We start from the raw sequence: 72089 nt of genomic DNA on the forward strand, positions 1-72089 counted from the left end.
ACGGTAAAGAGGTGCATCGGTCCATGTCTTGATATGGTCTCCATATAAACCGACTTCCCGATTTGGGGTCTTGGGCTTATAGAAACCGTAGTTTTTATCCAATTTGCCTGAAATAGAAAATCTTGAGGACCATCAAAAGGTGTACCGAAAATGGTCCGTATCGTTCCATGTTTTGGTATAGCCCCCATATATACCGATCTCCCGATTTTACATCTTGGGTTTATAGAATCCGTAGTTTATATACAATTTGCCTGAAATTGGAAATTTATAGGTATTTTAGGGCCATAAAGAGGTTTGTCACAAATGGTGAGTATAGGTCCATGTTTTGATATAGCCCCCATATAGACCGATATCCCGATTTTACTTCTTGGGCTTCTAGAATCCGGAGTTTTTATCCAATTTGCCTGAAATTTGAAATCTAGAGGTATTTTCGGGTGAACGGTGAATATCGGTCCATATTTTAGTATAGCCCCCATAAGAACGATCTCCCGATTTAAGTCCTTTGGTTTCTAGAAGCCGTAGTTTTTATCCGATTTGCTTGAAATTGTAAATATTACTTCTCGGGTGAAAATCTACAGATTTAAGATTTCAAATCAAGACGTTATTTTATAATTTTCTGCACACAAGAGATGTTAATGATTCCTCTAAAACTCAAACAAAAATGGTTCTTATAAATCCAGAATCTGATATAGTCCTCATAGGTGAAATTTTTAAATTTATCTTCGGGAAGTGTCCTCAAGTTCTCAAGCCCTCCTGAAATTTCAAAGGAAACCCTAATATTTGGTTCATGGTGGTGGGTATTTAAGATTCGGCCCGGCCGAACTGACTGCTGTATATACTTGTTTCTTCTATGAACGGCGTATTTTCGTTCGATGTAGTTAAAGTTCACAACGGAATTCATTTTTTTTCTGGTTTTAACAAAGCTTTGTGGAAATCTCAAAATGTGGAGTATAATTTTGTTCAATTTTCGTACGACGTTGTTCATTCTTGCTACAAAAAAACCTTTTTTTCTGCGAAGATGTAAACTACTCAAAACAAGTCATAACCTGTATTTAAAGCTTTATATCCATAGATTCCACATCTCTGTTAAGTTTATGTTTTTATACCCTGCGCCACACTGTGGAACAGGGTATTATAAGTTAGTGCATATGTTTGCAACACCCAGAAGGAGACGAGATAGACACATGGTGTCTTTGACAAAAATTTAGGGTGGGCTCCTGAGACGATATAGCCATGTCCGTCTGTCCGTCTGTCCGTGAACACATTTTTGTAACCAAGGGATTTGGTAGTAATTTAAGCCCAATCGACTTCGAATTTGGCACAAGTATGTGTTTTGGGTCAAAATAGAACCCTATTGATTTTGGAAGAAATCGGCTCCCATATATATCTTTCGCCCGATATGCACTTATGCGGCCCTAGAAGCCTGAGTATTGCCCCAATTTGGTTGAAATTTTGCACTAGGAGTTCAATTATTAGTGTAGTCTACCGTGCCAAATTTTATTGAAATCGGTTCAGATTTAGATATAGCTCCCATATATATCGTTCGCCCGATTTACACTCATATGACCACAGAGGCCAAGTTTTTGCTCCGATTTGGTTGAAATTTTGCACAGGGAGTAGAATTAACATTGTAGCTATGCGTGTTACATTTGGTTGAAATCGGTTCAGATTTAGATATAGCTCCATTATATAGCTTTCGCCCGATTTACACTCACATGACCACAGAGGCCAAGTTTTTGCTCCGATTTAGTTGAAATTTTGCACAGGGAGTATAATTAGCATTGCAGCTATGCGTGCAAATTTGGTTGAAATCGGTTCAGATTTAGATATAGCTCCCATATATAGCTTTCGGCCGATTTACACTCATACGACCACAGAGGCCAATTTTTTGCTCCGATTTAGTTGAAATTTTGCACAGGGAGTAGAATTAGTATTGCAGCTATGCGTGCCAAATTTGGTTGAAATCGGTTTAGATTTTGAAATATCTCCCATATATAGCTTTCGCCCGATTTACACTCATATGACCACAGATACCATTTTTTAACTCCGAATTAGTTGAAATTTTGCACAGGGAATAGAATTAGCATTGTAGCTATGCGTGCCAAATTTGGTTGAAATCGCTTCAAATTTTGATATATCTCCCATATATAGCTTTCGCCCGATTTACACTCATATGACCACAGAGGCCAATTTCCCATAGTTTTTATACCCTTCACCACTACTGTGGTACAGGGTATAATAAGTTTGTGCATTTGTATGTAACGCCAAGAAGGAGTAATCATAGACCAACCTTTTAGTATACGGATCGGCTTAGAATTAAATTCTGAGTCAATTTAGCGATGTCCGTCTGTCTGTCTGTCTGTCTGTCCGTCTGTCTGTCTGTTGATGTATTTTTGTGTGCAAAGTACAGCTCGCAGTTGTAGTCCGATTGTCCTAAAATTTGGTATAGGGTCCTGTTTCGGCTCAAAGACGATCCCTATTGATTTTGGAAAAAATCGGTTCAGATTTAGATATAGCTGCCATATATATTTTTCACCGATCTGGTCATAATTGGCGTGTTTATCAACCGATCTTCCTCAAATTCAGTACATCCGAATATTTTATGGGTCTCGAAAAACTTGCAAAATATCAGCCAAATCGGTTCAGATTTAGATATAGCTCCCATATATAGCTTTCGTCCGATTTAGACTCATTTGCCCACAGAGGCCAATCTCCCATATATAGCTTTCGCCCGATTTACACTCATATGACCACAGAGGCCAATTTTTAACTCCGATTTAGTTGAAATTTTTCACAGGGAGTAGAATTAGCATTGTAACTATGCGTGCCAAATTTGGTTGAAATCGGTTCAGATTTGGATATATCTCCCATATATAGCTTTCGCCCGATTTACACTCATATGACCACAGAGGCCAATTTTTAACTCCGATTTAGTTGAAATTTTGCACAGAGAGTAGAATTAGCATTGTTGCTATGCGTGCCAAATTTGGTTGAAATCGGTTCAGATTTAGATATAGCTCCCATATATAGCTTTCGCCCGATTTACACTCATATGACCACAGAGGCCAAGTTTTTGCTCCGATTTAGTTGAAATTTTGCACAGGGAGTAGAATTAGCATTGTAGCTATGCGTGTTACATTTGGTTGAAATCGGTTCAGATTTAGATATATCTCCCATATATAGCTTTCGCCCGATTTACACTCATATGACCACAGAGGCCAATTTTTTGCTCCGATTTAGTTGAAATTTTGCACAGGGAGTAAAATTAGCATTGCAGCTATGCGTGCCAAATTTGGTTGAAATCGGTTCAGATTTAGATATAGGTCCCATATATAGCTTTCGGCCGATTTACACTCATACGACCACAGTGGCCAATTTTTTGCTCCGATTTAGTTGAAATTTTGCACAGGGAGTAGAATTAGCATTGTAGCTATGCGTGCCAAATTTGGTTGAAATCGGTTCAGATTTTGATATATCTCCCATATATAGCTTTCGCCCGATTTACACTCATATGACCACAGAGGCCAATTTTTAACTCCGATTTAGTCGAAATTTTGCACAGGGAGTAGAATTAGCATTGTAGCTATGTGTGCCAAATTTGGTTGAAATCGGTTCAGATTTAGATATAGCTCCCATATATATGTTTTTCTGATTTCGACAAAAATGGTCAAAATACCAACATTTCCCTTGTAAAATCGCCACCGCTTAGTCGAAAAGTTGTAAAAATGACTCTAATTTTTCTAAACTTCTATTACATATATATTGAGCGATAAATCATAAATAAATTTTTGCGAAGTTTCCTTAAAATTGCTTCACATTTAAATGTTTCCCATATTTTTATACCCTGCGCCACACTGTGGAACAGGGTATTATAAGTTAGTGCATATGTTTGCAACACCCAGAAGGAGACGAGATAGACACATGGTGTCTTTGACAAAAATGCTTAGGGTGGTTTCCTGAATCGATATAGCCATGTCCGTCTGTCCGTGAACACATTTTTGTAACCAAGGGATTAGGTAGTAATTTAAGCCCAATCGACTTCGAATTTGGCACAAGTATGTGTTTTGGGTCAAAATAGAACCCTATTGATTTTGGAAGAAATCGGTTCAGATTTAGATATAGCTCCCATATATATCTTTCGCCCGATATGCACTTATACGGTCCTAGAAGCCTGAGTATTACCCCAATTTGGTTGAAATTTTGCACTAGGAGTACAATTGGTAGTGTAGTCAAATGTGCAAAATTTTATTGAAATCGGTTCAGATTTAGATATAGCTCCCATATATATCTTCCGCCCGATATGGACTAATACGGTCCCAGAAGCCAGAGTTTTACTCCAATTTGGATGAAACACAGCAATGCTAATTCTACACAGGGAGTAGAATTAGCATTGTTGCTATGCGTGCCAAATTTGGTTGAAATCGGTTCAGATTTAGATATAGCTCCCATATATAGCTTTCGCCCGATTTACACTCATATGACCACAGAGGCCAATTTTTAACTCCGATTTTGTTGAAATTTTGCACAGGAGTAGAATTAGCATTGTAGTTATGCGTGCCAAATTTGGTTGAAATCGGTTCAGATTTAGATGTAGCTCCCATATATATGTTTTTTCTGATTTCGACAAAAATGGTCAAAATACCAACATTTCCCTTGTAAAATCCCCACCGCTTATTCGAAAAGTTGTAAAAATGACTCTAATTTTCCTAAACTTCTAATACATATATATCGAGCGATAAATCATAAATAAACTTTTGCGAAGTTTCCTTAAAATTGCTTCAGATTTAAATGTTTCCCATATTTTTTTTTTTACTAACATTGTGTTCCATCCTAGTGCATTAGTAGACTTAAATTTTGAGTCTATAAATTTTGTAGAAGTCTATCAAATTCTGTCCAGATCGAGTGATACTTAAATGTATGTATTTGGGACAAACCTTTATATATAGCCCCCAACACAGTTGACGGATGTGATATGGTATCGAAAATTTAGATCTACAAAGTGGTGCAGGGTATAATATAGTCGGCCCCGCCCGACTTTAGACTTTCCTTACTTGTTTTAACTATTTTAATGAAGATTTACCTAGCTTTAAAGACATACAACTTTATGGTTTGAACATAAATTTCTAAAATTCGTGTCTTAAATCTAATGGAAAAAATCTTTTTAAACACAAAATAATTAAATTAAAGTCTTTGTATTTTAAAGAAATGTATTTACTGCGTCAATTGAGTGTCCTATCTTATTAGGTCACACAATTTGTTTTTAAATTTTACCGTACTTACTAATTGCCTTAGTATTATTCAGCTTTCGCATAATAGTCAGCTTATTACCCGTAATTCATAACAATAACATGATGATTCTTATACCTATCATCTCTTAAGTCCCAAATGATAACTTTCATTACCTTACAACCTTCAATCCAATGCTAATGCAAAAAAATATCATAGCATTGAAATAAAAACGAATGTAACTAACATCTGCATCAGTATTTTTATTAAAGGGAAAAATTCTTGACTATACAAAAATACACACACACACATATTACACTCGCCCCCTTACCTCTAGAAAAAGTCAAGACAACCGTAGTAAAGTCGTATTTGATGTGCGTGCCTACCTATCTGGCAAGGAATTGATACATAAATCCCTTTTGGTTTTGACCCTTTATAATCCTTTGGGTGTCCTTACTCGTAAAATTTCATCTTCCTCACGCAATTCATTCTGTTTTCTTTGTAGTCTCCATTATTTTGCTGTTGTAGTCATCATCATCATCATATTCGTTTACCTTAACAAACATATCCGAAAGTTGGAATGGCAAAGTCTGCAGTCGTCTTTTTGTACAAATTCATGAAAAAAAAAATTGAAAGCAACCAACCCACATAACTTTTATATTGTCCTTGTATTATCTTAACAATTTTACACAAACAAAAAAGGCACTTTGTTTTTCTCACCTGTAAAAATACTCAAATGCCGGCTAACGAATAAGTGAATGTACTCGTATGTGTGTGTGTCTGCTTGTACATAGAACGAACCATCATTCGTCCTTTGGTTGTTTTATCCTCGCTTTGTGTTGGTTGCGTCTTTTGATTAAGCTGCTGGTAGAATTGCAAGTAAGAGGATATGTGTGTGTGTCTGCCTATGGGAATGTTTCCATGTATTCTTATATGTGTGAAATCCTTCGTTAATTTTTTCTTTCTTCAATTTCTGTTTTTCTCTTTACATTCTCACAACTAAATTAAGTTAATTTATCCTCTGGGTAACTTCCTTTACATATGCATGGGAGTAAGGGTGTGGGTTAAAAAGGAGTGCTGTCTCGAAACCAGCATACCTACAATATACACAAGAAAAATGAAATTTATTTCTTAGAAAATGTAATACTTTATAAAAAATTTAATTAAATTAAGAAGAAATGTTCTCAAATCTGTCGTTGATGTTGTCGTTAGAATAAATAAATTTCTAGAATTCAATTAGTATTATAATTACGTTAATAGAAAAATGATTCGTAATTTTAAGGAAATTTCCATTGAATTTAAACCCACGAAACAATTTCATAAATGTAATGAAATTTTTCGTGTTTTAATGAATTTTCCAATTAATATGGAATCATTTAGGGCTGTTAATGAATATTTTCCGTATTAGCGAAAATTTTTCGTTTCGCCACGAAATAATTTTGTTGGCTTAATTTAAATGAAAGTTTTTATTTATTTCCAAGGATATGGGTATATATCTTAGTATATAAATATAATCTTGATCGTGATGAAACTCTTAGTAGATCTACAAAAAAAAAATATTTACGTGATATTAAAGATTACGCAACCTTATTTCAAAATAATAAAGTCAAATTTTGTTCAAATAAAGAAATTTTATTTAAAAGAAAGCTTATAATCTTTGCTTCAATGTTTTTTTATTAAATTTAGGACACAAATTTTGGAGATTTGCGTCCCTCCGTTAGAGCCGTATGTTTTTAAACTAATGCAAATTTTCCTTAAAGTTAAGAAACATATTTTTGATTTAAAGAAATCGTCCTTAAATTAACTTAAATATTCAATCTCTAGATTTAAAATGAAAACGCTTCAAATATAGGCTAAGACTTATTTTGAGGATTCAGCATCTTTGGTTTAAAGTTAAGCATTTTTTTATACCCTCCACCATAGGATGGTCGAAATATTGCTCTAAGACCCCATAAAGTATATATATTCTGGGTCGTGGTGAAATTCTGAGTCGATCTGAGCATGTCCGTGCGTCCGTCCGTCTGTTGAAATCACGCTAACTTCCAAACGAAACAAGCTATCGACTTGAAACTTGCACAAGTAGTTGTTATTGATGTAGGTCGGATGGGTCCTATCGATCCACTTTTATGTATAGCCCCCATATAAACGGACCCCCAAATTTGGCTTGCGATTGCTCTAAGAGAAGCAAATTTCATCCGATCCGGCTGAAATTTGGTACATGGTGTTATTATATGGTCTCTAACAACCATGCAAAAATCAACTTGACTTTAATAATACAGAAAAATTCTTTAAAATTAATGAAATTGTCTTTAAATTTGTTGTCTTTTTGCATTTTTACTACAAAGCAAATAATCGTTCAAATATAGGACATATTTTTCAACACTTAATTTTAAAGACGTTTTTTTTTTACTTGAAACATAGCAAAAATTCTACTGGATTTGTAAAATAAAGTTGTCGTTAACTCGTTTTTAAGGGACATTGATTTTTCAGTGTAGCTATGTATATATAAAGCCCATATAAACCGAACCCCAGATTTGACTGGCGGAGCCTATTGAAAGAGCTAATTTCATTCGACTAAAATCCTTAATAAATAAATGTAACTCCCATATAAATTGATCCCCGGATTTGACCTCCGGGACCTCGTGAAGGAGAAAATTTCATCCGATGTGGTTGAAATTCGGTATATGATGTCAGTATATGGTTTTAAAAGTGAAATCAGGTACTAAACCATGGTTTAACGACACGATTAAGACTGCTATTAGGGAAAGGGATATTGCACACTCACGATGGAAGCGCTTTAGATTACCACATCTTCTAGAGGAGTTCGATCGGCGCGGAGAATAGCGAACAGAAATATCAATGCGGCGAAGACTGAATATCACTCTATGCGTTTCAATTCTGCTTTAGATTCCAGGGAAAAATGGAGAATTATACATGATATTGGCGTTGGGAAGTCTAGGTCATCGGGCGGTTATCAAGGTGATCCAAATGACTTCAAGGAGATGTTTACTAATATCCCTGCCCCTCCGACGGACACATCCTTCTATGACACGGATGACGGCATAGGAGGAATCTTATCTGAGAGGAACGATTTCGAGTTCAGGTGCGTTACCCAAGATGAGGTCATAGAGAGTTTTTTCATGGTTAAGTCGAATGCTATTGGCCTGGATGGAATGGACCCCAGGTTTATACGAATACTGCTCCCTCAACTTATACCTCTTTTCACCTACTTATTTAACACAATTGTGGCCTCCAGTACTTATCCCACGATATGGAAGCATGCAAAGATTATTCCTATACCGAACTCTAATTCAGAGTCACGACCCATTGCTATTTTGTGTTATGTTTCTAAAGTGTTCGAAAAGATTTTACATAAGCAGATATATGATTATCTTCTTCGCGGTAACTTGTTATCTGAAAGGCAGTCTGGTTTCCGAAGAGATCATAGTTGTGTGAGTGCACTGATCGAAGTATCGGAGTCAATTAGGAGAAATATTGATGAGAACCATGTTAGTTTTCTTGTACTCTTAGATCACTCAAAGGCTTTCGATACTGTTGATCACAAAATGTTTTGTCTAAAACTTCAAAGATTTTTCAATTTCTCACCTACTGCTACCTCTCTCATTACTTCCTATCTTAACAATCGGTTACAGACGGTTTACACCAGAGGTACTTATTCATTGCCATTACCAGTTATGAAAGGGGTTCCACAGGGTTCTATAATTGGACCTCTATTATTTTGCATGTACGTAAATGACCTCCCTCTAGAAATAGTCCATAGTCAGATACTTATGTATGCAGACGACATACAAATCTTTTTAAGTAGTCCGGTAGGTGATACTAGTGAGTGTTTGGGGAAACTTAACCACGACCTTGATCGTGTGTTTCGATGGGCAACAGCAAATGGTCTGCTACTAAATCCACAAAAGTCTAAATGTTTGATTATACACAAGAATAGAAGGTTCTCTTTGTCCAATGCTGATATTATGTTGAATGGTCAAAAAATCGATGTAGTCACTAGTGCTAAGAATCTTGGAGTAGTATTCAATAGCACATTGAGTTGGTCAAGTCATGTAAACACAGCCGTTGGACAAACATATGCAAAACTACGTGCTATATGGGTTACTCATTCCTACACACCAGTCAATATTCGACTTCTCCTGGCGAAAAGTCTTTTGTTACCGGGTTTAATTTACGGATCTGAACTCTTCGCGAATTGTGACTCCGTGAGCAAAAATAGACTTAACGTGGCATTCAATAGTATAGTTCGTTATGTGTATGGGTTACGATGTGCGTGAAGATAAATTGTAAATTTAACTAGTCGAGACACAAACCAGGTAGTTTTTACCTGCGCACCTAATGGGTTAATTACAATTTGGGGAGATAAAATATTTAATGAAATTCAGCACTTTCCAACATATTTGCGCAAAATATTTTGGTATTAAACGAAAGATCTTGACAAGTACTATAAATGCAAGTTGTTGTCATGTTCGAAAGCGTCCCATAAATATTAGTTTTGCAGCTATATTTTAAAAGTCAGTTTGTCCAACTTGAAATAAAGTTAAACTACGCTCACTGTGCAATACCTGCTCTAGATTTTTTGGTATCAAATGAAAGCTCTTGACGAGTACTATAAACGCAAGTGGTTCTCATGTTCGAAAGCATCATAGAAATATCGATGTTTATCAAAAATATAATTAATATGTCAGAATTTAAAATATAGTGCACGCGGGCCCACTGTGCAATACCTGCTCTAGATTTTTTGGTATCAAATGAAAGCTCTTGATGAGTACTATAAATCCAAGTGGTTGTTATATTCGAAAGCATCACAGAAATATCGATTTTTATCAAAAAGAAACTTAGTTTGCACGAAGTTACAAGATAGGACACCCGTGCCCACTGTGCAAAACCTGCTCTAGATTTTTTGGTATCAAATGAAAGCTCTTGACGAGTACTACAAATGCAAGTAGTTTTTATTTTCTAAAACATCCCAGAAATGTAGGTTTTTGTTAATTTTTTTTTAAATTTAATCGCCACAATTTGAAATAAAACTGAAATGCGTGCACTATATTTTAAATTCTGACATATTAATTATATTTTTGATAAAAATCGATATTTCTATGATGCTTTCGAACATGAGAACCACTTGCGTTTATAGTACTCGTGAAGAGCTTTCATTTGATACCAAAAAATCTAGAGCAGGTTTTGCACAGTGGGCGCTGGTGCGATATTTTCTAAAATTTCGCAAATTAATTTTACTTTTGCTTAAAACAATTTTTTTTGGGAAACTTTCGAAAATAAAAACCACTTGCATTTATAGTACTCATCAAGAGTTTTCATTTGATACCAAACACTGTAGAGCAGGTGTTGCACAGTGGGCCAATGTGCACTTTTTTTGAAATTCTAAAAAAGTAATTTTCTTTTTTATAAAAATCGATATTTTTATGATGCTTTCGAATATAACAACCACTTGCATTTATAGTACTCATCAAGAGCTTTCATTTGATACCAAAAAATCTAGAGCAGGTATTGCACAGTGGGCGCATTTCAGTTTTATTTCAAATTGTGGCGATTAAATTAAAAAAAAATTAACAAAAACCTACATTTCTGGGATGTTTTAGAAAATAAAAACTACTTGCATTTGTAGTACTCATCAAGAGCTTTCATTTGATACCAAAAAATCTAGATCAGGTATTGCACAGTGGGCCCGCGTGCACTATATTTTAAATTCTGACATATTAATTATATTTTTGATAAAAATCGATATTTCTATGATGCTTTCGAACATGAGAACCACTTGCGTTTATAGTACTCGTCAAGAGCTTTCATTTGATACCAAAAAATCTAGAGCAGGTATTGCACAGTGGGCGTAGTTTAACTTTATTTCAAGTTGGACAAACTGACTTTTAAAATATAGCTGCAAAACTAATATTTATGGGACGCTTTCGAACATGACAACAACTTGCATTTATAGTACTTGTCAAGATCTTTCGTTTAATACCAAAATATTTTGCGCAAATATGTTGAAAAGTGCTGAATTTCATTAAATATTTTATCTCCCCAAATTGTAATTAACCCATTAGGTGCGCAGGCAAAAACTACCTGGTTTGTGTCTCGACTAGTTAAATTTACAATTTATCTTCACGCACATTGGGTTACGCAGGACCGATCATGTTTCGCATGTTACAAACTCCCTCTTTGGTTTTAGTTTTAATACCCTGCTAAATGTCAAGTCGTTAGTATTTCTACATAAATTGATTTACAAATGGAAACCCAGCTATCTCTTTCATAAAATTCGGTTTACCAGATCTGATAGAAATAGGAATATAGTACCCTTTATAAGGACAAGTCTTGTATCCGAATGGCAGTTCTTTATTGGCACAATACGTCTCTGGAATACTCTACCACCCGATATACAATGCATCAGCAACGCATCATCTTTTAAGAAGAGTATTCAAAATTTATTACAAAATTAGAATATTTATCATTAAAAATTTGCTTGTATATATAATATAGTATCACAATTTCAATTTCAGTCATCAATAATACAATGCAATTGAATATTAAAAGTAATTTCTATATATATATATATATATATATATATATATATATATATATATATATATATATATATATATATATATATATATATATATATATATATATATATATATATATATATATATATATATATATATATATATATATATATATATATATATATATATATATATATATATATATATATATATATATATATATATATATTCTATTATTATTATTAATACAGTTTTTATTTATTCTAATTTTAATTTATTTTCTTTTTATCTTTAAATTTAATTGTTGTACTTATTATTAATCGGAGATGTTTTAACATTTATAATCCTGCACTGTAATTATAAGATTTTAATCTTGTTGTGTAGGTACTCAATAAAATGAAATGAAAATGAAATAATAACCATGCAGAAACATTGGTCTATATCGGTTCATAATTGTTTATATGGAGCCCCATGAAAGAACAAATATCATCCGATATGGTTGAAATTTTATGTTAGCATATGTCATCTAATAACCATGTAAAAATTGGGCGATATAGATCCATAATTATATCTAGCTCGCATATAAACCAATCCCCGGATTAGACCTCCGGAGCCTCGTGAAGGAACAAATTTCAATCCATGATGAAGGGTACATAATATTCGGCCTGACCGAACTATTTTTTGTATTTACTTATTATATATAGTCCCCATAAAATGGTCCATAATTATATAAACCCCTTTCAAGCCGATCTCCAGATTTGACTCCGGAACAAAGTTCTTCTTCAGTTTATGTCCCCTAATCATTGCACAAATATTGGTTCATACACTATGGGAACTTGGTGTAAATTGCCACTAACTAACAGAACTTGTATCGGTACACCTGTTTGTGGTAAATATCCCCTCTCAGTAATGCTGTGACATTTCTGAGTGTTTCAAAGCTTCTCTAAGTGGTTTCACCGCAATGTCAGATGCCGTTCGAACTCGGCTAAAAAAGGAGTCGAAAAATAGAAATGGACAGTACCCTGAAAAAAACAAGTAAGGAAAGTCTAAAGTCGGGCGGGGCCGACTGTATTATACCCTGCACCACTTTATAGATCTAAATTTTCGATACCATATCACATCCGTCAAATGTGTTGGGTGCTATATATAAAGGTTTGTCCCAAATACATACAATCACTCGATTTGGACAGAATTTGATAGACTTTTACAAAACCTATAGACTCAAAATTTAAGTTGGATAATGCACTAGGGTGGAACACAATTTTAGTAAAAAAAATATGGGAAACATTTAAATCTGAAGCAATTTTAAGGAAACTTCGCAAAAGTTTATTTATGATTTATCGCTCGATATATATGTATAAGAAGTTTAGGAAAATTAGAGTCTTTTTTACAACTTTTCGACTAAGCAGTGGCGATTTAACAAGGAAAATTTTGGTATTTTGACCATTTTTGTCGAAATCAGAAAAACATATATATGGGAGCTATATCTAAATCTGAACCGATTTCAATCAAATTTGGCACACATGACTATATTACTAATTGTACTTCTAGTGCAAAATTTCAACCAAATTGGGCCAAAACTCTGGCTTCTGGGGCCATATAAGTCCGTATCGGGCGAAAAATATATATGGAAGCTATATATAAATCTGAACCGATTTCAATCAAATTTGGCACGCATAGCTACAATGCTAAATCTACTTCATGTGCAAAATTTCAACCAAATTGGGCCAAAACTCTGGTTTTTAGGACCATATTAGTCCATATCGGGCGAAAGATATATATGGGAGCTATATCTAAATCTGAACCGATTTGGCTTATATTTTGCAAGTTTTTCGAGACTTATAAAATATTCGGATATACTGAATTCGAAGAACATCGGTTGATAAACACGCTAACTATGACCACATCGGTGATAAATATATATGGCAGCTATATCTAAATCTGAACCGATTTTTTCCAAAACCAATAGCGATTGTCTCTGTCCCAAGAAACGGCCCTATTCCAAATTTGAGGACGATCGAACTTAAATTGCGAGCTGTACTTTGTGCACAAAATTACATATACAGACAGACGGACAGACAGACAGACAGACGGACATCGCTAAATCGACTCAGAATTTAATTCTAAGCCGATCGGTATACTAAAAGATGGGTCTATGACCACTATTTCTTGGCGTTACATACAAATGCACAAACTTATTATACCCTGTACCACAGTAGTGGTGAAGGGTATAAAAAGCATGCCCGGTTCCAAAGATTTTGTCATTACTTTAAAAATGTTGGTATTGATTCCGAGCCAAAGCAGCGGAGAATACAAGTAAGGATACTTTTAAGACACAATTCTCTTTTAAATTTTGGTTTTTTGTACTTGCTTCTAGGAAGCAAATTTTAATTTTTCGATTTTTCAGCTTTTTTTCTTCATATGCTATCAAAGTCCTTTAAAAACGAGTAAACGACAACTTTATTTTCCAAATTCAGACTCGACTTCCAGTAGAAATTATGCTATGTTTCAAGTAAAAAACGTCTTTAAAATAAAGTGTTGAAAACCATGTCCTATTTTTGAATGATTTTTTGCTTTGTAGTCAAGATGCAAAAAGACAACAAATTAAAGACAATTTCATTAAATTTAAAGAATTTTTCTGAATTATTAAAGTCAAGTTGACCTTAGCCTATAAATTTGTTCTTTCATGTTAAGATACCCATTTTTAAATCAAATAACTTAATTATAAGGACAATACGACTTCATTGAAAAGTTTATCGATTTTGGACAAGGAAAAAAAACTTTATATTAGAGAAATGCGTCTTCTATGCTAAGCAAAATTTGCATTCGAATTTTAAAGACATGAAATCTTTGACCTCACGACAATATTTTTTGCAGTGTACTCAGTAATAAGAAGTTCACCTCTGTGTTATCACAATGGACTGAATAGTCTAAGTGAACCTGAATAGTCTAACCGGGCTGCCATTATACCTAACCTAACTTGTGGTAATTTTTAAATTTTCATATAATTTATTGATTGCTATACTGTTTTGATTTTAAAATCTCATTTGGATCTGCACATTACAATAAAGGGTGATACGGTCAAAATTTGGTCAAGGGAAAACGCGTGTAAATCGGTGAAATCGTTTATTTAAAAAATCAAATTAAATTTCCTTTTCAAGTTCAATTAGTATAAAATTCAGGAAAAATATTCAGTTAGGCTTTCGCTTTTCCAAATCCGAATTGCCGGGCCTCACGCTTGACACCTGCCATCAGATTTTGTACAGCCACCTTGTCCACCTTCTTCGCCGCAGAAAGCCAGTTTGCCTTGAACTGCTGCTCGTCCTTAGCAGTTTTTTTTTTGTCTCTGGCGTGTTGGGAGGGTTCTTGTCCTTGGGAACCACCTGCACGTTGTTGGCGGCGTACCACTCCATGGCCTTTTTACCGTAATGGCAAGATGCCAAATCCGGCCAAAACAGTACGGAACAACCGTGTTTCTTCAGGAAAGGCAGCAGACGTTTATTCAAACACACTTTCACGTAAAATTCTTGGTTGACAGTCCCGGAAGCTATGAAAATGCTGCTTTTCAAGCCACAGGTACAGATGGCATGCCAAACCAGATATTTATTTGCGAACTTTGACAGTTTTATGTGCTTGAAAATATCTGCTACCTTTCCCCTTCCTTTTGCCGTATAAAACTCCTGTCCCGGTAGCTGCTTGTAGTCGGCTTTGACGTAGTTTTCGTCGTCCATTACCACGCAGTCAAACTTCGTCAGCATCGTCGTGTACAGCCTCCGGGATCGCGCTTTGGCCGTCGTATTTTGTTTATCATCGCGATTTGGAGTCACTACCTTCTTGTAAGTCGATATTCAGGCTCGTTTTTTGGCTCGATGCACGGTTGTAGACGATACACCCAGCTTACTTGCGGCATCTCGGAGAGAGAGGTTAGGGTTTCGCTTGCAACTACCGGCAACTCTCTTTCTCGTCTCAGAGGCTTCCGGTTTTCGAGTTCCCCCGATCCAGACTTCTTGGCTGTCGACAAACGTTCCCAAATACTTTAGTTACATTTGTAACGGTTGATTTGGCAGCTTTTAGCGATTTTGCCAGTTTTGCGTGCGAGTAGCTCGGATTTTCGCGATGCGCGAGCAAAATTTTGATACGCTGCTGAAGAGTGAATTCCAAAATCAAAATAGGAGCAACATTCTACACACACACCTTCAAAATGAGGGGTGTTCAGGTTTTTTAAATGCAAAATTGAAAGAAATACGTCAAGTTTATATTGACCAAATTTTGACCGTATCACCCTTTAAATACATCTTAAGACGGCGCTTTGCCGGGAATGGGCCAAAATACCGCAGAACCATTTAATGGTAGCAAATGTGAACAAATTTCAAGATTTGATTTTAATTCCGGCATTTAAAAAAAAAATTGAAAAAATGGGTTTTTGAAGTACATATTAGCCACCCTTTATGCCAAAAAAACTAATAAGTTTGTAAATATATTTACTAGACTTTTGAAACCAACCCCGTACTTCATGCTGGCTATATTGTTTGAATGTTTGCTTACGATACAATTTTTCATTAAAATGAGGTAGAAAAACTTATTTCTACATTAACTCTATGTTGGGCCTTAACCGTTATTCGCATTTCTTTCTTCGTACTAAGAGAATTCCTTTGGCCACTAGACCAAGCGAATAAGTACAGCTTAATCTATATAGGTGAGTGTGTGTATGAGTGTATATAGGTGTATGTGTATGAGTGTGGGTGAGAATGGTCTTTGCGCTTTTTTATTTGTTTGTTAATAATTTAATAGAGTGTTAATTTGTGAACTTTTATCATTATATACTTTAAGTGATTGTAGGAAAGGATAATTACCCAAGAGGGAAAGGTGGTGGTTTCAACCGTTTCAAGCACACACGTATGTGTATAATAATAAATATTAAACATGCAAATTGAGAATTCTACTGGAAAAGATTTCAAGAATGATGTTGGAAAAATCCTTTTATTTGGGAAATTGGAGAAAGGAAAATGAGCGAATGTTGTTATTAACTCAGTCTGCGGAATACACTAACCTATCTTGAACAGCCAGTAATGCTATTGAGAATTTTAGTAAAATATTTACTGAGAAAAAAGGTAGACAGTGGAGTCCCTACGGTAAATGGATCAACCACAGAACACGTATAGAACTCGTACTAGTCTCTGATATGTATGGACCAGTCCCATACTTGTTAAAATGTATGGAAGTGACCGCTCACCCTTTAGGACACGATTAAGACTCATTGCAAGGGACACGTCCTGGCATAGTTCAGTAGGACCATCCCATAGACAGCTCTTAACAGTCTCGGACAACCTTTTAAGAACTTGTTTCGTTTTGAAAATCCGAATTGCACCAGAAAAATGTTTAAATATGTTTAAGAAATTATTGTTCCAATAATTGAATTGCAGCAAAAAATTTCGATCGAATTAAATTTTAATATCAGAAAAGTATATATGTGAGAAACTGGAGCATCGTTTCACCGAAATTTTTTCAATTAAACACTTAATTGAATTTTGAAACGTATTTAATTAATATGTTAATTGATTCAATTAATTATTTAATCAAATCCGAATAAAAACCATTTAAACAAGTAAGTAAAGTAGAAAGACGGGCGGGGCCGACTAGATCATACCCTAAACCACCCTTACTGAATTAGTAATCATAAGCATATGTGAGGTAACATTGATATAGGTCTGGGGGATAAACCGCAGTTGCATATTTAAGAAAATTAAGGGGTACATGTTTATTGGTGCTTTGTCTCAATCTGATTATAGCTCATAGTTAGTGTTGCCAGGGAAAATGTTCGGTTTACTCTACAAGGACAAAAAAAGTTCCCAACTTTCCCATACATTCCCAAACAATTTTCCTAACAATATTTTCGTTAAATTTAAGCAAATTTTCCAAAACAAAAATGGTTCTAAGTACTTTATTATCTTCAAACATGAAAATCCAACGTATATAACCTAGAAAATAAATTTGTATCAGAGAGAATAAAAACACAATAGTGTGAAAATTTCTCTTCTACAAAACAACAAATGTCAACCGTATAGATGTCGCACAATGCCTGCAGCTTTAGTATTACCGACGTTGTGGTCAGTCGAAGCGCTGTTTTGATAAATTGTTTATAAAGGCATCGGCAGTTATAATTTCAAATTGTCTACCAAAAAATGTAATGGAATGAAAACATTTATAAAAAGAACATTTGTTACTACAAAGTAGGTTTTAAATCCTATTTTCTTTACGTTTCATAAAGTCGGCAGAGAACTGAACAGGGTGACGCCGACGCAAACTGTATGATATTTGAGAGAAGCGCCGACAAGAACTGCATGCTATTAGAGAAATTTTCCTCATGACTGCCACCTACTGACGCAGTTTCGCTTCACATTTTCGTCCTCTTGTCTTTTTATTCTCTCTGTTTGTATTACCACCACGGTTGCCACAGTTGGTAGAATTCTACCAAAAATAGCATTTTTTTTTTGTCAAAAAAAAAGTTTCTATAAACAAATTTTGTTTTTTAATTTTCTATAGAAATAAAATTTTGATAATAAATTCTATAGAAATAAAATTTTGAGAAAAAATTCGATAGAAATAACATTTTGAGAAAATTTTTTATAGAAATAATATTTTGAAAACAATTTCTATAGAAATACAATTTTGGCAAAATTTTCTATGAAAAAAAATTTGTCGTAATTTGAGGTAATCTTCAAATTTTGTTAGATTTTTTTGTCACGAGTGGTAACTGTTGTTACCACATATTTTTAAAGATCAAGCCTTGCCGGCTTCTAATTTCCTCCTCTAGAGCCACCAAAATGTAAAAATTATTACATATTGTGTTGAGTGAAAATGTCCCTAGGACCCCTTTATGGTCCTAGAGTACCTCTAGATTTCCAATTTCAGACAAATTTGGTAAAAACTACGGATTCTAGAAGCCCAAGAAGTAAAATCGGGAGATCGGTCTATGTGGGGGCTACATCAAAACATGGACCGATAATCACCATTTTCGGCACATCTCTTTATTTTCCTAGAATTCCTCTGAATTTCCAATTTCAGGCAAATTGGGTAAAAACTACGGATTCTAGATGCCCAAGAAGTAAAATCGGGAGATCGGTCTATATGGGGCTATATCAAAACATGGACCGGTACTCGCCACGTCTTTATGGTCCTAGAAAACCTCTAGATTTCCGATTTGAGGCAAATTGGGTAAAAGTTACGGATTCTAGAAGACCAATAAGTAAAATCGGGAGATTGGTCTATATGGTAGCTATATCAAAACATGACCATTTTCGGTACACTTCTTTAGGGTTCTAGAGTACCTCTAGATTTCAAATTTCAGGTCAATTGGATTAAAACTACGGATTATAGAAGCCCAAGAAATAAAATCGGGATATCGGTCTATATGGGGGCTATATCAAAGCATGGACCGATGCACTCCATATTCGGCACACCTTTTTATGGTCCTTGCATACTTCTAGATTTCCAATTTCAGGCAAATCGGATAGAAAATACACTTTCTAGACGCCCAAAAAGCAACATAGGGAAATCGGTCCATATGGGCGCTATACCAAAACATGGACCGATAGGCACCATTTTCGGTACACTTTTTGATGGTCCTAAAATAACTCTAGATTTCAAATGTCAGGCAATTAGGGATAAAAACTACAGTTTTTATAAGCCCAAGACTCCAAATCGGGAGGTCGTTTTATATGGGGACTATATCAAAACTAGGACCGATATAGCCCATGTTTGAACTTGATCTGCCTGCAAACAAAAGACGAATCTGTACCAACGTTCAGGATGATAGCGCCATTATTGAAGGATGTAGCGTGATTACAACAGACAGACAGACGGACATGCTTATATCGTGCTAGAATTTCTCCCTGATCAAGAATATATATACTTTATATAGTCGGAAATCGATATTTCGATGTGTTACAAACGGAATGACAAACTTATTATACCACCATCACCATTGGTGGATCGGATGAAATTTGGTTCTCCTAGAGGCTCCGCAAGCCAAATCGGGGGATCGGTTTATATGGGGGCTATATGTAATTATGGACCGATATGGACCAATTTATGCATGGTTGTTAGAGATCATATACCAACACTATGTACCAAATTTCAGCCGGATCGGATGAAATTTGCTTCTCTTAGAGCAATCCCAAGCCAAATTTGGGGGTCCGTTTACATGGGGGCTATACGTAAAAGTGGACCGATATGGCCCATTTGCAATACCGTCCGACCTACATCAATAGCAACTAATTTTGCCAAGTTTCAAGTCGATAGCTTGTTTCGTTCGGAAGTTAGCGTGATTTCAACAGACGGACGGACGGACGGACATGCTCAGATCGACTCAGAATTTCACCACGACCCAGAACATATATACTTTATGGAGTCTTAGAGCAATATTTCGATGTGTTACAAACGGAATGACAAAGTTATTATACCCCCATCCTATGGTGGAGGGTATAAAAACATTAAACCAAAGATGCCAAAGCCTCAAAATAAGTCTTAGCCTATATTTGAAGCGTTTTTGTCTTAAGTTTCAATATTTCAGTTAATTTAAGGACAATTTCTTTAAATCAAAAAGGTGTTTCTTTACTTTAAGGAAAATTAGCCTTAGTTCAAAGACATGCGACTTTAACGGAACAAAATTTGTGTCCTAACTTCAATGAAAATGAAAAAAAAATTTGAAGCAAAGATTATAAACTTTATTTTAATTAAAATTTCATTATTTTAAAGAAATTTGTCCTTAATATTCTGTAAAATTTAGGTTGCATAATCTTTAATATCACGTAAATATTTTTTCGGTGTAGAATTGAAATCGATATGTCTAACTTGCAATACCATCTGACCTACATGAATAGCAACCATTTGTAGCAAGTTTCATGTCGGTAGCTTGTTTCGTGAAAAATTTACTTAATACTGTGTAAATTGTCCAAAAATTTAACTTGCATAATCGTTCATATTAGATCAATATTCGTCTAGGGCTTAGGAATTAAAATCGGGAGATTGATGCTATATCAAAATACGTGGCGATATGCTTTTTATTTGGTATACGAGTTCCAAACACACTTTTGGAACACGATTTTAGCTTAGCATAGTTTATACTTGACCAAAAGTCGACAAACATTGAGTCAAAAGACTAGCTGTTTTTTTTTTTGTCGTGGATCCAGAAAGATGGGGAAAAGTATAGACTAGCAATGGACAATATTTCGATTGATCTGTCTGATAAAAATTTCTCGGAATAAATACACAATCATATTTAATTTGTGCTTCCAATTCCTCTAATAAATTAAGTTAAAGCCTAAACATATGACATTACAATGAAAATCTATTGTAATTGCACATTTTGTTACTTGTACGTTAAAATGATCAATGCATGTGAAAATCTACTTTAACCTACCTACCTCCGAGGGAAATAATCACTACTAATATATTCCCCAAAAGTTCTTCATAATCCCTAATGCTATGAACACCAACTGTTTAAGGATTTCTACATAGATTTCATATCAGAGAAAATCAAACTTCTCTTCCAAAGAATAATATTCGAATATCTCCATTGCCACCATAATAATAGGACCAGTAGCAGCAAACACTCTTACTACTACAACTACAGACAGACCTGGTGAAGTTAAAGTATTATAAAGAATTAAGGCCAACTTTCATTTTGTTGTGGCACTTGGCCAGATTGTCACTTGGCTTCCGCTCGTTTTTGCTAAAGCATACCTACACACAGTAGAGTTTGAGCTGGCTGAGAGATGGAGGCCGGATAAGAATAAGAGAATAATAATAATGGTGATATACGAACAAGAAATAATACTGGACCGCCCAGAGTGTAGAGTAGATTGTATGTGTGTGGACTTACAAAAGCTTCATACTGTTACAGCAACAACCTTATTATAATTCCGTAATCTATGGCATTTATGCTGTAAGCCATTGTGAAAATGAAAATTATTATCATTTATAATCCTGCGAATCTACTTTGTTCCAATTAAGGACACACGTTCTACAAAAATGTTTATGTATGGATGTGGAGATACTCTTTTCGTCGTACAGCCATACACACATATGTGTATACTACGACTGTTTGAAGGACACTGACCATTGGTAGGTCCATAACGCGTTCACAGTTAGTCTCGGCAAATGCTCATTTCACATTACAGAAGTAGTTAAACACACATGTATGTAGATTTACAAGTACGTATGTGAGCTTTGTTGGCTGTTACAACAACGATTGTCTATATATGTGTATGGCTTTGCGAATTTGGGCGAAATTTTGCATGTATGTGTTATAATGTAGATATAACACGGTAACGATTACGAGGTCCTACCAAGCAGTCAGTTGCTTAAGTTTTACTAAAACAAAGGATATCATAAATGACGCCCATATAAATGTTTTCTTGGATTGGAAGACGCATTTTTCTGATATAAAGATTTTCTCTTTCATCAAATGTCGATGAAAATAAAACCGTTTTGTCTTTGAAGTTAGGAGATCCGATTAAAAATTGAGTATCTTTGTATCAAAGAATATTTTATAGAACTGAGGTCATGCCTTAAAAAATTATGCTTTTTATACCCTCCACCATAGGATGGCGGGTATACTAACTTTGTCATTCCGTTTGTAACACATCGAAATATTGCTCTAAGACCCCATAAAGTATATATATTCTGGGTCGTGGTGAAATTCTGAGTCGATCTGAGCATGTCCGTCCGTCCGTCCGTCTGTTGAAATCACGCTAACTTCCGAAAGAAACAAGCTATCGGCTTGAAACTTGGCACAAGTAGTTGTTATTAATGTAGGTCGGATGGTATTGCAAATGGGCCATATCGGTCCATTTTTACGTATAGCCCCATATAAACGGACCCCAAAATTTGGCTTGCGATTGCTCTAAGAGAAGCCCATTTCATTTGATCCGGCTGAAATTTGGTACATGGTGTTAGTATATGGTCTCTAACAAACATGCAAAAATTGGTCCATTTCGGTCCACTTTTACGTATAGCCCCCTTATAAACGGACCCCTAAATTTGGCTTTTAGAGCCTATAAGAGAAGCATATTTCATTCGATCTGGCTAAAATTTGGTATGGTGTTGGTATATGGTCCTTAACAACCTTGCAAAAATTGGTCCACATCGGTCCATTATTATATATAGCCCCCATACAAACAGATCCCCAGATTTGGCTTGCGGAGCCTCAAAGAGAAGCAAATTTCATCCGATACGGCTGAAATTTGGTGCATGGTATTAGTATATAGTCTCTAACAACCATTCAAAAATTTGTCCATATCAGTCCATAATTATATATAGCCCCCATATAAACCGATCCCCAGATTTGAACTCCGGAGCCTCTTGAAGGAGCAAAATTCATCCGATCCGGTTCAAACTTGGAACGTGGTCTTAGTATATGGCCGCTAATAACCATGCCAAAATTGGTCCATATCGGTCTTTATTTATATATAGCCGATCCCCAATCACACAAAAATTGGTCCATATCGGTTCATAATCATGGTAGCCACTCGAGCCAAAAATAATATAGCAAAATTTTATTTCCATAGAAAATGTTGTCAAAATTTTATTCCTATAGAATATTTTGTCAAATTTTATTTCTATAGAAAATTTTGGCAAACTTTTATTTCTATAGAAAATGTTGTCAAAATTTTAGTTCTGTAGAGAATGTTGTCAAAATTTTAAATCTTTTCAAAATTTTGTCAAAATTTTATTTCTATGGAAAATTTTGTCACAATATTATTTCTATAGAAAATTTTATTAAAATCGTATTTCTTTAGAAAATTTTGTCCAAATTTTACTTCTATAGAAAATGTTGTCAAAATTTTATTTCTATAGAAAATTTTGTCAAACTTTATTATATACGTATTTCATCCGTCTTTTTAAGTTTAATATATACCACGTATGGACTACGTGGTATTAGGAAGTTTTAAGATACCTTGCCTTCGGCAAGTGTTACCGCAACCCAAGTAATTCGATTGTGGATGGCAGTGTTTAGAAGAAGTTTCTACGCAATCCATGGTGGAGGGTACATAAGCTTCGGCCTTATATACTTGTTATGACTGCATTAATTTATGCACAATATTTTTGAATATTTTTTTTTTTTTTTTTTTTGATAGTGGCATTGGCGGAGCTACGCTGTCTCCCCAGAGAAATTTTAAAATTTTCGAATCAAAAATTTAAAACAAAAAATTTGGAGTGGTAAGTAAAATTATACTTACTTAACTTTTACACATAATGTGTGAATAATTTAAGGAGAAATTATCCAAAAAGTGTACGTAGATGAGCCAAGGCAAGATTATGCGCCTTTTGCGATACAATAAAGTAGTCAGTGCATCTACGCATTGGCGGAGCTACGCTGTCACCCCAGAGAAATTTTTAAATTTTCGAATGAAATAAAGAAAAACATTTTTAATTTAAAGAAATCGTCTTTAACTCAAATGACATATTGAATTTTTAAATTTAAACTACAAATGCTTCAAATATAGCCTAGGACTTATTTTAAGGATTTGCATCTTTGGTTTAAAGTTTTTTTAGCATTAAGAAAACAGTTTTTACTTTGAAGTACTTGGCATAATTTGGATTTTGAAACTGGAATTTATTTGTACATGAATACCTTTATTAATATATCTCAAACAGAGAATAAAAATTGGATGAATGAGATCTGTATCCAATTTTAATTTTATCGATCGTAGATTTAAAGCCAAAGAGGTCCCTAAAAAATGTCTTTATTTTAAAGAAGCCGAATCCCTATCGCGCCAATATGACAAACTAGGTTGGTTAGGTTATGTGGCAGCCCGATGTATCAGGCTCACTTAGACTATTCAGTCCATTGTGATACCACAGTGGTGAACTTCTCTCGTTATCACTGAGTGCTGCCCGATTCCATGTTAAGCTCAATGACAAGGGACCTCCTTTGTATAGCCGAGTCCGAACGGCGTTCCACATTCCAGTGAAACCACTTAGAGAAGCTTTGAACTCCTCAGAAATGTCACCAACATTACTGAGGTGGGATAATCCACCGCTGAAAAACTTTTTGGTGTTCGGTCGTAGCAGGAATCGAACCCACGACCGTGTGTATGCAAGGCGGGCATGCTAACCATTGCACCACGGTGGCACCAAACTAAGTAAATATATTTCGACAAATTTAATAAATTTTATTAGATATATTTTTTATAGAAAAAATTAAAGAAAATTTCGTAGTTTGAAAGAAAAAGATTGGAGTTCACAATAGCAAAAAATACCGAACTTTTCAAAATGGGGCGCCCATAAGATGTCATAAGATTTACAAAATTTAAAAAAAAATTGTAAATATTTGAAAATCCATAATTATTTGATGGAAATACAAATTTAATAAATCGTTGTGCTTCATTTGTGTATAATTTTTCCAGCTTTTTAGTAAATTTTGCTAACGCATACAAAAAATTCTTAAAGTCAAGGAAAATTACTCATATTGGAGAAATTTTTACTAAAACATAATAATTGCCATGACCTCAAATAGAGTTAAATTGGCTGGAGGGTTCACTTGATTGTTGTAGTTTTCCCTAAAGAATGATATTAAGATCGAGTTTCGCAGCTAAAATAAAAAATGAATCAGCAAGTCAGTTATTTGTATTTGGCACATTTTTGAAAGGGAAATGATGCCAAGTATAAATTCAAAATTTTATTTTATTGAAATAATATTTCTATGAAATGTTAAGGAAACGTTATCATTAACAAATTACTATTTTCCCCCGATACAGCTAACTTAATACCGGCCTTAATGTTAAAACATCAAATACACATATCAATTCCGACGTTTTTTTATACTTCTTAATCGATTTTCTATAGGTCGGTATTATAAACCGATTTTTTCTAGGTTAGGTTTAGTCCCCCCTAACTACGCCAATGGAGAGAGGCCAAGCCACGTTTTAAATTTTGAGTACCTTCTTTTGTGGTCCATATATTGAGTAATTCTCGGTTTTATTATTTGAGAATCGAAAAGAAGCAATTATTACCCAGCAAAAAAAGCGTCGCCAAAAAAGTAATGAAAATGTTTTTTTTGGATCCGGAAGTGTTGCAAAATTGACGCAGAAACGATGAATTTAACATGGGGTTGTCATAGGATGGATGTCCTCCATTTCAACAGCCGGTGCACTGAATTTGCATCACTTCTTTAGGTGTGATCCGAATTCAATGTTTTGGATGTAAATTAAAAAAATTCTGTGATATTTTGTCAAATAAATAATTTTTATAATTTTTTATAATTTTTAATGGATTCTAACGCTTGTCTGAAACGTTTGATCTCAAATATTTTCAAAAATTCACATTTTTTCGGGTTGGATTTAGCATTTTTTTCAACAAAATTTAAATAATTTGTACCATTTTATGAATTCTTAAACTGTTTTTAACCAATTTGAAACAAAAAAGTCAAAATTACCCATTAAAAATATGAAAAAAGGCATGTTATAAAAAATTGAATGAGAAGAACTTCCTGTGTAGATAAAATAAAGAACATCATTGGGAGTACATCTTCTGGAAGTGCTTTTAAAGTTGTGCCTTCATACTGCATATTAATAATGATCCCATGAAAATGATTCCCAATTTTTCCACCAGATTATTTTCACACTGTGTTTTAAAGCAAAAATTAAAATAAGCCTACATTTTGTTTTGTGTTCGATTTTCATGTTTAAGCTAAATTTTGTTAGATCATATATATAAAGGGTGAAATGTATATTTTGACAACCGTTTAGGAGAGATATTTTTGTTAAAGTATGGCTCCAAGACCAATATTGAAGATTTTTATTCACTCTTAATATTCATGAATATTTTATACGGTAGACTTACATTTTCAAATCCTAACTGGGGCAGCTAAACTCAGAGCCATTTTACCTTGTTTTTAGTGTATTAATTATCCTATGGACCCTCGTATGTTTTTGGCTAAAACGACATTAACTGGCCGAAAACTAGTTAAGTGTTAAAGCTTAAGCCTTGGCATACTAAACAGCAGTTGCTGCTAAATTGATTCATGCATAAAATGCGTGGAATTCATTTCCCCTGTTTGTTTTTCTCACCAAACAATGTTGTTTGCTCTAACCCCCTCTTCCATTGTGAATCCCTCCAAATGTTGTTTTTGTTTTGCATTCTTTGGGACTTTGGTTGGCCAAAACCAAAAATGATATAAAATCCTTGGCTACCGAGGAATTTCGGTTTGCTAGCAAGCAAAGTTTATTTTTCTGATATTGTTGTTTTATTCGGATTCTTTTGTTATTTTATATTTTGTTATTTTTTTGTTCACTTGTTTTAATTAATAAAAGCTTTGCTTGCAGCAACACAACATAATTTATGTTATACACCATTTTCAGGTATGGGGGGTGGGTAGAAAAGCTAACATGGAAAAGATTGATTTTCTAATTGTTTTCGACATTTTGATTGATGATATCTTTGGGCTCTTTTATGTAGATTTTTTGTTTTTACTTTTTATGTAATTTTTTCACAATATTATTCTTCCGGAATATTTGTTTGTTTTCTATGACTAAAGTTGTTGGTTTCTTCGAAAGTGAAAAAGTGAATAGAGCACAGGGTATGGAGCGGACCATTCATCACACTACCCAACAACATTTTAGCGTTGACCATCGCTTTCGAATTTAGTTTGCCTTCCATTTGTAGCCCATAAAAATATTGAGTTCCGACCATATAAACTCTATATGAATTTTTTATAAGAGGAAAATTCTATCCATATCTTGCAATGTCGTTCTGTCTGGGTAACCAAAATATTTGCAATTAAAAATTGATTGAAGATGAAAGTGTCTAACCAAGTAAAAATCAATTACAGAAAGTCTAAAGTAGGGCGGAGCCTTCATATTAAATTTGACATGCACAGTTAGAATGTTAATTCTACTGCAAAATCTCACTTAAATCGGAGTAAAATTCTGACTTCTGGTTGGCCATATAAGTGCATATCGGGCGAAAGTTATAAATGGTACCTACATCTAAAAATATCTAAATCCGAACCGATTTTGACCAAATTTGCTTGCTAGAATGTTAATTATACGCCCTGTGTAAAATGTAAATGGTATATATGGGAGCTATATCTAAATCTGAACCGCACGCTCACAAAAAATCGCTTCTGTAACATATACTCCCAAACATATTTTGCTTCAAGCATATATATTTTTGGGTATTGCCCAAACATTTATATGTTTGATCTCTTCCAATATATAATATGTTTGAAAGCATATTGGTCTAAACAATATATGTTTGGGTAGTCTAAGTTCCAAACATTTTGTATTTTTGCATCCAAATTCAATAATGTTGTCTTCCAAAAAACAATATGTTATTATGTGAACATATAATATGTTTGGAAGCATTTTGCACCCAAAAATATTATATGCTTAAAAAAAATTCTCCCAAACAATATTGTGCTAAAAATTTTATTTATTTATTTATATATTTACAATCATAATTAATTATGAAAATAAACAGGTAATATAGGTGCTAACAACATAGGTTTTCGACCTGAATGCTCAAAATGTTGTTTCTGCCCAATTGTATATTCCCCCACATCTTTCTCACTTCCACGAGATTTTTTAGTTCTTAGCACCTTTTTCTGTAATACAAACATTGTAGAAGAAATTATTCAATTGTATGATTTTTTTTATTTTAATTTTACCTTTTACCGGACGGGGATTCGAACAGCGGACCACACAGTTTGTAAGGATCAAAGAAGTAGCTGATCAATTGCCAAGGAAAAATAAAATGTTAATTTTGTAATAACAAGCAACAACCACCAACTTAATTCAATATCGCTCCCTGTTAAATAGCGCTCCAAGCTACTAAACACATATATGTTTATAGGCTATTTCTAAATTAATATATGTTTGCATCCAAGCATATTATATTTACAAACATTTTATGTCCCAAACATAATATGTTCTAACATATTAACATATATGTCCCAAACATGTTATGCTAGTTTATGAACATTATATGCTTGCACTCAAAAATATTGTGTTTAAAAATTTGTGTTCCAAACATATAATGTTTATAGCCAAACATATGAAAAACAGTCTTTTTCATCCGTGCGGTTTATACTAAATTTGGCGTAAATAGTAAGAATGTTAGCTTTACTCCCTGTGCAAAATTTCAAGTAAATCGGAATAGATGTTGACCTCTGTGGCCATACGAATATAAATTGGCCGAAAAGTATATATCGATGCTATATCTAAATCTGAACTGATTTCTTCAAAATTCAATAGGGTTCTATTCTGACACAAAACACATACTTGTGTTAAATTTGAAGTCGATCTGTCCAAAACTGCGACCTAGACTTTGACAAAAACGATCGAACGGACGGACGGAATAGCTAGATCGACTCAGGAGCCGACCCATCATATTCATAAATGCTGAATATTAACGGGAAAATGTCCTAAAGACAGTATTGAAGCCCTGGAAAGACAAGTATTTTGTTCGCAGAACACGGAAATTCAAACAGGACTCAGCACCATAGTACTCGGCATAAGAGGTGTGCACGTGAGTAATATAGCGGGACGTGACGGCGAACATGAGCATGATTAAAATAGAGAGTGTTTTTATTATATTACTTTCGTGACTCACGCTCACGTACGACATTTGGTTTGTTAATCACGCTCATTCACACTCACGACGTTTCCATCAGCGTGAATCACGAGTAAGTCACGCCAATTTCGTGTCACGTGCACACCTCTACTCAGCATGCGTCAACAAAGAATACCATGGTGCAATGGTTAGCATGCCCGCCTTGCATACACAAGGTCGTGGGTTCGATTCCTGCTTCGACCGGACACCAAAAGTTTTTCAGCGGTGGATTATCCTGCCTCAGTAATGCTGGTGACATTTCTAAGGGTTTCAAAGCTTCTCTAAGTGGTTTCACTGCAATGTGGAACGCCGTTCGGACTCGGCTATAAAAAGGAGGTCCCTTGTCATTGAGCTTAACATGGAATCGGGCAGCACTCAGTGATAAGAGAGAAGTTCACCAATGTGGTATCACAATGGACTGAATAGTCTAAGTGAGCCTGATACATCGGGCTGCCACCTAACCTAACCTAACCTACGACACAATGGCCCCCAAACTAACGGTTTGACTTTTGCTCTTGGGTTATTTTGGAGAAAAAGTTTGACGCAAAAATGCCAATGTGCCAATTTGAAGACGACGCTTCGCCGGGAATTGGCTAAAATTAGCACGCTAACTTCCGAACGAAAAAAGCTATCGACTTGAAAATTGGTACAAGTAGTTGTTATTGATGTAGGTCGGATGGTATTGCAAATGGGCCATATCGGTCCACTTTTACGTATAGCCCTCATATAAACGGACCCCAAATTTGGCTTACGGATCCTCAAAGAGAAGCAAATTTCATCTGATCCGGCTGAAATTTAGTACATGGTGTTAGTATATGGTCTCTAATAACCATGCAAAAATTGGTCCACATCGGTCTATAATTATATATAGCCCCCATATAAACCGATCCCCCGATTTGGTTTGCGGAGCCTCTAAGAGAAGCAACTTGCATCCGATCCGGCTGAAATTTGGTACATGGTGTTGGTATATGATCTCTAATAACCGTGCGAAGTGGGTCCACATCGGTCCATAATTATATATAGCCCCCATATAAACAGATCCCCCGATTTGGCTTGCGGATCCTCTAAGAGAAGCAAATTTCATCCGATCCGGCTGGTGTACATGGTGTAAGTATATGGTCTCTAATGACCATGCAAAAATTGATCCACATCGGTCCATAATTGTATATCGCCCCTATATAACCCGGTGTAAATGGTGTAAGTGTATGGTCTCTAATGACCATGCAAAAATTGGTCCACATCGGTCCATAATTATATATAGCCTCCATATAAACCGATCACCAGATCTGACCTCCGAAGCCTCTTGGAAGACCAAAATTCATCTCATTTAGTTGAAATTTGTTACGTGGTGTTAATATATGGCCTCAAACACCGATGCAAAAATTGGTCGAAATCGCTCCATAATTATATATAGCCCCCATATAAACCGATCCCCGAATCCGATCTGGTGGAAATTTCAAATTTCATCCGAGTCAGTTGAAATTTGGTACATTGTGCTGGTATATGGCCGTTAACAACCATGCCTAACTAGGTCCATATCAGTCTATAGTTATATATAGCCCTCAGATAAATCGATCCCCAATCACACAAATATTGATCCATATCAAGTTTATAATTGTATATAGCCCTCATATAAGCGACCCCCATATTTGAATTGTGGGTCTCTACGTACCGTGCAAAAGTCCATATCGACTCGTAATTATTTGTAGACTTACCTATACATACCTTTTTTGTCTAGTATGTACCACGTATGGACTAACTCACAATTTAGAAAACGATGTTAAGAAGTTTTAAGAAACCACAACCCAAGTAATTCGATTGTGGATGACTGTCATTCTTAACAGGTTGGCTGATAAGTCCCCGGTCTAACAAAGAAAAACACATTTTTTTGTCAAAATTCGTTTTTATTATTCAACATAGTTCCCTTCGAGAGCGATACAACGATTTTAACGACCTTCCAATTTTTTTGATACCATTTTGGTGGTACTCCTTCGGTTTTGCCTCAAAATAGGCCTCAGTTTCGGCGATCACCTCTTCATTGCAGCCAAATTTTTTCGTGCGAGCATCCTTTTGAGGTCTGAGAACAAGAAAAAGTCGCTGGGGGCCAGATCTGGAGAATACGGTGGGTGGGGAAGCAATTCGAAGCTCAATTCATGAATTTTTGCCATCGTTCTCAATGACTTGTGGCACGGTGCGTTGTCTTGGTGGAACAACACTTTTTTCTTCTTCATATGAGGCAGTTTTGTCGCGATTTTGACCTTCAAACACTCCAGTAACGCCATATAATAGTCACCGTTGATGGGTTTTCCCTTCTCAAGATAATCGATAAAAATTATTCCATGCGCATCCCAAAAACCAGAGGCCATTACTTTGCCAGCGGACTTTTGAGTCTTTCCACGCTTCGGAGACGGTTCACCGGTCGCTGTCCACTCACCCGACTGTCGATTGGACTCAGGAGTGTAGTGATGGAGCCATGTTTCATCCATTGCCACATATCGACGGAAAAACTCGGGTGTATTACGAGTTAGCAGCTGCAAACACCGCTCAAATCATCAACACGTTGTTGTTTTTGGTCAAATGTGAGCTCGCGCGGCACCCATTTTGCACAGAGCTTCCGCATATCCAAATATTGATGAATGATATGACTAACACGTTTCATTGATATCTTTAAGGCCTCTGCTATCTCGATCAACTTCACTTTACGGTCATTCAAAATCATTTTGTGGATTTTTTGATGTTTTCGTCGGTAACCACTTCTTTCGTGCGTCCACTGCGTTCACCGTCCTCCGTGCTCATTTCACCACGATTGTATTTTGCATACCAATCAATTATTGTTGATTTCCCTGGGGCATAGTCCGAAAACTCATTATCAAGCTAAGTTTATGATCTCCACCGTATTTTTCCATTCAGAAAACAGTATTTTATCAAAACACGAAATTCCTTTTTTTCCATTTTTTTTTTTCACAATAACAAAAGTTGCTTCACAAAAGGCGCTCTATCTCACAAACTAGTTGACTTACAGACGTCAAATTTTGACATGAATCATTTGAAGGTTGGTACTATATAAAAATAATATGCATTTAATACTAGCGACGCCATCTATGTGTCAGACCGGAGACTTATCAGCCAACCTGTTAGAAGTTACTACGCAATCCATGGTGGAGGGTACATAAGATTCGGCCTTGTTTTAATTGAACCCTGAAATAGCATCCGAAGAACTTATATGAAATGCATCATTTCCGCATGCAAAATTGCATTCTTATTAACATAACTGGGATGTTATACTCTCCTTCTCAATGCCGAAGGTAAAAAAACATGCCTTGCAGCGTTCTTTTCTCACTGCATTTTTAGTAAAAGTCATTTTAGGCAAACTTTTATATGGCATTTCCTTTTTATCCACCAAATGAAGTAAATAAGAATAAGGGAAAAAAGAATCTAATAAAGTTGAGTGGAACCATCCGGTTAGATACGAAGAGCGTGACTGACTAATGGACTGTTAGGACATCCATCTACTAGCGAGACAGTATTCTGAGAAAAAACGTCGTTTTAGTTTAAATGCAAATGTTTTTATCCCTCTTACTTTCTATGGACAATTTGATTAATTTGTCAACATTAGTGCATGTGACTAACATCAGCAGCACCAGCACCACCACTCGAATACCGCTTCCAAGTTAGTTACTGTAAAGCAAGTAAGACAGAGAGAAGATTTCCAGCATCCCCACTGCAATGACACCTTGATGGCTTTGTTAACAAGCATCCACCAAGAACCAACAGGCAACTGCCACCACAAAAATAATGAATGTGTCTATTGGAATGGCAATAAAAACCTACAAGTTCTAGAGAGGCAGGCGCATACTTCCATGCAACGAGATCAGCGAAGCCTAACGTGAGTCTTTAATTTGATAGTGCTACGTTTGTTTGCTTGCACATGTATGCTCGGGCAAAGACATCTTCCATATAGCATAAAAGAAGCCCTGCTTTGTAACCACCAAGCCACGTATACAAACGGAAGTCTATTAACATTTCCGGGTTTTGTCACTTTTGTATTCGTGTTGCCATAAATTACCTTTTCACCTCACTTTACCCCAGTGGTGACAGAACCAGATAGAATGTTTTCTTCTGCTACCTCACCGCCAAATCAACTTTAGCAAATAGAGATTGCAATATACTACACAGAAAAATAAGTAAACTACATTATGGGAAAAATGAACTATCTCGTGCGAAAATTGAACTAAATTCTATTCCAAATTTTGAGATTCATTAAACTAACGAAAATTTTCCGATATTTTTGGATTTTTAATTTAATTTTAATTTACGAAATTCATCTTCCTCGAAAAGAAAAAATTAACTAAAAGTAAAGAAAAATTCTTAAGCGCCAGATCATTCCCATTTTAACCACGCTGTAGTTCATGCTTACTATATTTGAGAAGTGTACGAAAAACTTCTTCTGTTTTAGTTAGAATTGAACTAATTTGTATGCGATTAAAATTTTTCTGCCATTTAGTTCATAAAATTGTCAAAAAAAAAACTTGGAATAAAGAAAAAGTAGTTGGACTGGGGAAAATTTCTTACAAAATTTTAAAAATGAACTAAAATAAAATGTTTGCAATAAATATTAGTTGATTTTAGCCTTAGTTTTACAACATACTTATTTTTTCTGTGTAGAGGGATAGATAAATGCCTTTAGGGATAAAAAAAACTGTGAAAAGTGTGGTCTAAACTAGAGATGGGCACATGAGTAATATTTTACTCACGCTCACCCATAAACGTTGATGATCTGATAATTACTGGAAGCGCAAACTAAAACTGAGGATTTTTTTAAATGTTTGAGAATTTATTCCAAAAAATTTTAGCAGACTGATTAATCGTTAGCCAGTATTTTTACCATCATTCTGTCAACATACGGATACCGACCAAAGTGGCTTGACATCGACTCTACACAGAAAAAAATTCCCTAGTTAAACTAACGCTAAATTTAATTTATTGGAAAAAAATTATTTGCTTGTAGTTAAATTTTATTATTTTTATCGAAAATTTCCACAGCTTAATGAAATCTTACTTTAAGTATGCCTCAAAAATTTTATGAACAAAACGTGGGTATAAAGTTCAACGATCGTACACATAAGTTCAATATGAACTAAAACAAATGAAAATTTTCGTACGATTCCCAAAAATAGTAAAAATGAACTACTGTATGGTTAAAATGGTCATGATTTGGCGCCAATGATTTTCTTCTTAACTTATAGTTAATTTTTTCTTCTATGATATGATGTAATTTCGTGAACTGCAGTTAAAAAGTACAACAGGGCATTAAAATTTCCTGGTTTTAACAACGCTTTGTGGAAATCTCAACATGTGGAGTAAAATTTAGTTCAATTTTCGTGCGTGGTAGTTCATTCTTCCTAAACTTCCTAACAGTTCACTTTTTTTCAGTGTAACATTTTCCATCAGCCTCGACTCGGGTAATGTAAAATAACTTAACCCCATTTGTAAACCACACCTAAACGCCAAGTTTTTTTCCGAATTTTATTTGCCGTTTCTCTATTTCAGACTTACTCAATTTGAACCAAGGAGAGATACACAATCCAACAACGTGTTAAATGGTTCCAAGAATTGGCAACAGTGGATGATCAATTTTCGAAGAAAATCATCTTCAGTGATGATGCACCTTTTCACCTCAGTGGATTCGTCAATAAACAGAATTGCCGCATTTGGGCGAATGAGAATCCAAGAGTGATTGTCGAAAAACCAATGCATCCACAAAGAGTGACTGTTTGGTGCGGTTTATGGGCTGGCGGCATCATCGGGCCGTATTTTTTTTCCAAAATAAGGCCGGTCAGGCAGTTACTGTGAATGGTGTTCGCTATCGTGAGATGATAACGAACTTTTTATGGCCCGAATTGGAAGATATGGATGTGGACGATATGTGGTTTCAACAGGACGGTGCCATTTGCCACACAGCTAACGAAACAATGGCTCTTTTGCGCAACAAATTCAATGGCCGTGTTAACTCACGTAATGGCGATGTCAATTGGCCGCCAAGATCATGTGATTTAACACCGTTGGACTTTTTTCTTTGGGTTTATTTGAAAGAAAAGGTGTACGTCGATAAGCCAGCAACAATTCAAGAGTTAAAGGATGAGATAATTCGGCACATTAACGGCATAGAACCTCCATTATGCCTCAGCGTCATCGAAAATTTGGACCATCGGATGAAGGTGTGCCACCGAGGTCGCGGCGCCCATTTGGCCGATATTTTGTTCCATACATAATTGAGTAATACCAATATATCATAATAAAATAAAATTACAATAATTTCCTAAATGTTGATTTTGAATAAAACACAAACTTTATTCAAAATCAACATCGGCCCTTGAAATTTTAACCACCCTTTAATTCTATGGTGGAGGGTACCAAAAACGTGCTTATAAAGTTATCTTACATTTATCTTATCTTATCATAAAATAATCTGCAAATCCTATGAAAATCTGTATTGGTAAAAATGCTAGATATTTTGGTAAAACCAGACTAATCTAACCTGATCGCTTAGGTTAGGTTAGTCTGGACACACATAATATATATCAGTATTATTTTAAGATAATATTTAAAAAAAATATATGAATACAGTTAAAATCGGAATTTCGAAATGTTACAAATAAAATTGTATGGATTAATAGATCTTCTATGTAGTCTACTTTCTAGAAACCATGGATTAATATCCTTCATTAGTAGTTGAAGCGCAATTACAGTCAAATCGGTAAGTAGCAAATTCTAAATTCGACGACTTCGTTATTCCATCGTAGAACTCATTTAAGTTACGCAAAATTTGTTTAGTTATTAAAATATGAAAGGTTTTTAAAATTTTGGTTTGACCTGACTGCCGCAAAATTTTCCGATTTCGACTCCACAGTCCTGCTATTGACTCAATCCGTCAATCTACCCAACCTTTGGCTTCCTCCTAAGAATGGAAATGCTGATCATGCATCATCGACCGGAGCAATTGGCAATCGGAAGGAGCTATGTCAGCCAATTGATTAGGACTTAACATTTGAGGAGTTTCAACAAAGTTTTTCTACTTTGCAACATGTTACCATAACGCTCGGTCACATGGTGAAAAATCAATTTGTCGTTATGAAATCACCATTCCAAATATTGCAACCGTCTTAAATACTCGGTGGATGCAGCTCATAGTATTCCACACCCAGATAGTTCAATCAAATGTACAATATAAGCTTCTTGCCATGTATATTAGGTTTTACCGTCAATACTGAAGCATGTCACATGTGAATATCCCGAGCTACGACATCTGTTACTAATTTGCGCAATTTCTGAAAAAATACTAAATTTTCAATATCTTCAACCACAATGTGATCAGTATTAAAATTAAACTTTTCTAATTGGTAAATTTTAGTATACATTTATTGAAAATTTGGAAGATTTTTTTTTTTTGCTTGTGTGGCAACAGTGGCTTATATACCAATATTTCCAGAAAAAAATGGTAAACCCTATATTCAAAGCATTGTCACTAAAAATGATAGAGAAGCAACGAAAAGACAAATATCCGCGACAATACTGTACTCCCACACCATTGTGGTATCAGCATACGCATCACTACATCATAATCTTGAGCAAAAGAGCAGCCATTTGTTAGTATTTTACAGCCACACACACATACACACATAATGAAGACATTTGGCTGTGTAAAACAATATGAAAACAAAAGCCATCACCTCAAGGTGGCATACCAGAGTAAATTATGATCTTTTGGAATAGCATTATTGTTTTATTCAGAGCATGCATCATAGGATGGAATGCATAGGAAATATTTGCAAATGAATCAAAATGTTAGTCTGAAATTTCTATAAGGTGTATACTGCAAATGTATAGACGCAACTGCACACAGGTCATTAAAATTGAAACTCATAAAGGGTCTTTGTGGTGATGACAAAAAATAACAAGTATATACGGCCGTACGCGCACAGAAAAACCATGTTTGGACATGGTTGCCACATCCATTTAATGCTTATATAGAGCATGTAATTGCCGCGAAAACCATGTATTTCGTCTTTGTAAAAAAAGTTTTCGAGCGGATAAAATGTATGGTGGCAATAAGCATTTTAATGGTTCTCAAATATCGCAAACATGTCCTATCAATTAAATGATAGAATTTGAGACCATTAAATGGTCGGGAAAATCATGTACATGACCATTCAATTTTTTTACTTTTTTAGAGGAACAAAAAAAGTATTTGTATAGATTAAGTATAGACATGTCTACAACCATTACATGGCAATAAAGACCATTTACATTTGCAGCGAAAAGAATTTTATAAAAACATTGAGCAGGTATACACGATTTTCATTTTGCGCGTCAGTCGTGTGTTGATTGTTTCTTGGAATGAACGGAGAATACGGATTTACTGTGTTTTGTGTTAATTTATTTATTCAGAAGTGGCACGTGGTTTTATGTGAACACAAAAAAGGAAAGTGTAATTGAAAAAATGTACCTGTTTTTTGTTCTGCACGTTACGTTATTATGTCTTAGTACGCCCGTCCATCTGTTTAAATCACGCTAACTTCCGAACGAAACAAGCACGTGACACGAAATTGTCGTGACACACGAAAATTTTCGTGATTCGTGCGTGAGTCGTGAGTCACGCTCATGACAACAGCGTGAGTGTGCGTGAGCGTGAGTCACGAAAATAATATCTTCGTGAGTGTGCGTGAGTAACGAATTACACTCACGAAAATATTCCTACTCACCAACATAAAACGCTTCAGAGTTAAATTCAATTACAATTTTAGTGACACCTGAGATGTTAAAAGTTTACTAACACTCTCGATTTTAATAATGCTCATGTTTTCAGACACTTCGGTAAGGTAAATTAATCATAAAATTATTCGTGAGTCACGGTATTTTTCGTGAGTCACGACGTTTTCGTACGTGAGTGTGCGTGAGTGTGCGTGAGCCCTACCAAAAAATATCGTGCGTGAGTGTGTGTCTAAACTCAAGTTTAGACTTATTCATAATATAAAGATACATTTGAGTTTATATAGATACATTTGAATTTAACTTACTGAATTATTGTGAATTATACCGCACATAAGCTTAAAATCAATGCTCTCATCACTATTACTAATTAATCAAAATGTTTATTGTGAATTATGTTATAATCATGGTTAATGTATGTAATAGCGCTTAAGTTTCTTGGTAAGCTTAGAGATTTACTTTCTTTCAATTCTTTCCCACGTCTGGAACGGTGAGCACAATCTCTAATAAACTCCAAATCTTCAAATTCTAAAATATATGTATTTTCTCATTCTCTTGTCTTGGCGGTTTAATTGTGGAGTCATCATTTCTCGTACTAGAGAAATTATGACAGTCATCTAATATCCACAATTCTCTTGTTTTATTAAGGTAACCCATCTGTTGTCCCATCAACCCCACATACAGTCCACTTACTCCAGGAATTGGTGTCCACTTATTTCTTCACCTTCTCCACCGACACCCCCTGTAGCCTAACAATTAAACATGGTCCTTCGAGCCGGATTCTCAAACCAGAAAAGAGTAGTAACTGCAAACGAGAATAGAAGGTAATACATAAGTAGATCAAGATCTTCCTCATTAGTTTGTTTGAGACGCCGGTCCGTAAAGATTAATTAAACGCAAGGTAATCGTTCGTCGCGCAAATATTTAAAAAACAAAAAAAGTATAAGTGTTACATTAATTTATGGACGTAATTTCGGGAAAAAAAATCGTGTGAAGTTAAAAGTAAAATTAAATAAATTAAACAAAACGGAACTTTGCATGTATATTATGTGAGAAAAATAACTTATAAATTTGTGGAAATGATAAATCAGAATTAATAAAGGTATCGAGGAATTTACAAAATTTCAGCTATGTTCTAAATACAATTTTCTTTCTAAATTATAAAGAAAATTCTCAAAGTTCTAGCCTAGGACTAAAATTTTCTACGGAATACGGAGATTCCAAAATTGCATGTTTACCCCTAAAACTTTAACTTTTATTTAAACAATTTCAAAAAAAGGAATCTTTAGCAGTCCAAAAATTGCTCTTTTTCACATAAAGTTCATTCTGTCAACAAAGAAACTCGGCCTACAATAGCACATTTCCTTGACAACTTCCTATGGAAGATGACAAATTTCCCCTAAAAAATGTTGCTGTGAAAACAAAAAATTTAATCTACGTCTACACACGAAGAAAAAATACTCTGTGCCTACAAATTCGACTAAATTACTCAAAAAAGAAAAAAACGGGAGAAATTGGGCTAAAATAGCCTGAATTTGTATATCTCGTTAAAATTGATTTATACGACAAGAAATCTAATTTGCCCCCAAAATTGCACAGAGATCTCTGAATTTAGCATGACTTTTGTTATTGGTTTCGTTAAATTTGCATGCACGTGGTAAAAAATTTTATGAAATTATATCGGCAGGAAAACGTGTAAAAGGAAAATAGTTAAAGCACCGTTACAAAAATATATGTATATATTGAATCAAGCCAATTTTATTTTATACACAAGAATTTGCATTCCCTTTGGGTAACTGGAATTACCGTTATTTGCAACTGGGGTATTACATTAATTTACTTTGTTTCTTTTACATTTTCCCTTTCGATTATTTTATACAATTTCGTCTTACATTGTTTCATCTCATTTTCTTTTGCCCGCTTAAAATTAAATTCATATTCGCCCAAATAGTTATCATCACTTCGTCTTAAAGAGAGTGATATAGGTAGAGAAGAGATTTTGCCTAAAGCAGAAAAGGTGATGTGGCAGAGACATAAAATTAAAAACATTCAATGCAAAGTGAAATAAAGTAAAGCGAGAACAACAAAATTATTTAGTGTATAACAAGATATTAAAGCATCGTTAATATATTTTATTATAGCGTAAAATTTATTGTGGTGAAATAAAATTTGTAGAAACAATTCAGATTAACTGTGTAAAATATAAATTAATAACTCGGGTTTCGGGTCGCGCCATAATAATAAATCAACAAAACCAAATAAAATCTATAGACCAGCATCTCAAAGCTCAGGTAAAATTATTAGTGTATTTTATAACCCAAAGTAGATAACCAAGTTTAAAACTAACCCATATTATTGGTTTTATCTGAACACTGTGCATAAAGCCTAAGAGAAGAAAACACTCTCGCAGATACTATTCCAATACACACATACAAACTCAAACTGTTATACTGCATCACTATCTCTCTCAAGTATTCTCTCACCACATCTAAATCTGGTATACCGAACAGTGTTTCGTTACCACATCTTGCACACAGTGTTGGGTAACCTGAATTTTGAGGACAAAACAAAATCACAAAATTATTAAAAACTACATGCAGAAGAATAACTTATTATATCCATGGAACGAATGGAGAGTCTATTCATATTCATATGGCGAAACTGAAATATATAAAAAATCGTTTCTCATGAAAGAGAAATAATTTATTGGAAATTACATTCATACATTCTGAGTTGAATCTGGCAATTGATGCAGATAAAAACAGAATATTCTATCAAAAGCATTTTGAAATAATGATAAATTTGAACTAACAACGAATTAACTAACCCTAATTCATAATTATATTTCCATATATATCTATTTTCTATTTCTATCTGATTCATCATTTTATTTCCATATACATATCATTCTTTTGTTTTTTAAAATCACTCGATTTTGTTTTTTAAATCCACTCGATTCGTTTGTTTTTAAATTCATCGAAAAGAAAGTAATTGTGCTCTATCGTGGATATTTATGGGTTCCGGAATTTATAAAGTGATACTGTGAACATTTAACAAGTTGTATGCTATGCGTGGTCATGGTCGAGATTTGAAGTGAAATTGTTATTAAATTCTGTCTTTCGGCTATTGTACAATTACCAAAAAAGAGCTCTTTCGTATATTTATTTAAAAACCGTCTCAGTCGGTCAGGTTTCAAAACGACCTGTAGTTACATTTGTGTTCTTAAATGTAGCAGTCAAATTTCCAAAGTCGGGTTTACAATCAACCTACGAGCTATACATTCCCAACTGATGTGTAGCAATTATGTTCTGACTCATTACACACAAACTTTCGTCCGGTTTACAATTAACCAATAGCTAGACATTTCAACTGATGTATAGCAATTCGAAAGTGTAAGATAATTTCACTTAGCATATCTAAGGTTCAAACATTTTCACGCATTTTCTATTTCTGTCAACCAACGTACTCTTTTTTTATTCGTGAAAGCCCTTGCAATTATTTGGAAATAAAACGGGTTATGAAGTTTTCCGCCTGCTGGTTATAAGTGACTAGTTTACTTCACCTACCAACTTTTAGAGTTTTTACAATACCCTTTGGATTAAAGGTGATAAAAAACTTACATATTTGTCATTTGAAAGAAAAGAAATACCTAAGTTACCGATCTATTGAGGTTTCATTTGAAGATATTGTAAATTTGAAATTCATCGTACATTTGCCATTGTGACTCTTTACGGTGCTTCTTATAAGAGGGAAATTCATACTCTCTGTTATCTTGTATCTAGACATGACAAATCCCAAAGATATAGATGGCTGTATGGCAAATGAAAATACTGTCATGCCGCCACCTATTTATGAAAAATTTGCTTTTATTTGCAATCAAGTAACAGAGTTCTGTTCGAATTTTGAGAGTTTAGATATCGCGGATCAAACCGACTCTCTTCTGGAAGTCAAACTGGATGACTTAGAAGGGAGATGGGGAAAGGTTCAAGGTGAATATGAAAACTTGATGCTGTGTTCCGAATCTATTGTTTCTAATGAGTTAAAACAGAATGCAAAAGTTAACTTCAACATTTGCTCTGAGGCTTATTATGAAACACGAGCTCAAATTTCAGATATCTTAAGGATATCAATTAATACTGCACCTCGCAGGACAGCACGTCTAACTCTTAACCCTTACAGGATCTCAGAAACCCAGAATGTTAATACGTCCGAAGTCTGTATAAAGGTCCCTCCCTGTGACACAGAGATTTTTAAGGGTAGTTACGAAGAATGGCCATCTTTTCGTGACATGTTCACGGCCGTGTACGTAAATCACCCGAAGCTCACACCCGCACAAAAGCTCTATCATTTAAGGAATAAAACTCGAGGAAGTGCGGGCGCTATAGTAAAGCGTTAGCTTGGAATGCTTTGAAAACTCGGTATGAAAACAAGCGAGTTTTAGTAGACAACCAACTAAAAATACTGTTCGGTATTCCCGTAGCGAAATCTGAGGATAGTGAATCCTTGCAAAGGATACACTCGACTGTAAAGGATTGTCTGAGTACATTAAGTTCCCTCAGCGTTAAGGTTGAAACTTGGGATCCCATTCTGATTTATTTAATATCTACTAAGCTTCCCGAGGAAACTATTTCTCAATGGGAACAATCTCTCAAATCCCATCGTGAGCTACCAAGTTGGTCCCAAATGGATGAGTTTCTAATCAACCGATTCGAGGTTGTAGAACGCATATCAAGTTTCCGAAATTCCAAAATTCCCAACGAGATATACCCAAAATATTCGTCACAAAATCCAAACAAAGTGCAAACGTACACATCTCAAGAAAGGCTCTCTTCTTATTCCTGCCAGTTGTGCAACTCAGATCATAATATCCGGGTTTGTCCTGATTTCCGAAAATTTTCTGTTCAAGAACGCATCGATTTTGTGTTTAAGCAGAAACTCTGCAATAACTGCCTATCTGCAGCTCATTCGAAATCTAAATGTAAGAGCAAACGCGTGTGCCTCACATGCAAGAAACAGCATCATTCTCTGCTGCATTTAGATAATGGCAAAAACTTGAACAGTGACTCCCAAACTTCTCGAACATCTGGCGCTAATAAATTTATTAGTCAGGATTCCCAACGACTACCCGAACAACCTGTTCCTTCTACTTCAAAGGAGGCCTACGCGCGTGTTGACGCAAATTTTTCACAAAATAGTGAAACAATTTTGTTAAGGACCGCATTGGTTCAAATTGAGCATAGAGGTGAGCTCTTTACGATAAGAGCCTTAATTGACTCTGGATCTCAAAGAACCTTTTTATCGGAAAAAATTAGAAATCGATTACAAATTCCTTACCGTAAATCTCGATTTGAAATTGGTGGAATCGGAGGAGTAACTCAAATCGCAGATAAAGAATGCGAGCTACATTTATATGCCCAGAAACACAATGTCCGGTTTTCAATTAACGCGATCATACTCCCAAAGGTTACTAGAAAATTACCCGCTGTCTCTTTTCAAGTTTCCGATCATTCTGCTCTCCTAAGCCTCGACTTAGCGGATCCAGACTTCAATATATCATCCAATATCGATCTAATACTTGGCAACGACTCTGAGCGTTTCGTTAATCTTGACGGTATCAAGAAAAATGTTTATGGTTTCGCATCTGCTTACAACACCATTTTTGGATGGGTTCTCAGTGGGCCAATGCCGACTGAAGCAATCCATGCATTTACCACTAAGGTAGTCCCTTGTGAATCGGATGCTCTCAGTGGTGTCCTTCGGAAGTTTTGGGAGATTGAAGAAATCCCATCACACCCAGAGATTTCTGATTCGGATAAATTTTGCCAAGATCTTTACGCCACAACAACTACTCGTGATGCGGATGGCCGCTATGTAGTGAGGCTCCCGTTTAAAAGAGAATTCCCAGAAACTCTTTATCTTGGTTCATCAAGATTTATTTCCCTAGGACAATATACTAGAATGGAGAGGGCTTTATCAAAAGATCCCAATCTTCAGGATCAATATAACGCGGTACTTAAAGAATATATCTCGTTAAATCATATGGAGGAGTCTTCTTCTCAAGAGATATCGTCCCAAGGTAAATATTTCTCATTTTACCTCCCACACCACGCGGTGGTACGCCCTGAGCATAAATCCACCAAAGTGCGTATAGTTTTTAACGCATCCCGTAAATCCAATTCGGGAGTCTCTCTTAATGATGTACTCTATACTGGTCCCACGCTCCAAAGTGATCTAATTTCTACGATACTAAATTGGAGAAAGTATAAATACGTGTATAGTGGAGACATACAAAAAATGTATCGTCAGATCAAGATACATCCCGATGACAGAGCGTATCAAAGGATTTTGTTTCAAAAAGATCCAAAGGGCCCAGTTAAGGATTACCAACTGAACACTGTGACATTTGGCATTAGCTGCGCGCCCTTCCTCGCTATACGCACTTTATTACAACTCGCTTCCGATTGTGAACAGCAATTCCCTCAAGTTTCTGATATTATTAGACGAGAAACTTATGTCGATGATATCTTGTCTGGTGGATTTACAATCGAAGAAACTATTAAGTCTCAGAAAGCACTTATCTCAGTACTCAAGACTGCAGGTTTTCCTTTAAAGAAAATAACTGCAAATGATCCCAAATTGCTGGTTCACCTTCCTCCAGAAGATTTGTACGATTTGGATTTATTACGCTTCTCGGAAACTAGTTCCACAAAAACTCTTGGGATAAAGTGGAATGCATTAAGCGACAAATTCACATACTCTGCCCTTCCGACCCAAACTCATGACTCTGCCACAAAGCGTCAAATACTTTCTCAGGTGGCTCAACTCTTCGATCCTGCAGGATGGATAACTCCTGTGGTAATTAGGGCTAAAATATTTATGCAACAACTTTGGCTTGAGACTAAAAGTTGGGATGATGACATATCTCCTGATTCCCTGCATATTTGGAATAATTTATTGAATGATTTAACGCAGATAAAAATTATAGAAATACCACGTTGGATTCAATATATGCCTGACGATAAAGTTCAAATCCACGGCTTCTGTGATGCCTCCAAGGGGGCGTATTGTGCCTGTGTCTATCTCCGTTGTCAGACATCGACTCCTACTGTCTTCTCTCAGCTATTCGTAGCAAAAAGTAAAGTGGCGCCTCTAAAACATGTCTCGTTACCTCGTTTAGAGTTAAATGGAGCATTGTTATTGGCCCACCTCGTGAAATATGTGACGCAAATATTTGACGATAACATTGACTCGATTACACTCTGGTCAGATGCGTCCATTGTGTTAGGTTGGTTGTCCAAACCACCATACTCGTGGGAGACATACGTTGCAAATCGCACGTCTCAAATACACGAACTTGTTCCCAATGCTAAATGGAGATACGTGTCTACACATGACAACCCTGCCGATCTTGGGACTAGAGGATCTAAGCCTCGAGATCTCGTTCCCAACACGCTTTGGTGGAATGGTCCATCATGGCTCACTAATCCTGAATCGACTTGGCCATCGAAAAACCCAGTTATTCCAGAATTAGCAACGAAAATTGTTACATTCCATCAAGTTAGCACTGAATCAATCGATGTAATGTCTCGATTTTCTTCATATTCGAGAGCATTACGTGTGATTGCATACATTTTCCGTTTCTTCAACAATTCCCATCCTCAATGGAAAAATAGTCAAATGGTTCAAACTACGAATCTCTCTCAAAATGAGATCCAATTCGTCAAGTTTCGTCTAATATCTCTGGCTCAAAAGCAATATTATAATTGCGAATACGAAAATTTGAGGAAACGTAGTACTCTCTCTAATAAGAGCAGTTTACAAACTCTGAACCCCTTTTTGGACTCGAACCAAATCATTAGAGCAAATGGTCGCTTATCTAACTCATCCCTTCCGTACAAGGAAAGATACCCGATAATACTACCTGGAAATTCCCATTTTTGTCGACTTTATTTATCCCATTTACATGTCTTCCTGGCCCATGGAGAATGTAATTTAATGTGTAGATTTGTGCAAACGGAGTTCTACATTTCCCGCCTAAAAGCTCGCGTAAAGGGTGTCATACACAAATGTAAGATTTGTGTTATATACAAACATAGGGCCAGTTCACAAATAATGGCTCCTTTGCCACCCGAGAGGTGTACTTTCTCACCACCATTCCAAGTCTCAGGTATTGATTTTGCGGGCCCCTTTGAATTGAAAAGCTCCACTCTCAGAAAAGCTCCCATTACGAAAGGATATGCCTGCGTATTTGTGTGCTTCAGTACGAAGGCAGTCCATTTAGAAGCATGTAGCGATTTGTCGTCTGCAGCGTTTGAGGCTGCGTTTGTCCGTTTCGTCGGGAGGCGAGGGCTCCCATGTAGAATATTCTCGGACAATGGTCGCAACTTTGTTGGAGCTAGTAGAACTCTCCTTCGTGATTTTACACAGTTTCTACAAATATCGTCCTCTGATATTTCACAGAAGTATGCGGCTCATGGCTTTGAATGGAAATTTATTCCTCCCCATGCGCCTCATATGGGCGGTCTATGGGAAGCCGCCGTTAAAAGTTTTAAAATCCATTTAAAGAAAGTATCTGGTGCTCATAGATTTACATTTGAGGAATTTTCAACTATTTTGGCCCGAATAGAAGGAGTTTTGAACTCTCGGCCTATTTCGGCTATGACAGAAGATCCAGCAGATCTCACGGCCTTAACCCCAGGCCACTTTTTGAGAGGATCTCCCATATTAGCTTTCCCGGAACCTACAGCTCAGAAATTATCAATAATTAACAGATGGACCAAGTTAAAAGCACTCCATCATCAGTTTGCCCTGAGATGGAAAGAAGAATATTTAAGATCAATGCACAAGCGATACAAATGGAAATCTTCCATATCGAACTTAAAGGTCGACGACTTAGTAGTTGTAATGGATGACTTGCTTCCACCCTATGAGTGGCTTTTGGGGCGAATAGTGAAAACCTACTCCGGATCAGATTCGAATGTACGAGTTGCTGATATACGTATAGCAACAGGTATTATATCTCGGCCAATAGCAAAGTTGTGCTATCTACCCTTCTGTAATACCATTGAAGATACTCAGCCCGAATAATGTCTTGCACATCATCTCAAACTATTCATCACTAACATTTCCACTCATTAACCTCATATCATACATTTCAGATCTCACCAGCAGCGATCACCAAATGTTTACAAATGCAAGCTCTGTAATAAATTCCACGCGCTTAAAGTTTGCCCACGATTTTTAAAAATGACCCCTAAGCAGCGTAATATATGGGTTCTACGGGAGGTCTATTGCGTTAACTGCCTGGCAAGAAGCCACCGCTTTCGTGACTGCCGATCTAAAAACATGTGTAAGAAGTGTGGAAGGCCGCACAACACATTATTACATCCAAATTACACCGAACGCAAACGTAGATCGTCGAACAATACCACTAAGGAACAACCACCTCAAACCAAAGGTACCAACAACACTAACAACAACAATACTTCCGATAGCTCCAGTCAACAAACCTCTAACCAAAAAATTCTTTCCGAAGCTATACGTGCATTAGCGACCGTACTTTGTACTTCCCCTAAGTGAAGTCGTGGGGGAGCATGTCTAAACTCAAGTTTAGACTTATTCATAATATAAAGATACATTTGAGTTTATATAGATACATTTGAATTTAACTTACTGAATTATTGTGAATTATACCGCACATAAGCTTAAAATCAATGCTCTCATCACTATTACTAATTAATCAAAATGTTTATTGTGAATTATGTTATAATCATGGTTAATGTATGTAATAGCGCTTAAGTTTCTTGGTAAGCTTAGAGATTTACTTTCTTTCAATTCTTTCCCACGTCTGGAACGGTGAGCACAATCTCTAATAAACTCCAAATCTTCAAATTCTAAAATATATGTATTTTCTCATTCTCTTGTCTTGGCGGTTTAATTGTGGAGTCATCATTTCTCGTACTAGAGAAATTATGACAGTAATCTAATATCCACAATTCTCTTGTTTTATTAAGGTAACCCATCTGTTGTCCCATCAACCCCACATACAGTCCACTTACTCCAGGAATTGGTGTCCACTTATTTCTTCACCTTCTCCACCGACACCCCCTGTAGCCTAACAATTAAACAGTGTGCGTGAGCGTGAGTAAACTATTACTCACGTGCACACCTCTACTACCTTCATCATTCGGTTCTGTTGCCCGACCTTAATATTACTTCTGACTGATTTAAAAACCAATTCCTTCCCAATCAAATATGATATTTTATTTTATTTAAATATATGTATAGTATAAATCTAAAAACAATATATTTGATATCAAATCATGAAAATTGCACGATTATGTTCGTTATAAATCAGCTCGTATACCATTCGCTATGAATTGGAAATCATCCTAAGCGGCAAAAATCAAGAACATGTGCACCTATTTAAATGATATGGACGCAAAATGGTGAAAATCGGTACTATTGGCGCTGTTGCAGTTTACAAATATTTAAAGACCACCCCATTGGTGGACATGACATGTTGATACTTGCCATAATCTTAACGTAAAAATGTCGGTTTAAATGGTTCAGAAGTAAAATTTGAAATTCGGCTATCGAGAAAGATCACATTTCTTTTGTCAACCATGTATTTCAGTTATCAACCTCTCTGGTCAGTATTTTACTAAATTAAAAGAAAAAAGTTGTGGTTAATTGATCAATTGAAGACTAGACGATGTTAGGGATAAATACCTGTCGAAACTGTGTCGATTGGTACATTAAACTGGTACTTCGGAGCACAAAGGTCGTTTTCCCATGTAATAGCAATTACAAACATATTGAATTAAAAATTGGGATATATCCCAATCCGTTTCGGAACATATAAGGTAATCTGGACCTACATACCTGGTGTATCCAATCTTTACGGTTTTTGCTTGTAGAATTACAGAGGTAATTTTTTCATCTTATCTTGATTTCCCTGCATATTTGACTTCTTGACCATTGATTCTGATTCAATCTATTTCCTCCCGAGTTCTTCAGATAATTTGGTAGATGCTTAGAAGATTTAAAAAAATTGCCGCTCCTGAGAATTTTGCCGTTTTAATTTGAAATCAATAAAATACGTCTTGTTTCGACATGAAATTAATATTTTAATAGAAATGACAATTGTAAAATAATTCAAATGATATTCGGTTGTGAAAACCATCCGTAAGTGCTGATAACTAAGTGATAGTTTCGATAATTAATTACGGCAGGTCGTGTCATCCGAATTCAGGCAAATATTTACAAAATAGGCGCATTTAGTTCCTGCAACTGTATGTCTTCTAGCACAAACGTAAATCCATTGAAATAGATGAAACACTGTAGTAAAGACCCACGTGTGATTGTAAATATAGTATATTGATATTTAATTGGAAATGCAGAATTTTCATTACCACAAGGCAGCGTGTTAGGGCCTCTACTACATACGATTTTTACATCAGATATGCCATTTAGCGATAATGTTACTACAGCCACATATGCAGATGATACTGCTATCTTAGCCAGAGATGGTCTGTATCAAACTTTTTTAGGTTTGCGACTGTCGCAAAGTTGTAAACGTCGTAAACGTCACATACGCGTCGTAAATGTAGAAAAAGTAACAAAAGTCGCAAACTGAAAATACTTTAGTCGCGTCGGCTAGGCAGCGAATTCGATGATATCCAAGACGATGGTAGGTGCGAAGAAGTTTCAATTCTTAGGAATGTTCACAATTTTCGGTTTTAGTCCCCACATTTTCCCTATTGCTTTTTGCACGAGTACAGGGTAACCGTGGATTTCCTCGTCCTTTCTTAGCTTTAAGTTCAGTCTCCTGTCCAATATAACTCCAAGGTATTTTACACACTCACTAACGGGAATTTCGATACCACCTAAGAAAATAGGCTTGACCATGGGAAAACTTTCACAAATTTCTGCAGAAACTCACAGCAAATGCTGTCAAACTAAATTAAACAAGTATATACGGCCGTAAGTTCGGCCAGGCCGAATCTTATGTACCCTCCACCATGGATTGCGTAGGAACTTCTACTAAAGGCTGTCATCCACAATCGAATTACTTGGGTTGCGATAACACTTGCCGATGGCAAGGTATCGTAAAACTTTTTAACACTGTCTTCTAAATTGTAAGTTAGCCCATACGGGGTATATATTAAACAAAAAAGGCCGATTAAATACGTATATAATCTAGTTTGACAAAATTTTCTATAGAAATAAAATTTTGACAAAATTTTCTATAGAAATGAAACCTTGACAAAATTTTCTATAGAAATAAAATTTTGACAAAATTTTCTATAGAAATAAAAATTTGACAAAATTTTCTATAGAAATAAAAACTTGACAAAATTTTCTATAGAAATAAAATGTTGACAAAATTTTCTATGGAAGAAAAATGTTGACAAAATTTTCTATAGCAATACAATTTTGACAAAAATTTCTATAGAAATAAAATGTTGACAAAATTTTGTATAGAAATAAAATTTTGACAAAATTTTGTATAGAAATAAAATGTTGACAAAATTTTCTACAGAAATAAATTTTTTACAAAATTTTCTATAGAAATAAAATTTTGACAAACATTTCTATAGAAATAAACTTTTAACAAAACTTTCTATAGAAATGAAATTTTAACAAAACTTTCTATAGTAATAAAATTTGACAAAATTTTCTATGGAAATAAAGTTTTGGTAGATTACAAAATTTTCTATAGAAATAAAATTTTGACAAAATTTTCTATGGAAATAAAATTTTGACAAACATTCGAATAGAAATAAACTTTTGACAAAACTTTCTATAGAAATGAAATTTTGACAAAACTTTCTAGGGATGGTTTATATGGGAACTATATATAAAAATGGACCGATATGGACCAATTTTTGCATGGTTGTTAGAGACCATATACTAACACCATGTACCAAATTTCAACTCTTCCAAGAGGCTCCGGAGGTAAAATCTGGGGATCGGTTTATATGGGGGCTATATATAATTATGGACCGATATGGACCAATTTTTGCATGGTTATTAGAGGCCGTAAACTAACATCAGGTACCAAATTTCAACCGGATCGGATGAATTTTGCCCCTCCAAGAGGCTTCGGAGGTCAAATCTGGGGATCGGTTTATATGGGGGCTATATATAATTATGGACCGATATGGACCAAATTTTGCACGGTTGTTAGATACCATATACTAAGACCACGTACTAAATTTCAACCGGATCGGATGAATTTTGCTCCTCCAAGAGGCTCCAGTGGTCAAATCTGGGGATCGGTTTATATGGGAGCAATATATAATTATGGACCGATATGGACCATTTTTTGCATGGTTGTTAGAGGCCGTATACTAACATCAGGTACCAAATTTCAACCGGATCGGATGAATTTTGCCCCTCCAAAAGTCTCCGGAGGTCAAATCTGGGGATCGGTTTATATGGGGGCTATATATAATTATGGACCGATATGGACCAATTTTTGCATGGTTGTTAGAGACCATATACTACCATCAGGTACCAAATTTCAATCGGATCGGATGAATTTTGCCCCTCCAAGAGGCTCCGGAGGTCAAATCTGGGGATCGGTTTATATGGGGGCTATATATATTTATGGACCGATATGGACCAATTTTTGCATGGTTGTTAGAGACCGTACACTTAGACCACGTACCAAATTTCAACCGGATCGGATGAATTTTGCTGCTCCGGGAGGCTCCCCAAGCCAAATTTGGGGGTAGGTTTATATGGGGGCTATACGTAAACGTGGTCCGATATGGCCCATTTTCAATACCATCCGACCTACATCAATAACAACTACTTGTGCCAAGTTTCAAGTCGATAGCTTGTTTCGTTCGGAAGTTAGCGTGATTTCCACAGACGGACGGACAGCCGGACAGACGGACAGACGGACAGACGGACGGACGGACGGACATGCTTAGATCGACTCAGAATTTCACCACGACCCAGAATATATATACTTTATGGGGTCCTAGAGCAATATTTCGATGTGTTACAAACGGAATGACAAAGTTAATATACCCCCATCCTATGGTGGAGGGTATAAAAATGTTCAGGATTTCTTCTATTCAAAATTTGGTTTTCTACAGTAGGTTTACGACTTTTGCGACATACGTATTATACCGTCGCAAACGTATGTCACAAAAGTCACAGTTTGTGACAGGCCAACCCTGATCTTAGCATCAAGTCATTCACGTGCCGCAGCTTCAAGTTTAGTACAAACGCAACTTGAAGAAATTCAGAAATGGTTAACTAAATGGAATATAAAAGCTAATGCTGAGAAATCCATGCACGTAACCTATACCTTGAGATTGGGAGATTGTCCACGCCTTTCATTAAATGGCGTGTTTATACCTAGAGCGAACAGCGTTAAATATCTTGGAATACATATTGATAGAAAGCTTAGACTTTTCTCTAAGTAGCCAATAGGGTTGTTTCATTTTCAGATTTAATTGTGTTCGTTTAGTTGTTATATGTGTTTGCCAAATATAACAACTAAACGAACACAATTAAATCTGAAAATGAAAAAACCCTATTGGCTACTTAGAGAAAAGTCTAAACTAAGTTAAAAGAACAAAATTTTGATCTACAAAACGATTTTAAAACCCGTATGGACGTACGGTATACAGCTCTGGGGAACAGTCAGCACCTCTCATATTGAAATCGTGCAAAGATTTCAGTCAAAGACCCATAGAACAATTGTTAAAGCACCATGGTATGTTAGAAATTCTACGATTCAATGATTTAAATATGCCAACAGTTATGCAGGCAATTTGCAGATACAGTTCCAAGTATCTCAATAGACTTAGCTACCATCCAAATATCTTAGCTATAACACTCTTAGATGATAATGATGAGATTAAAAGTCTTAAAAGACTTCATGTTTTAGACTTCCCATTTAGAAAAAAAAACAAAAATATTCTTGTTAAACCTACATAAATAAGCACCATAATAGTATTTGATATTATAATTTCAAATAAGATTACGTTAAAAAAAGAAAATTTTATTAATTTTTAAGTTTAATAGAACTTGAAATATCTGTTATTTGTAATGTTTTATACAATGTTGTTTATTATTTCTTTGTAAATAGATTGCAAATAAAAAGTTTGAGAAAAAAACAAGTATATACGGCCGTAAGTTCGGCCAGGCCGAATCTTATATGCCCTCCACCATGGATTGCGTAGAAACTTCTACGAAAGACTGTCATCCACAATCGAATTAATTTGGTTGTGGTATCTTAAAACTTCTTAACATCGTTTTCTAAATTGTGAGTTAGTCCATACGTGGTATATATTAGACAAAAAAGGTATGTATAGGATGAAGTCTACAAATAATTATCGATATGGACTTTTGTACGGTACGTAGAGAGCCAGAATTGAAATATGGGGTCGCTTATATGTGGGCTATATACAATTATGAACTTGATATAGACCAATTTTTGTATGATTGGGGATCTATTTATCTGAGGGCTATATCTAACTATAGACCGATATGGACCTAGTTAGGCATGGTTGTTAACGGCCATATACTAGCACAATGTACCAAATTTCAAATGGCTCGGATGAAATTTGCTCCTCCAAGTGGCTCGGGATCGGTTTATATGAGGGCTATATATGATTATGGACTGATATGGACCACTTTCGGCATGGTTGTTAAATATCATGTACCAAATTTCAACCGAATCGGATGAATTTTGCTCTTCCAAGGGGCTCCGGAGGTCAAATCTGTGGATCGGTTTATATGGGGGCTATATATAATTATGGACCGATTTCGATCAATTTTTGCATGGGTATTTGAGGCCGTTTATTAACACCACATACCAAATTCCAACCGAATCGGTTGAATTTTGCTCTTCCACGAGGCTCCGGAGGTCAAATCTGGGGATCGATTTATATGGGGGCTATATATATAACTATGGACCAATGTGGACCAATTTTTGCATGGGTGTTTGAGGCCATATATTAACACCACATACCAAATTCCAACCGAATCGGTTGAATTTTGCTCTTCCACGAGGCTCCGGAGGTCAAATCTGGGGATCGATTTATATGGGGGCTATATATAATTATGGACCGATGTGGACCAATTTTTGCATGGTTGTTAGAGACCATATACCAACACCATGTACCAAATTTCAGCCGGATCAGATGAAATTTGTTTCTCTTAGAGGCTCCGTAAGCCAAATCAGGGGATCGGTTTATATGGAGGCTATATATAATTATATACCGATGTGGGCCAATTTTTGCATAGTTGTTAGAGACCATATGCGAACACCGTGTACCAAATTTCAGCCGGATCGGATGAAATTTGTTTCTCTTAGAAGCTCCGAAAACCAAATCGAGGGATCGGTTTATATGGGGGCTATATATAATTATGGACCGATGTGGACCAATTTTTGCATGGTTGTTAGAGACCATATACTTACGCCCTGTACCAAATTTCAGCCGGATCAGATGAAATGTACTTCTCTGAGCGCAAGCCAAATTTGGGGGTCCGTTTATATGGGGGCTATACGTAAAAGTGGACCGATATGCCCCATTTGCAATTCCATCCGACCTACATCAATAGCAACTACTTGTGCCAAGTTTCAAGTCGATAGCTTGTTTCGTTCGGAAGTTAGCGTGATTTCAACAGACGGACGGACGGACGGACATGCTCAGATCGACTCAGAATTTCACCACGACCCAGAATATATATACTTTATGGGGTCTTAGAGCAATATTTCGATGTGTTACAAACGGAATGACAAAGTTAATATACCCCCATCCTATGGTGGAGTGTATAAAAATAATTTTCATTACTTCAACCGATTTCCAAACAATCTCTTCTCTGTGTGTAGGCTTTGGTCTTACACAACAAATGTGCACCACTGTCCCACTGTAGGAATTGGTGGTATCTCAAACTTCATTTAATTTCCCACTGAAAATACAGGAAAACAAATTTTTTAATTAAAATTATTATCTTATGAAGTTTTAAGACCTAAATGTCATGCAAATGCTTAAGTTCTCTCCTTATAACCTACAACTAATTTGAAACATGATCTTGACATACATATGTGTGTATATGGCACAAAATAAATGATATGCTTTGCAACTACAAGGAACTCTGCTATATGTCTCATGGAGTGGGTATGACCCAGTTTTTACGGTCCTTCGTTTGTGTAAGGAAGGGCTCTTTCTCCATAAACACATATCCACTAATTAGTGAAGGCAATACCAACAAAAGGGAGTAGATTCCTGGACCCAGCGATGCAGTAATAAAAGGTCCCCAGGGTAAAATGGGCACTCGTTACGGCGACTTAGATATTTTGCCGCTTCAAGATGGCCTATAATTAGGGCTTTAAAGTACTTTAGTAAAGTATGTGTAAATGTTACGATAATATTAATATTCATTAAAATAACAAAAATAAAATGAAATACAGCAAACTCTTTATGCCAGAGCATAGCATAGGACAATGTGGTCCACGAAAAGCTCTGGCATAACATTCATAGTTCGAGGTTGGCTGAGCTCGTAAAATGAATGTTTATACGTTTACCGTCACCGCCACTAAGACTAGCAGAAAATTTTAACCAAAAAGGATCCATCTAGCCACCAAGGGACGTTTGTCTCTTTGTCCTTTTTGTTTTTGTATCATGTAAATAATTTACCCACATGCTATGTATGGACAAGTATTTTTTATGTGTTTGTGTCTGTTTGGTTATGTGTGTGTGCGTGTGAGTCTGTGCTAAAGTCGAGCTGGATATGTAAATTGCTACAAAGCATAAAAGTGGCCAAAAGCTCTCATATGAGATATACGAGAGCTCTTGATGTCCTTCGCACATAGAAATTTAGCAACACATAAGAGGTTGGCCTTCCATGAGAACGAAAGGGTTTACATTTTACTTGACTATTTTTATATAGGCTTGGAATAAATGAAGAATAGCATGTGGTGCAAGCTGCAACTGAGTGTAACAAAACTATGGGCAGATGCATCACCGTGGTGCAAGCAAAGCGTGCCCGCCTTGTATACAAACGATCATGGGTTCAATCCCAGTTTGACAAAAACACAAAACAAAATCTGCGTTGAAGTATACCCTCTCAGTAATTCTGGTGGCATTTCTCAATATTTAAAAGATTCTTTAAGTATTTGAAAGGAATCGGATTATATGGCCATTGCCAATGCACCAGGCGCAAAAGTCCAATGGATAGACCACCGGAGATTTTGGTGGCCTGTATTAAACAAAGCGAGGAACTTTCATTTTATGTCAAGCTTGGTTAATGCGCAAGTTTTGGAATGTCCATGGTCTGAGGCCGCAATGGCTTCACTTCGGCATATTATAGGAAATTTTCCCTATAATATGCCGAATATTTATATTGACCAGGGTCGATGAATAAGAAAGGAGAACGCCAATCGGCGGTCCAACTCATCACTGCTGGCGGCATTTAACTTATGGTAACCATTCGAAGGTGTCCATTTTCAGTTGATCTTATTAGCAACTAAACCCATCCTTTTGTTTGTTTACAAACTGCTCAACTTTGAGTGGCTTCTCATCGGAAAAAGTACTCGTAACACCGTGGCCCATTACAGTCTAACTTTTTTGTCCATCAGTGGGCTCTAGAACTTCAATGGCTTTAGTCCAAGCTCATTTTTACGCCCACCACCATAGAATCCATTTGTACCACATCGAAATATCGATTTTCAACTATATAAAGTATATATATTCTTGATCAGAGAGAAATTGTAAGACGATATAAGCATGTCCGCCTGGCCGTCTGTCTGTCTGTTGTAATCACGCTTCAGTCTTCAATAATGGCGCTATCGTTCTGAAATTTGACACAGATTCGTCTTTTGCCTGCACACAGGCCAAGTTCGGTCCAGGTGTTGATATAGCTCTCATAAAAACCCATTCCCCGATTTGGGGTCTTGGGCTTCTAGAAACCGTAGTTTCTATTCGATGTACTTAAAATTAGAAATCTAGATGTATTTTAGGATCACAAATAGGTGTGCCGAAAATGGTGTGAATCCGTCCTTTTTTTGGACCGATCTCCCGATTTTTTTCTTGGGATTCTAGAAATTGCAAATCTGGAGGTGTCGAAAATGGTACTGATCTCCCTATTTTACTTCTTGGGCTTCTAGAAACCGTAATTTTTTACCACATTCGTCTGAAATTGAAAATCTGGAGGTCGAAAATTGTGTGTATCGGTCCATGTTTTGGTATAGCCCCCATATAGACCGATCTCCCGATTTTACTTCTTGGGCTTCTGGAAACCGTAGTTTTTGTTAGAAATTGGAAATTTAGAGGTAGTTTAGGATCACAAATAAGCGTGTCGAAAATTGTGTGTATTCGTCCATGTTTTGGTATAGCCCCCATATAGACCGATCTCTCGATTTTACTTCTTGGGCTTCTAGAAACCGTAGTTTTTATCCGATTTGTCTGAAATTGAAAATCTGGAGGTATTTTAGGACCACAAATAGGTGTGTCGAAAATGCTGTGTATCGGTCCATGTTTTGGTTTAGCCCCCATATTTTTATACCTTCCACCATAGGATGGGGGGGGGGGTATACTAACTTTGTCATTCCGTTTGTAACACATCGAAATATTGCTCTAAGACCCCAAAAAGTATATATATTCTGGGTCGTGGTGAAATTCTGAGTCGATCTAAGCATGTCCGTTCGTCCGTCCGTCTGTTGAAATCACGCTACCTTCCGTACGAAACAAGCTATCGACTTGAAACTTGGCACAAGTAGTTGTTATTGATTTAGGTCGGATGGTATTGTAAATTGGCCATATCGGACCACTTTTACGTATAGCCCCCATATAAACGGACGCTCAGATTTGGCTTGCAGAGCCTCTTGGAGGAGCAAAATTCATCCGATCCGGTTGAAGTTTGATACATGGTATTCGTATATAGTCTCTAACAACCATGCAAAAATTGGTCCATATCGGTCCATAATTATATATAGCCCCCATATAAACCGATCCCCAGATTTGGTTTGTGGAGCATCTAAGAGAAACAAATTTCATCTGATCCGGCTGAAATTTGGTACATTGAGTTAGCATATGGTCTTTAACAACCATTCAAAAATTAGTCCACATCGGTTCATAATTATATATAGCCCCCATATAAATCGATCCCCCGATTTAGCTTGCGGAGCCTCTAAGAGAAGCAAATTTCATTCGATCCGGCTGAAATTTGGTACATGGTGTTAGCATATGCCCTCTAACAGCCATACCAAAACTGATCCACATCGGTCCATAATTATATATAGCCCCCATATAAACCGATCCCCAGATTTGGCTTGCGGAGCCTCATGGATGAGCAAAATTCATCCGATTTGCTTGAAATTTGGTACGAGGTGTTAGTATATGATCTATAACAACCATGCAGGAATTGGTCCATATCGGTAAATAATTATATGTAGCCCCCATATAAACCGATTCCCAGATTTGACCTCCTGAGCCCCTTGGAGGAGCAAAATTCACCCGATCCGGTTGAAATTTGGTACGTGGTGTTAGTATATGGTCTCTAACGACCATTTAAAAATTGGTCCATACCGATCTTAATTATATAACCCCCATTTAAACCGATCCCCAGATTTGACATCCGGAGCTCTTGGAGGAGCAAAATTCATCCGATCCGGTTGAAATTTGGTACGTGGTGAAATTTGGTACATTGCGCTAGTATATGGCCGCTAACAACCCTGCCAAAATTGGTCCCTATCGGTCTATAGTTATATGTAGCCGATCCCCAAAATAATCTACCAAAATTTTATTTCTATAGAAAATTTTGTCAAAATTTTATTACTATAGAACATTTTATCAAAATTTTATTACTATACAAAATTTTGTCAAAATTTTATTACTAGGCAAAATTTTGTCAACATTTTATTCCTATAGAAAATTTTGTCAAAATTTTATTACCATACAAAATTTTGTCAAGATTTTATTTCTAAGAAAATTTTGTGAAAATTTTATTTCTATAGAAAAATTTTTCAAAATTTTAGTGCTATAGAAAATTTATCAAACTGAATTATATACGTATTTAATCGGTCTTTCTTTTTTTTGTTTAATATATACCCCGTATGGACAAACTTACAATTGAGAAGACGGTGTTAAGAAGTTTTAAGATACCTTGCCACCAGCAAGTGTTACCGCAACCCAATTAGTTCGATTGTGGATGACAGTTTTTACTACAAGTTTCTATGCATTCCATGGTAGAGGGTACATATGTTAAGATTCGGCCTGGCCGAACTTATGTTTACTCGAACTATTGTTTACTTCTTGGACTTCTAGAAACCGTAGATTTTATCCGATTTGTCTGAAATTGGAAATCTAGAGGTATTTAAGGACCAGAAACAGGTGTGCTGAAAATGGAGCCTATCGGTCCATAGTTTTGTATAGCCCCCATATAGACCGATATCCCGCGTTTACTTCTTGGGCGTCTAGAAACTGTATTTTCTATCCGATTTGCTTGACATTTAAAATCTAGAGATATTGTAGGACCACAAGTAGGTGTTCCGAATATATTGTGTGTCGTTACAGAGTTTGATATACCCCCCTTATAAACCCGCCCTCCGATTTGAGGTCTAGATTCTGTAGGGTTTTCAGAACCACAATTATGTGTGCTGAATTTGGTGTGTATCGGTGCATGTATTTGGCATAGCACCCATATAGACTGATCTTCCGTTTTAAGTCCTTGGTCGTATATAAAACGTAGTTTTTGATAAGGCCGATTTCACTTATGGATGGTATTGAAGGCGCACTAATCATGAAAATTTCTTGAAACTGAAATTAAAATTTCCAGATTTTACTTCTCGTAATCATTTGAATATTGGGGGTCTACAGATCTACAGATTTTAGATTTCATCTAAAGGCGTTATTTAATCTTTTTCTTGCACACTTATACGAGATGTGTATGACTCCTCTAAAACTCAAATAAAAATGGTTCTTATAAATCCAGAATCTGATCTAGTCTTTAAAAATAGAATCTTTAAATTTATCTTCAGGAATTAATCTTCTTGGGAACAATATCTGTAATCAAACCCACTGAATTCCTATATATTATCAAATAACCCGCAACGACGAAGAGTTTTCAAAGGAAACTATTGTATTCGATTCATGGTGGTGGGTATGTAAGATTCGGCCCGGCTGAACTTACTGCTGTATATACTTGTTTTCAATATGTTTTGCATCCGATCTCGCGACCTGTTCAACTCACGAGGAAGTTTCTTACCACTAGAATGGGGATTTCGATCAAATAGGGCCTTCACTTTTCGGACCATTTCTGGTGCTGTTTTTTGCACATTTTTTGGACATAATGTAACACTGAGAGTATCACGATAATGTGCAATGGTACGAGCAACAATAGATATTTCAATCAAATATAAAGCAATCACACGATCTCTTTTGAATTTCCCCAAGAACAATGCTTTTGAAAGCTTGTAAAAAATAAAATGAGCTGCCACTGAATTAAATCTGGCCAGTGTCAGACGAGAGATTTAGAAATTATGGCAACCTGAAGCTGGTTGCAATGCTTATTAGCCATCCTGTATGATCTTTATTATTGTTTTGAAATCTTTTTCTTTAAGTTAACAATCGGTTTCAACCTTGTGTGTATATAGTTAGAGCATGCGGTGAAGAGTTCAATCGTGAAGTGTAACCCTTATTCAATAACCGCCTGAAAATTTCACAACCACTGTCCTAAGTTCCAGTAGTGTTGCATTACATTGGATGAAAATAAATTGTCCTGCCAACACACACAGGGATTTTTGTTTTGCGACAAAGACTCACTGGCTTTGGCGGCTGTACTGGAGCCACTGCAGAGCAAAAGGATAACAAGTGGGTGCCAAGGGATGAGTAGTAAAAAAAAAAAGCACACAGACACATTCCCTCATATCTCTTTTAGTTTACCCTTTAAGGGTACAACATTGTATGAAAATGTGTGTGAGCTGTATCCTCCTCTATCTCTCTCACACACTCGTTCCCTTATGCAATATGGAGTCGTGTTAAACACATAATTGTGTTTGAATGTGTGTGTGTGTGTTTGAATCTCAATTGGAGAAAACAAACAGTAAAAACTGCAGCATGAAATGACGGTCGCAGTATGATTTTCACCTCGGGGGCCTAGAAAACGACAACAGTAAAGATGACACTGCCATGAATAAACATAATGGCAAATGGCAAATAGAAAACATAAAACTAAAACACTGAAATGTGATTTAGTACAACACAGTTTTAGATAATAATGTGACTGACATAATAAACATAATTACAACAAGTATATACGGCCGTAAGTTCGGCCAGGCCGAATCTTATGTACCCTCCACCATGGATTGCGTAGGAACTTCTACTAAAGGCTGTCATCCACAATCGAATTACTTGGGTTGCGATAACACTTGCCGATGGCAAGGTATCGTAAAACTTTTTAACACTGTCTTCTAAATTGTAAGATAGCCCATACGGGGTATATATTAAACAAAAAAAGGCCGATTAAATACGTATATAATCTACTTTGACAAAATTTTCTATAGAAATAAAATTTTGACAAAATTTTCTATAGAAATGAAACCTTGACAAAATTTTCTATAGAAATAAAATTTTGACAAAATTTTCTATAGAAATAAAAATTTGACAAAATTTTCTATAGAAATAAAAACTTGACAAAATTTTCTATAGAAATAAAATGTTGACAAAATTTTCTATGGAAGAAAAATGTTGACAAAATTTTCTATAGCAATACAATTTTGACAAAAATTTCTATAGATATAAAATGTTGACAAAATTTTGTATAGAAATAAAATTTTGACAAAATTTTGTATAGAAATAAAATGTTGACAAAATTTTCTACAGAAATAAATTTTTTACAAAATTTTCTATAGAAATAAAATTTTGACAAACATTTCTATAGAAATAAACTTTTAACAAAACTTTCTATAGAAATGAAATTTTAACAAAACTTTCTATAGTAATAAAATTTGACAAAATTTTCTATGGAAATAAAGTTTTGGTAGATTACAAAATTTTCTATAGAAATAAAATTTTGACAAAATTTTCTATGGAAATAAAATTTTGACAAACATTCGAATAGAAATAAACTTTTGACAAAACTTTCTATAGAAATGAAATTTTGACAAAACTTTCTAGGGACGGTTTATATGGGAACTATATATAAAAATGGACCGATATGGACCAATTTTTGCATGGTTGTTAGAGACCATATACTAACACCATGTACCAAATTTCAACTCTTCCAAGAGGCTCCGGAGGTAAAATCTGGGGATCGGTTTATATGGGGGCTATATATAATTATGGACCGATATGGACCAATTTTTGCATGGTTATTAGAGGCCGTAAACTAACATCAGGTACCAAATTTCAACCGGATCGGATGAATTTTGCCCCTCCAAGAGGCTTCGGAGGTCAAATCTGGGGATCGGTTTATATGGGGGCTATATATAATTATGGACCGATATGGACCAAATTTTGCACGGTTGTTAGATACCATATACTAAGACCACGTACTAAATTTCAACCGGATCGGATGAATTTTGCTCCTCCAAGAGGCTCCAGTGGTCAAATCTGGGGATCGGTTTATATGGGAGCAATATATAATTATGGACCGATATGGACCATTTTTTGCATGGTTGTTAGAGGCCGTATACTAACATCAGGTACCAAATTTCAACCGGATCGGATGAATTTTGCCCCTCCAAAAGTCTCCGGAGGTCAAATCTGGGGATCGGTTTATATGGGGGCTATATATAATTATGGACCGATATGGACCAATTTTTGCATGGTTGTTAGAGACCATATACTACCATCAGGTACCAAATTTCAATCGGATCGGATGAATTTTGCCCCTCCAAGAGGCTCCGGAGGTCAAATCTGGGGATCGGTTTATATGGGGGCTATATATATTTATGGACCGATATGGACCAATTTTTGCATGGTTGTTAGAGACCGTACACTTAGACCACGTACCAAATTTCAACCGGATCGGATGAATTTTGCTGCTCCGGGAGGCTCCCCAAGCCAAATTTGGGGGTCGGTTTATATGGGGGCTATACGTAAACGTGGTCCGATATGGCCCATTTTCAATACCATCCGACCTACATCAATAACAACTACTTGTGCCAAGTTTCAAGTCGATAGCTTGTTTCGTTCGGAAGTTAGCGTGATTTCCACAGACGGACGGACAGCCGGACAGACGGACAGACGGACAGACGGACGGACGGACGGACATGCTTAGATCGACTCAGAATTTCACCACGACCCAGAATATATATACTTTATGGGGTCCTAGAGCAATATTTCGATGTGTTACAAACGGAATGACAAAGTTAATATACCCCCATCCTATGGTGGAGGGTATAAAAATGTTTGCCCGCCAACCACAATGGAAATGTCAAGGGGCTTTTTCAGTTCCTTACAACAATGCTGCTCTTCCGAAAGTGTAAACTATGGAAATTTTGAGGCATAAATCGAAAATAGAATTATTTTTATAAAAGTCATACATGTGCGACATTACACAAGTAGTTTTAAACAAGCACGGAAATAGCTAGCGACGGGCTGAACCACTAACAGAAATATTTTCAGTACTTTATAAATCGTAGAAGTTGTGTCTCTAAGAAAATTTCTCAGAAATTTCCTACAAATTTTGTCTTTACAGAAAATTTCCTAAAAATTTTGTTATTAGAGAAATTTTCCTATAAATTTTTCTTTAACAAAAATTTCCTAAAAATGTTGTCTTTGAAGAAAATTTCATAGACATTTTGTCTTTAGAGAAATTTTCTTAGAAATATTGTCTTCAAAACTTTTCCTAAATTTTTTTTTTAAGAACAAATTTTGTCTTTAGAAAAAATTTCTTAGAAATTTTGTTGTCTTTGAAGAAAATTTCTTAGACATTTGGTCTTTAGAGAAATTTTCTTAGAAATATTGTCTTCCAAAAGTTTCCTAAAAATTTGTTCTTCAAAAAAATTCTTAGAAATTTTGTCTTTAGAAAAAATTTCTTAGAAATTTTGCCTTTATAGAAAATTTCCTAGGAATTTTGTCTTAGAAAATTTCCTAATTTTTTTTTTTTGAGAAAATATCTTAAACATTTTGTCTTTGGAGAAAATTTCCTAGGAATTTTGTCTTTAAAAAAAATTCTTAGAAATTTTGTTGTCTTTGAAGAAAATTTCTTAAACATCTTGTTTTTAGAGAAATTTTCTTAGAAATATTGTCTTCAAAAATGTTCCTAAAAATTTGTTCTTCAAAAAAATTTTTAGAAATTTTGTCTTTAGAAAAATTTTCGTAGAAATTTTGCCTTTATAGAAAATTTCCTAGGAATTTTGTCTTTCCTAATTTTTTTTTGGAGAAAATATCTAGACATTTTGTCTTTGGAGAAAATTTCCTAGGAATTTTGTCTTTAGAAAAAAATTCTTAGAAATTTTGTTGTCTTTGAAGAAAATTTCTTAAACATTTTGTTTTTAGAGAAATTTTCTTAGAAATATTGTCTTCAAAAATTTTCCTAAAAATTTGTTCTTCAAAAAAATTTTTAGAAATTTTGTCTTTAGAAAAAATTTCCTAGGAATTTTGTCGTTTTAGAAAATTTCCTTTTTTTTTTTGAGAAAATATCTTAGACATTTTGTCTGTGGAGAAAATTTCCTAGGAATTTGGCCTTTAGAAAAAAGTTCTTAGAAATTTTGTTGTCTTTGAAGAAAATTTCTTAGACATTTTGTCTTTAGAGAAATTTTCTTAGAAATATTGTCTTCCAAAAGTTTCCTAAAAATTTGTTCTTCAAAAAAATTTTTAGAAATTATAGACAATTTCCTAGGAATTTTGTCTTTTTAGAAAATTTCTTAGGATTTTTTTCTTTTGTCTGCACGCAGGCCAAGTTCGAAAATGGGCTTTAAACCGATCCCCCGATTTGGGGTCTTGGGCTTCTAAAAACCGTAGTTTTTATTCGATGTGCTTAAAATTGGAAATCTAGAGGTATTTTAGGACCACAAATAGGTGTGCCGAAAATGGTGTGAATCGGTCCATTTTTTGGAATAGCCCCTTTATAGACCGATCTCTCGATTAAAAACCGATGCCCCGATATTGTCTTTGAAGAAAATTTCCTAAATTTTGTTTTCTTTGGAGAAAATTTCTTAGACATTTTGTCTTTGGAGAAAATTCCTTAGACATTTTATCTTTAGAGACAATTTCTTAGACATTTTATTTTTTGTCTTTGGAGAAAATTTCTTAGAAGTTTTGTCTTTAGAGAAAATATTGTCTTCATATAAAATTTCCTTGAAATTTTGTCTTTAGAGAAATTTTCCTAGAAATTTTTTTTAGAGCAAAATTCTTACACTGAAAAAATATTGACCTAATATGGAAGATTATGCAACTTAAACTTTAGGACTCGAAATTTACGCAATGCAAAGGACAAAATTCATTAAAATAATTACATTTTAGTTAAAAGAAAGTTTTAAATCCTTGCTTCAAAATTTTTTTTCATTCAATTTAGGACACAAATCTTGAAATTTTGCGTCCCTTTGTTGAAGTTGTAGATCTTTGAATGTTCCTTAAAATAAAGAAAAATATTTTTAATTTAGAGAAATCGTCTTTAACTCAACTGACATATAGAATTTTTAAATTAAAATAAAAATGCATCAAATATAGGCTAAGACTTATTTTAAGGATTTGCATCTCTGGTTTAAAGTTTTTTTTTAGCGTTAAGAAAAGAGTTTTTACTTTGAAGTACTTGGCATAATTTGGATTTTGAAAATGGAATTTATTTGTACATGCATACCTTTATTAATATATCGCAAACAGAGAATAAAATTCGATGAATGAGATCTGTATCCAAATTTAATTTGATCGTTCCTAGATTTAAAGCCAGGGAGGTCCCTAAAAAATGTCTTTATTTTAAAGAAGCCGCATCTTTGGCTCGGAATCAATACCAAAATCCTTAAAGGAAGGTCAAAATTTTTGGATCCAAGTAAACTTTTTTTAGAGTGTAAAAGTATTGTTTGAGAGAAAATTCCCTAGAGATTTTCTTAGATTTTTCTTAGAGAAAAATTTCTTTTACTTTGATAGAAGTTGTGTGGTCTGTTATTTGGTATTGATTCCGAGCCAAAGATCTGTTTTTTTTTTAATATAGAAATTTTTTAGCGACCTATGTGGGCTTAAATCTAGGATCAATAACATTGAAATTAGAATAGGAATTTCATTTATCGAATTTTCATTATCTTTTCGCGGTGTATTAATAAAGCTATTCACGTACAAACAATGATACTTGAAAACTCTAAATTATAACGGATACTTCAAAGTAAAAAATGTTTTCATAAATCCAAAAATCTTTTACCCTATTTGAAGCGTTTTTATCTTACATTTTAAGATTCGACATTTCAGTAAATTTAAGGACAATTTCTTTAAATCCAAAATTTGTTTCCCTATTTTAAGAAAATTTGCCTTAGTTCAAGTACAAACGACTTTCCAAAATTTATGTCCTAAATTTAATAATTTATTTTTTTCTTTTTGAAACAAAGATTATAAACTTTATTTTAATTAAAATTTCATTAGTTTAAAGAAATTTGTCCTAAAACATAGGTACTGTAATCTTTAATATTACGTAAATATTTGTTTTTTCAGTGTAGTTTAATTACTATTTTCGTTAAAACCAACTCTAAACATTATTTTGAGAAATTTGTTTCCAAGTTATAAATCCATAAATTGTTAATTTTATGAATTCCTTTGTGAAATTCTCGCGAAATTAATGCCATGATCCTGTTTTTAACATTTCCTAATAAAACAGCTAACTTAAAATTAACTCCCAAAATTTCATTTCACTTCAAGTGTTCAACAAACATTTCTGAAAAAACATGAGTGGATTAGTATTAACTACTGGAAAAGTATGCCAATTCATAGCACCAGTCTTTGGCTAAAGCCAAGAAAATATTAATTAAAATCTTGTGGAGGCTGTATGGTATGAAATACTGTGACAAATCCACAACAATTTGTGACTGCCTTACCATGACATCTTCAAGCAAAAACTCTCTGGGGACCACACACAAGAAATTGCTGCCATTCATTTTCTCAGTATGATACCACTTTTGGAGAACAAGAAGAAGACCAGTTTATAAATTAAACACTACTGATATCCTGTTGTGACATTCATGTTTCACAGTTATTATCCTATGGTATCTAGAATAAGACAATCTGAGACTGGTTCCTTTCAGAATGAAAAGGAATACTTAAGGACGTCAAATCAAGTAATTCGTAGAATAAAATACTTATATAATTCTAGAAAGAAGCTAAAATAAATTTGTTAGCATAAATAATACCATGTATGGGATATTATACACAATACTATTAATTAACGAGATTGTTTCATGGCCTATATATCCATACTGAAAAGTACTTTCCCCGAATAGCTCTGTTAGGCTCTTTAAGCGAAGGTCAACATCTGTGGATTTGAGTACTTCCTTTTTTTTGTGAGTGGATATGCGGAATTCCCCGTGGTATATGCACTAGCATACCATAACGTAACACCATAGCAGTTGTATGTCGTTTATGAAACTGCTCTATAAGAAGGATCCATATTATAGTCCGTAATTGGTGTCCAACATTATGTGCTACACCACACGTACTCGGCTATATTACAGGTGGTCCAAGGAAAGCAAACAAAAAAAATGGACTAACTCCTTCTGGTCTTAGGCCTCTCTATCGAGTGGTAATCGGGCAGATATAACACAAATATTCACTGACGCTTTATTGTATAATTGCGATGAATTCCTTTACTCATTTTTTTACAATATTTTTAAATAAAAACAAACACATCATCCTATATCATATATCTGGTATTTCTGTCCGAATTATTTTTTACAGTAGTCCCATGATTTCTCACTTTTTAGCGCTGGATTATTCTTCGGGCCTTAACGTGGCACTATGGTTAGCATGTCCGCCTTGTCTACCAAGAATTGTGAGTTCAACCATAGTTTCGATCAGGGCTGTGGAGTCGAGCCAATTTTGCTCGACTCCGACTCCAGCATTTTTCATCAGCTCGACTCCGATTCCGTCTCCGGAGTCGACTCCGGGTAATATAACTAAATCTCATTTTAATACCACTAATTTGTAGTTCTATTGTGGGGGTACCGTAAGTGGATCGATATAAAGTATCGTATCTATTTATGTGTGCAAAGAAAGGTCTTAATTTTACATTAGATGCCAATTGAACTCTATATTTCAAATTTAGGGCAATGTTTAATAAATAAAATAATGATATAAATACCCATCATAATATGAGAAGATACCAATAGTATATGTATTTGTAAACCAAAATTATTGACGTAACACAATTTTAACAAAAAATAGAATTGCAAGGAAAGTCTAAAGTCGGGCGGGCCGATTATAATATACCCTGCACAACTTTGTATTTAGATCTACATTTTGATAAAATCTCAAATCAGACTTCTACAAAATCTCGGGCAATATTTGGGAAATATTTATAATTGTTTATACAATTTCGCAAAAATGCATTTATGATGCATCCATTGAAAAATTTGAAAATTTGAGTCATTTCTACAAGTTTTCGACTTAGCAGTGAGTATCAGTGAGCATACAATTTTGGAAAAATTTTTGTCTAGTAAATAAAATTTTCTACAGAAACAAAATTTTGACTAAATTTTCTATAGAAATAAAATTTTGGCAAAATTTTCTATAGAAATCAAATTTTGACCAAATATATAGAAATAAGAATTTTTATAGAAATACAATTTGGCAAATTTTTTATAGAAATAAAAGTTTGAAAAAAGTATCAATAGAAATACAATTTAAAAAAAATTATGTAGCAAACAAAATTTTGCAAAATTTTCTATAGAAATAAAATTTTGCAAAATATTCTATAGAAACAAAGTTTTGACTAAATTTTCTATAGAAATAAAATTTTCACTAAATTTTATATAGAAAAAATATTTCTATAGTAATAAAATTTTGGATACATTTTTGTAGCAGTGAGTATCGGTGAGCATCAGTAAAAAAAAAATTGAGAAAATTTGCTATAAAAATAAAATTAGACAATTTTTTCTTGTAGAAATAAAATGTTGAAAAAAATATCAATAAAAATTCAATTTTAGAAAAATTTTTGTGTAGTTAATAAAATTCTGCAAAATATTCTACAGAAACAAAATTTTGACTAAATTTTCTATAGAAATAAAATTTTGACAAAATTTTCTAATAAAAAAAATCTATTACTATAAAATTTTGGCAAAATTTTCTATAGAAATAAAATTTTTATCAAATTTTGACCAAATTTTCCAATAAAAAAATCTATTACTATAAAATGTTGGCAAAATTTTCTATAGAAATAAAATTTTGACTAAATTTTCTATAGAAAAAAAAATATTTCTATAGTAATAAAATTTTGAATAAATTTTTTATACAAATAAAATTTTGACAAAATTTGCTATAGAAATAAAATTTTGACAAAACTTTTTATAGAAATAACATTTTGACAAAATTTTCTTTAAAAAAAAAAAACAACTTTTAAAAAATTGTCTGTCAATATTCCACATATGTATATGGCCTTAAAATAAAATTAAAAAAAAAATAATTTCGATTGTTCGAAATATTTCAAATAAATTGATATGGGCATTGAAACATTCTAGAAACATAAAAAGATAGCCATAATTGGAAGTTGACTTTCATTTACAATCAAGCTGTACATTGATCGAATGAATAACGCAATGGAAACTAATTTGCGTAAAAACTTGCTTAGTTACAAAAAATGTGAAGTGAAAAATTTGGTTTAGCCGGAGTCGAGCAAAATTTTTACGACCCCAGCAAAATCTTCAGACTCCGACTCCAAGACTCCGACTCCGGCTCCACAGCCCTGGTTTCGATCAAAATGTTTTTCAGCGGTGACATTTCTCATTGTATCAACGACTCTAAAAGTAGTTTTACCGTAATGTGAGACACCGGTCGGACACAAAGGATTTCATCTTTATACCCAAATGTGTGTAAGAGGCAAGTCGCCGTTTTTGGAACCACAATAGACTGTACGAGTATAGTCCAGCAAAAAAATTTTGAAGTTCTCCTTTGAAAATATTTGAGGTCAAACGTTTCCGACAATCGTTAAAATTCATTAAAAATTATAAAAAAATTATAAAAAATATTTATTTGACACAATATCACAGAATTTTTATACCCTCCACCATAGGATGGGGGTATATTAACTTTGTCGTTCCGTTTGTAACACATCGAAATATTGCTCTAAGACCCCATAAAGTATATATATTCTGGGTCGTGGTGAAATTCTGAGTCGATCTGAGCATGTCCGTCCGTCCGTCCGTCTGTTGAAATCACGCTAACTTCCGAACGAAACAAGCTATCTACTGAAACTTGGCACAAGTAGTTGTTATTGATGTAGGTCGGATGGTATTGCAAATGGACCATATCGGTCCACTTATAAACGGTCCTCGGTCCCATATAAACGGACCCCAAATTTGGCTCGCGATTGCTCTAAGAGAAGCAAATTTCATCCCATCCGGCAGAAATTTGGTTCATGGTGTTAGTATATGGTCTCTAACAACCATGCAAAAATTGGTCCACATCGGTCCAAATTTGGCTTGCGGAGCCTCAAAGATAAGCAAATTTCACCCGATCCGGCTGAAATTTGGTACATGGCATTAGTATATAGTCTCTAGGTTAGGTTAGGTTAGGTTAGGTTAGGTGGCAGCCCGATGTATCAGGCTCACTTAGACTATTCAGTCCATTGTGATACCATTCAAAAATTGGTCCATATCAGTCCATAATTATATATAGCCCCTATATAAACCGATCCCCAGATTTGAACTCCGGAGCCACTTGGACGAGCAAAATTCATCGGATCCGGTTGAAATTTGCATCGTGGTGTTAATATATGGCCTCTAATAATCATGCCAAAATTGGTCCATATCGGTCTATAGTTATATATATCCGATCCCCAATCACACAAAAATTGGTTCATATAGGTTCATAATCATGCTTGCAACTCGAGCAAAAGTAATCTAGCAAAATTTTATTTCTATAGAAAATTTTGTCGAAATTTTATTCCTATAGAAAATTTTGTCAAATTTTATTTCCATAGAAAATTTTGGCAAAATTTTATTTCTGTAGAAAATGTTGTCAAAATCTTAATTCTATAGAGATTGTTGTCAAAATTTTAAATCTTTTTAAAAATTTGTAAAAAATTTATTTCTGTAGAAAATTTTGTCAAAAAGTACTCTTGACGCATTAAACTCATTCCACAGTCAAATACAATTTACAATGGAGTTAGAGAAGGATAACAAGCTACCATATTTAGACTGTAACATACTGAGAGATGATAATTGTTTGAGGCTGAATTGGTATGAAAAACCAACAGCTACTGGACGACTAATAAATTATAATTCAAAACACAATAAAAGTATAATCCATATGACAGCAATCAATTTTATAGGTCGAATCTTAAGGATAAGTGATGCAGAATTCCACAAGGAGAATGAAATAAAGATAAGACAAATATTGACCACAAACGATTTTCCAAATAGAATAATAAGCAGACTAATAAATCGCGTTAAAAATAAAACACTTGACGAAAACATTAAAACTAAGACTATTGAAGAGCCGGACCATAATAAGGATAAGTCATACAAACCCATGACTTACGTTGAAGGATTCTCAGAGCGTTTTTTCAAATCGGACGTATATAACAAGGACAATATTCAAATTGCTTCACGCACATCGAGAACAGTAAAGGAATTATTCAGAACAAAGTCAAAAATAAAGAATGAGGACAGGAGTAACATAGTATACAAAATTAAATGTAATGGAGACAAGTCCAACATATGCCCAATGGCACTACAATGACCAAACTTAAGACAAGACTTTCGTCGCATAAATCAGACCTTAAAGCTGTAGACAAATCATTAGAGCAAAAAACAGCACTTGCAGC

The 72089-nt window shown here is 35.0% G+C and overlaps 1 long non-coding RNA gene across 1 annotated transcript; it reads left to right on the forward strand.

The window, feature by feature from the left end:
- Nucleotides 1-40107: 40107 nt before the first annotated feature.
- LOC142234926 (uncharacterized) lies at nt 40108-48259 on the forward strand. Its single transcript, XR_012721747.1, has 3 exons — nt 40108-40441; nt 47309-48005; nt 48164-48259. It is a non-coding gene; the product is annotated as an uncharacterized LOC142234926 (long non-coding RNA).
- The last annotated feature ends 23830 nt before the right edge of the window (nt 48260-72089 follow it).

This window comes from Haematobia irritans, chromosome 4 (assembly GCF_050003625.1).
Source record: "Haematobia irritans isolate KBUSLIRL chromosome 4, ASM5000362v1, whole genome shotgun sequence".
Taxonomy (NCBI): domain Eukaryota; kingdom Metazoa; phylum Arthropoda; class Insecta; order Diptera; family Muscidae; genus Haematobia; species Haematobia irritans.